The sequence below is a fragment of the Chionomys nivalis genome, chromosome 11, assembly GCF_950005125.1.
Source record: "Chionomys nivalis chromosome 11, mChiNiv1.1, whole genome shotgun sequence".
Lineage (NCBI taxonomy): Eukaryota > Metazoa > Chordata > Mammalia > Rodentia > Cricetidae > Chionomys > Chionomys nivalis.
Window position 1 is genome coordinate 44,134,434 of NC_080096.1, and position 72,089 is coordinate 44,206,522.

The 72,089-nt window shown below is 42.1% G+C and overlaps 1 protein-coding gene across 2 annotated transcripts; it reads right to left on the minus strand.

The window, feature by feature from the left end:
* Window positions 1-6,947: 6,947 nt before the first annotated feature.
* On the minus strand, window positions 6,948-59,000 carry Oma1 (OMA1 zinc metallopeptidase). Of its 2 annotated transcripts, none has more exons than XM_057784600.1 (9): window positions 58,961-59,000; window positions 51,933-52,424; window positions 49,289-49,517; window positions 45,727-45,900; window positions 45,523-45,630; window positions 41,936-42,064; window positions 39,417-39,491; window positions 19,128-19,277; window positions 6,948-7,385 (listed from the first exon to the last, which is right to left on the minus strand). In XM_057784600.1, the coding sequence occupies exons 2-9, from the start codon at window positions 52,403-52,405 to the stop codon at window positions 7,176-7,178; spliced, it is 1,548 nt and encodes a 515-aa protein (XP_057640583.1). In that variant the 5' UTR covers window positions 52,406-52,424; window positions 58,961-59,000; the 3' UTR covers window positions 6,948-7,175. The 2 variants fall into 2 exon arrangements, 1 of the variants encoding a protein (XP_057640583.1); XR_009057994.1 differs by lacking the exon at window positions 6,948-7,385 and adding an exon at window positions 27,731-27,814 and having other exon boundaries at window positions 19,179-19,277.
* Window positions 59,001-72,089: the final 13,089 nt, after the last annotated feature.

Genomic DNA, 72,089 nt, shown 5'->3' on the forward strand with positions numbered 1-72,089 from the left:
TCACCCTTACTGGATTGTCTTAGGGCTTCTATTGCTGTGAAGAGACACCATAACCATTGCAACTCTTATAAAGGAAAACCTTTAATTTGGGCTGGCTTACAGTTCAGAGGTTTAGTCCATTATTGGCATGGTGGAAAACAAGGCAGCATGCAGGCAGACACAGTGCTGGAGAGGTAGCTGAGAGTTCTGCATCCTCATATGCAGGCAACAGGAAGTGAATTGTCTTCCACACTGGGTATAGCTTGCGCATGTAAGACCTCTAAGCTCACCTCCCCAGTGACACACTTCTTCCAACAAGGCCACATCTCCTAATAGTGCCACATCCTATGGTCCAGTATTTAAATACATAAGTCTCTGTGGGCCATATCTATTCCTACCACCACAGTGATGCTTTGAAAAGGTACAATGGATGAGGTACTCACATCACAGTCTGGATGGGTGGTACCCTGGGGAGGGTCACAGTGCAGAATCTGTGTGGCGCTAGCTTCAGATCTGCAGAGGAGGGAAGCAGTTCTCCAGTGTCATCTGTATTCATATCATCTTCTCTACGCAATCAGCTCCTGCCCTTGGTATCAGTGGCCCAAGCACAATGTTATTCTTAATTTTGTGTTATTTTTGTCACCAACGTGTCTCAGACAACTCCTATGGTCAATCCCAATGGTCAGCCTAATGGGACATGAACACATGATTGAAAGGCACAAACAGATGTGTCCGTGAGGGGATTTCCCTAGTGAGGTTTTACTCAGGATGGAAGACTCACTTCTGTGGTGGAGCAGAACTCCATGGTTTGGGGTCTCTGCTTCCTGACCATAGATGCAATGTGACCAGCCACCTCACCTGCCTGCCTCCATGGCTTCTCTGCCATGACAGATTGTAGCCTGAAATCATGGTAGTGAGTTAAACTAAATCTGTCTTTCCTTAAATTCCCTTTAGCCATGAGAAAAGCAAATACTCTGCGTAAAGTCATCAACATCTTGGTTAAGAAGAGGACTTGAACTTTCTCATGAGAACACTACCCGTCTTTCTGATATTACTGAGGTTGGGCTCAGGAGGGATCTCCAGCTCTGCCGGGTCACTGGGAACAGTTCAGAAAGACTCCACCAGCAGAGGCTATGGAAACAGAGTGGGGAGAGGCCATTCATCACTTAAGGTTACCGGGAGAGGGAAACAAAGATTATTGACTAGACTACATCATGTCTTTCTCTTGAAGTGAGCTTCCTTACACAAAAGACCCTCTTAAATAGGTATCTGGCAAGAGGCAATATCCTCTTAGGCTTTGGCCCCAAACTTTCTTTTGTAAATCATCTTTGAATGTAGGTAGAGCATACGCCACAGTAAGAAGGGAAGGGGACAATGAAGAGTGATTGTGAGCTCTGTCAGGCACTTGCCTGCATAAAGCCCCACCATTTCACATGCTCCAGGGGTCTGGGGCCATGGAATGTCTGGTAGGACAGAAGTAATCCCAGCTAAGAGAAGTCAGAGTCTAAAGTCTGTATGACTCCAACATGCTTTTCTACATCACACTGATGACCAACAAAGAGCCAATCTAGGAGGAACATCTGGGTATCAGGAGCCCAGAAAGTCAAGGGAGTCTTGACAAGGAGGTCAGGGTCAAGTCCCTTAGATTCTCTGGGTTCCTTGTTTCCTGGTTTCTTGTTCATGAAACGAGACAGTCATAATCATCTGGGAGAACTGTGGTAGGTATCAAGTCAGCTCATGCATGCCAGGTGCTTCCCAGACTTGCTCATAAAGGAATCTCAGTGATAACTGGCAGCCATTATTCCTTTTTCATTGTTGCTCATATTGTTAATAACTTTATTTTACTGTTCCCAAATGACCCAGTTTCCAAGACAATCTAACCCCAAGGCCCTCCGCAGAGTGTTTGAGGGCTATTGAGTAGGTTTCCTCGAGCCAGAAGTCCCCGATCCTGGATTTCCCTTTCCAGTTCAACTCCCAACAGACTCCTGTGCTTTAGATAAGGCCAGACCTAAGGCCGGACCACTGAGTGTTATCTGCAACCCGTTCTGGCTGTTGAGGTTAACTGTCTCTGACAAACTGCCCTGTGCATATGAACATCACCAGATGGATGCATGGGCTATGATTTCCAAATCAAAATTCTTACTTTGCCATGGCCTAGGATCACTCTGGACCATATGAATCATGGGTGACAGAGGCAAACACGCCACTCTGGAGGCCATGTGACCCAAAAGAGTAGCTAGCATTTGTGAGCACACTGGTGGCCACTCTGGACACAACAGAGGATTGCCTGTGTCTTGTTAGAAGTGGTACCTGCTGCAAATACAGCTCAATGGGGACAGCCCCATCCCAGCACACTAGAAGTGGGACTATGAGGAGGCCAAAAACAATGTGTGTACAATGCTAAAAACAAAATGAACACGCAGCCACCTTTCTGTTGAGGAACTGACTTGCTCCTTGAAGATTCTTAGAGATCCTTGCTGTGCAACCAGGAGCCAGTTACTTCACTCTCCTGAACTTTAACTTCTTCCATAGTAGGCTCTTTGCCGGCACTTAGTAAATGAGAGATGTTTTTCACTACTGATAATAAAGAATTCTCTAGGCTCCAATAAACATATGTTATAGGGGGAGTAGCAAGGACTTTACCCTTCACAGGTAAATAAGCATAGGAGAGTTTCTTTTCTCCCACCCTTCGTAGACCAGTAAAACGAATGCTCCTAAATAGAGAAGTGTTGCCCTGCCATCCAAAAGCAAGGGGCAATGGAAACACACCTCCCAGCTGCTCTGGCTTTATGAGATCCACCAAGAGAAGTGGCAGGCAGTACATGGATAAGAAGCACACTTTACGGTCAGAAAATGAGGGCTACATCCACAGCTACGCCATCGACAAACAAGCAGTGCTGGACACACACTGCTTAATAGCTTCCAGTTTGGGAGTCTAGATTTTAAAAATGGAGGGAATACCTCCCAAGCAGGCAGTTTTGGGGAACGAACGTAGGCTTACAAATCAGCTGCCCTTTAGTTCCAACCCCAGTGCAGCTATCTGCTGGAAGACCACACTCAGACAACTTACCCAGTTCCTCCAAGCTTTTTTTCCTCCCTATGAGTAAACACCATTTATCCTTCAATCCCACAGGCTGGTTTGGAAGGCATGGTTCAGGTTAAAACAAACCTAGCAGTTAAGTGAGCATACAAATGCAAACTTACTATTACAGCAATATAAAACTTAGTCTCCATCATCTTTCCTCAGATTAAGCATTTCAGGCCAACCTTTTAAAGAGCTGGCTTGTTTCTTTGCCTGCTGGAGACCAAACACGGTGGAGTTCAATTCTAGGCTTGCTAACTCAGTGACCAATCTAGATGTGCTGTGTCTGCATCCCTCCAACTCTGTGATGTGATTCTGTTTGGGCACTGGAAACTGCACCCATTCTCAGTCAAATTGATGGATGCTATGCATGAGGTCCAAGGCAATCAGGATAATCCCAGCTGCTACCATGGTAACTGCTTCAGGAAGCAGTTAGTGTTGAAAGCGTGTTTCAATGGCTGCACGGACAGTCACTCTTCACACTTGGATAGATGAGGCATGTAGCCCTTGGAGCTGATGGTAGTCATTTAGATATCAAAGCAGAGGGAAGCCAGGGCTGGGAAAACAGAAGAAAAGGAGCCACTGCTTTGATGACATCATGATGCTCTGTCATAAACTGTATCCCAAGTTAGTATCTTCTGGGGAGTTTTATTAGATAAGACAACACATTTTCTTGGTAGAGTTTGAATCTGTCTGTTCTTACTAGAAAAATTTGTTCCTTATCTTTTAATAGATTAACCCAAACAAGTTTTCATTATCCCTCTAAACTTCAGTTTCTCGATCTACAATGGAAATGAGGGTGATACTCATCTACCCTATAGAAGATTGTAGTGAAGTCCAACAGCACCTTTAGCATGGCACTTAGTACAAAGAAAGTATGAAGAAAAGTAGTGTGAATTGTCTTATACTCAGAGCTCTTGAGTTTAATGAATGCCTTACATGCATCTCCCATAGAATAGTTTCATCACAATCTGTGCTCATTATACAAATGAAGAAATGAGGGCTCAAAAATGACCTACAGATGGCGGACAATGAGAGCTGACGAGAGGCCAAGGACAATGGCACGGGGTTTTGATCCTACTTCAGGTTCTGGCTTTGTGGGAGCCTAGACAGTTTGGATGTTCACCTTCCTAGATCTGGATGGAGGGGGGAGGACCTTGGACTTTCCACAGGGCAGGGAACCCTGACTGCTCCTGGGACTGGAGAGGGAGGAGAAGAGGAGTGGGGGGAGGGGGAGAGGGGCGGGAGGAGGGGGAGGGAATTGGGAGGCGGGGAGGAGGCAGAAAATTTTTTTTCAATAAAAAAAAAATGACCTACAGGTACTTAATGGGTATCAGATAAAATTTTCACAACATATAGTTCTTTCTCCTTTAAATAATAATCTTTTGAACAAATGATTTATATTGATCATATAAGAGAAATAAAATACTAACTGAATGCCTATAATGTGCATTCATATTATAGGTTTAAACATATAGTAGCAAATATGTACATCTGGAGTATAGGAGAACTAAGTTCGTGTGTTGGATCTATTATTTCCATGATCCCAACAGCTGAGCTAACTGCCCAACATGCTATATTTACAGGAAAAGCACAGACAGTAACAGGGGAAGTTTTACAATGGAAATACATAACACTTAAGAACTTGAATGTATCTTATCATCAACTGCTAAGAGACTCCAGAACATCCAGAGGTGAAATCAAACGTGTCTTTGTTTGATCCCATAGTTAAAAGACTTTCGTATCTACTAAAAGACGTTATCTTTAATTTATCCATGCTTTTTCTGACATAGTGACACTTTGTAGGCATGCCTGAGAAGTCTGAACAATACGATTAACTTTGCCAGAGGGACAGAAGAAAAAAGACGACTAGGGACTTCAGTACACTGTCTTCTCAGGAACTCTCCAGGAAAGTCAAACGGCATGCTTTGCTGTTTACCTGTGGGTGACACTCTCCAAACGTCTCTACGCATTATGGGGTGCCTCTTAACAAAACTCCAGTCACCAGCAGCACAAAGAATGGCAACGTGGATAACAGCTACTGTGAAACTCCCCTTACTACTGCTGTTTCGTGTGCAGATCAAGAAATCCTCTATAAACAAACATTACAAGGTCAGAAAAACATAAATAGGCTGGCACTTGTCTTCATGACAACTGGGCATTTTGTCTAAGCCCAGTGAGATTTCACAATCTTTGGGGGTGGGGACCTGCTCTGCCACTCTCCCTTACCCCGAGTTTCTCATGAAGACTGACCGAAGGATCTAAGAAGACTCAGAAAACCATCCTGCAGACAACACGGTGGTTTTATAGGTGTATGATGTTCACCTATATCGAAGCAAACAGATATCGAGAATGCAATTTGTTCCTTGTCCTTTTATAGCTTGGCCTTTGGTACGTGAGAGTTGAGCAAATGAACAAACTGGTAACCAGAGATATAATTTTTGTTCCTTCTGGGTAGGAGACACTGGGTACATTATTAAGCCTCTCCAAGCCCATTTATAAACATAAAATGAAAATAAAACTTGCCTCATATGATTGTGTAATAACTGAAATAAAAAGGCTCTGCTCAGGGGCTAGAGAGAAGCCTCCATAGGTAAGAACACTTCCTGCCCCTTCAGAGGACCCAGGTTCAGTTCTCAGAACCCATGCCAGGTGCTCATCACTACCTGCAACCCCAGTTCTAGGATCTGACACCCTTTCTGGCCTCCTTGGTCATCACATGTACTTGTGTGTGTATGTACTATGTATGTATGTATGTATGTATGTATGTATGTATGTATGTATGTGTATATAACACACACACACACTTACTTAAGGAAAAATAAAACAGATCTTTTAAGGACTCAGCTCCTAGAGAGCAGTTACTCTCTATATAAAGAATTTTATTTTACTTCCAGTTCTCCAGCAAAGCACCATTTAATATGTGTTGTGGTTTGAAAGGAAATGGCCCCTAAGGGTTGGCATTATTAAGAGGTGTGGCCTTATTAGAGGAAGTGTGTCACTATCAGGGCAGGCTTTGAGGTGCCTTGCCCAAGCTTCTGTCGGTGTGACACTCAGACCACTTCCTGTTGACTACAAGATGTGGAACTCTCAGCAACTCCAGCACCACGTCTGCCTGCACACCTCCATGTCCCACCATGATGATAATGGGCAGAACATCAGAACTGAAGGCTGCCACCTCAATTAAATGTTTTTCTTTATAAGAGTTGCTGTAGTCATGTCTCTTCACAGCAACAGAAAGCCTCACTAAGACAATGTGTTTCAAGAAAACCATTCCTTTAAAAGAAAGCCTAAGGCTACCAACCTGGCAGCATAAATAAAACTGCCAGATAACTCATGTTTTCATATCGACTTCCATTCCCATACAACATGGTTACCAACTTCTGGATTCACCAGGGATGCTCCTGGAGCACATTCCCCCATGTCTTTCCACAGCACCTGGCCATCAGCCAGCAAGAAGAATGAAGGTAACGCTCACTCCTGCCTCTCTAGGCACTGACCTCAGGGAGAAGACAGTAGTGTCCTCTGGGAACCTTCAAATCCCCACATCATCACAGCATGAAGACCCCCTTTCCCCATACTACACGGCTTACTAGGTCACCTGAACCTCAAACAGCCCTTCCTGTGCCTCTGAACAGAATGGCGTCTAACATCCATCTGGAGGTATTTCCTTTGGGAGTTACTCCCTTCTCCACACACCCCAACACCCAGTGCAGTCCATCATCCTCAGACTACCAGTTACCCATTTCATAACCACCCAGACTCCAAAACCCGCTGCAGGCTGAGCAGGAAGATTTTTAAAATAATTACCACACTCAGAGTATGCATTCACTAGGGGCCCAACTTCCAAATCTAAAGCGGATATGGATGACAGTAAGATGCATAATATAAATTTATTCTGTGACATTTTCCTCATTGTAAGTATTTTAAAATAGATTAAAATACATTGATATTTCATGAAAGATACAAATCTAGAAAAATTCCGATATCTGTAATATCCATGGCTTGACCATGAAATCCATTTCTTGTTCATTGAGAACATCATTTCTAAGAGTGGCACGAAAATGATGTGGATTGCTGTCTTCTTCACACCCCAAGTCTCATGCATTTTAGTTCAGCCTGTTCTTTTCTCAACCATGTACGTCAGTGGTATCTGCTCCTGCTTCTGAACAGGGGCAGCATCCGGTTTCTGTTTCTTAACAGTGATGTTGAGGTCCTCTTTCTCTGAGTCTTCAAGAAAATGCTTCATGGTAAGCTGGAAGAGCAGCCGAGGGTCTGGTCCAGAGAGGGGTGGGCAATTACAGACCTCCCGAAGTTTGATAGCCTACGAGGAAGAATACAATGCAGTTCCTCACATGGTCTGCACAAGACAACCAAAAGTAAAAGAACATGTCTGCGTGTTTACATAGACGTCAACTCAAGTATAACACGTGAAGAAGAACCACAGGTAAGTCTGTCATCGCTCTCCATGATCTGATCCAGTGACCATCATTTTCAAGGCAGCAGTTGTCTGTGTAACAACAGTCACAGTGCGAGCTAACAAGTCTCGGAGAGAGCAAACAGCTTGATCACCCTTAGCAGATACTGAGAATAACGCCGTATTAACAAGGCTCTGAAACTTCTATAAGAGACTGTTTACAACACAAAAAAAATAATAGAGCATCCATGACTGAACCCACTGAAGAAAAACAGCAACAACAAAGTTGCTCACAGCTGTGACCTTCCAGGATGGCATAGATGCTAATGACAGAGACGGAGCAGAAAATCAAACTCACAACAGTTTTTAACTCTAGGGAGAATAAAATGTTGTGGGGAAAGGAAGAGTAATTATAACGCACTGTGTAACTCGGTTGTAACTGATGTTTATAGTTGAAAATACCAAATCTTGAATCAACCCAAATCACAATTTAATCATTTGGGAAAGAAGAGAGCAGCATGTGTGTGCATGTGTGGGGCCCGCCAGGAGTGAAAAGAAAGCTAGATCTAGTTCTCTGCAGTGGGGAATAAATAGAAGGCTTAAAAGTGGAACATTAGGGAACAGCAACAGAAGCATGCATTTACATACGCTGGGAAAACCCAAAACAGCGTGTGACTGCATAGAGTCACTATCAAACAGAGGGCAGTCTCAGAGTGCTACTGCACACAACCAGCCCCCCAAATGACCTAACTCTGTGGAGGACAAGGAGAAAGAAAGATAAACAGGCATGGAACGTTTAATGGCAGAGGGAAAAAACCTTGTATTCTATAGGTTGGATGTATACCACACCACATGCCCAAAGCTATGGGATGCACAGAACCATGGATAAAGTGGGCGTGGAAGGGGATGCCTATAACTGCATCACTTAGGAGGGAGACTCAGAAAGATCAGAATTCCAGGGTTATCTTCAGCTACAGAATATGTTTGAAGCCAGCCTGAGATACATGAGACCTTGTCTCGAATAATTCTTTTATATATATAAAATTTCACAAACATTTAAAAAAATCTATTCCTTTTCTTAAAAAGTAAAGTTGGCTTAGAAATAAAAAGGCTGAAATGTTTGCTTTTGTCTAGTATGCTTTTATGCTAATGAATTTTGTACCACATGCTTCTTTGAATGGCCTTTGTACTAAGTATATGCACTTTGGGAATGTTTGATCTCTTTCCTTAACTGCTAGAAAAACTATTCTTGATAAGATGTCCTATTACTGTTTCCTTGCATGTGGACTGTTGCATTCTACTTCTTCTCAAGAAAAATTAGATTATATATCATATATATATATATAAATTCTTTTTAATAGAAAGATTTACTTAATATATTGATAAAATATTTTCTAGATTTTTGGCTTTCTTTCTATATATTCTATTACATTTCAATGTGCTAACATCTTTTTTCTCTTATAAATTCAAATCTGTCATAGTAAATAAATCTTGATATTTCTTCAAAAGTGAGAATTTTTCCCATGTGCACGTAGAATATGCCTTTCACTGCCTTTATTTTCTGTTCAAATCTATGTATTGCATATTACATGCACTTCATAAATGCAGGCTAGACTTTAAACTATGAATAATCATTTTAATAAATCCTGTAAAAATATTATGGAGAGTCTACAATGTATAAGAAAATGGAAAGATAATCCAATAACTAGAAAATATAGTTCCGAGAATCCTGAGGAAGACTGAAGGTATGCATGAAAGCAAGCCACCCTAAAGATTCCACAGGTCTTGCTCTGCGCAGTAATTTACAAATATTATCTAAGTTTCTGTCTTAAGGCAAACCACTTTTTATTAGGAAAGTGTCAAGAGGTGAGGAGGGGAAAGGAGGCAGGGCCTTACCACAGATACACGGGTGAGGGGAAAGGAGGCAGGGCCTTACCACAGACACACGGGTGAGGGGAAAGGAGGCAGGGCCTTACCACAGACACACGGGTGAGGGGAAAGGAGGCAGGGCCTTACCACAGACACATGGGTTCATAAAACATACCTTTGAAGGGTCTGCTAACCTAACAATGTATGGAGACAGGCAAAGGTTAGGTTTTTCTCTAAGCAAGGTCACTTGGTCAGAATTGAGGCAAAGACTCCTAAGCACACTGCTAATTCGACATCCCCAGTTCTGTGAGCATCTTTTTCTCACTGATAACTATGATTTCCTACAGCTAATATCATCTAAGCATTGAAAGCATTATTCATTTCTACTGCAGAATGTCCTGTTTTTGTCTGTTGTTTTCTATTGTTATATAGCCTAGGTCACTTAAGTATTCACTAGGTATCTCAGAAGCTGTGTAGTCACCGGAGAGACCACAGAGAACAGGGGCCACATGGTAGAAAGCAATCAACAGGAAATAAGAACATTCTAGTTTGAGAAGGGAGAATGTCTGCACGGGAGATGGGCTATTTGATACTGAGGGAACAGAAAAAGCTCCTTTGGGAAGGTGACGTCTGGAACAGAGAAATCCACAAGGGGGGGGGGGGTTCCATAAGGAGGAAACAAGCCTGGTGAAACGACTAGAACCAAGGAAGACTGTGGAGCAAGACAGGCAGTGATCGGAAGACTGCGGACTGAGCTGGAGAGTTCTCTCATCATTACATAAACTAGAGTCACCTGGGAAGAGGGAACCTCAACTGAGGCATGGCATCCATCCAATTAGCCTATGGGTGTGTATGTGGGGCACTTTCTTAACTAATGATTGACATGGGAAGGTCCAGCCCACTGTGGACAGAACCATTCCTGGATTATATAAGCAAGCAAGCTGAATGAGCCATAATAAGCCAGTAAGCAGCGTTCCCCTGAAGTCTCTGTTTCAATCCCTGACCCTAGCCAGGTTCCTGCCTTGGCTCCTTTCAGTGATGGCTGTGACCTGTAGCCTAAATAAAACCATCCGGCCCGCAAACTCGTTTTGGCCAATGTTTCATCACAGCAACAGAAAGTAACTAGAACAGGGTAGATTCTCATTTTAAGTTACATGAGAAAACTCTGGAAAGTTCTAGGGAAGAAAACAACATGTAAAAGACAATTCTCGTTGTACATTGCAAATAGGCCATTAATGGAAAAAATGAACTTGGGAGAGAGGTTCAGGAACTAGGAGATGATGGTGACTTGTTCTAAGTAGTGGCCATGGTGAGGGTCTACGGAGATTCCTAATGCACACTGGAGGAAATCCAAAGACTGTTGTGGACAGGATGCAGAAGAATAGGAAAGAGAGAAATCAAAGTCAGGACTGCATTTCAGCCTTCATGTGTCTTCAAGATGCCACCTATGGATGTGAGGATAATTTGGTTGCTTGTGATAAATAATACTTATGATATACACTGACTTGTTTGCTAATTAATGATCCCAACTCATAAATTTTAAAAGACATTTTAATCAAATTGCTGAAACAAAACCATTTGTGCTCATAAAATGAGACAGATAGTTGATGTCCCTTTTTATATTTTGATGCTAGAATTAATAAGCCACTAAGTAATTGTTCTCTGCACTTGTGGACAAAGTCGCCACAGTAAATCCCCATTATGGCTCAGAGCCCTTGTCTTGGTTAATTTGCTGTGACTATATAGGTTTCTAAAATAAATTTTATTTGACTTACTGACACCTTACTTCTTTCCAACATTAGCCTAAGGAGGTTCATTCTAGCTTCCTGCCATTCTTATACTTAGCTGCGTCTACCGTGACAGCCCATACCGAAACATACACATACACACAACACCATATAAGCATACAAACAACACCGCATAAACATAAACATACACATACACACAACACCATATAAGCATACACACAACACCGCATAAACATAAACATACACATACACACAACACCACACAGTTTTTGAAACCAAGCTTCATGTCTATATATACATTCTAATTACTTCTGATTTTAACCTGAGCTACTACTAACTAATATCATTTGGCTAAAATGCCTCACCAAATATTTGCCCTGTTTCTGTTATTTTAACATTAATAATAATGAAAATTATATGTGTCTATGGAAATAGAAGCAAACTATGTCTGGTAAGAAGCCACTGTTTATTGCCCTATTGTAAAGCTGTTTTATAACTAGTTGTATTTCTGTTGACTATGCTCTTATTTATCAGCCCCACAATGGCTGAAGGATGGCTAGAGTAGTGGGAGGAGAAAGGGAGGCAGAGGGGAAGGGAGAGACAAAGGATGGATGGATCCTTTCCTGAGACTTAGAGGTCTACCGACAAAAGGAAGACAGATACAGGCGTCAGGTCAAAACCCGAGTCTGCCGGAGGGAACCATTTTCTGAACCCTAACAACACCTTGCAGATTTGAGAAATGCCTGAGTAAACAGCTGTTTCTTTGGACCTGCACAGTCCAATGAATTCACAGAATTTATGGCCACTCCGTTTGGAGTCAGCTCCCAACTCTTGGATTAGATAAAAACCCAGGCTCAATTCCCTCAGAATTCCAGCTGGGCTAGCAGAGCCTGTGCTCGTCGTCCGCAAGACTACACAGAGGCTTGGGTTTGCGTGCTTACATCTCACACAAGACTTTTTACATTATGGTTGCTAAATTCTCCTTTCCACTCGTTGTGACATTTTACCATGTTCCTCATTAATTAATGAGTTAAATAAATCTAAGGTATGTTCACTAAATATTTATACAAATCAGAGTTACACATCAAAATATTTATCTTTCAAATCATTTTTTACAAACAATGGAAATTGAAGTCTGACTTATTTTTTTAAATGGTCAAAAGTTATGAGGTAAGTGAGAACTTCCAGTAAATAAACTAAACTAAAAGGCTGCGTTGAAGTAGGTAGGCTGCTCTCAGGGGTCATAAGTAAGGCTAAGGTTTCTGAACAAAACTCTTTAGCCAACCCCTCCTACCAGAATGATGAAATCCTAGCCAGGCAGTGTAGTATAGGCCTAGAACCCCAGCACTCATAATGGAGAGCTGGAAAAACTGCTTCAAGTTCAAGGTCAGCCCCAGCTACAGAATGAAGCTCCAAAAACAAAGCAAACACAGAAGAGGAAGTCTTGTTATCTGTCCCAACACAGATGAATTTGAAGGCACAGTGTGATCTCACGTGGGGAACTGGAGAGCATGGTGACCACCAGAGCAGAGAAGAGATGGGGAGATGCTGGTCAGGGACAATATTTCAGTGGGGTGAAAGGAGGAAGTTCTGGGTACCACTGTGTAGCAGACGGCACAACCAGTAACAGTATATACGGCCACGATGTGGACATGAGCTGTCACCCTCCAAAGCTGTGAGGTGAAGGATCTGCTTGTTAGCTTGACCTGACACTCCGTGATGTGTACAAACATCATGCATCTTGTTATATCCCATAAAAACATTTCAAAAGGTTAAAAAGGCATGAGCAATGAGCGCACAAGTACTTTGTTTTTTAAAGGTTCTGGCTACATTTATTTCCAGTAACAACTGAAGTATGAACCAGCTGCTGGCATACACTGGGATCTTTCTACATAGTCCACATCAAGTAAGACGGAAATTATTTATACATAACATATAAATGGTAACTAAGTGAAAGGAGAAAGGAGAAAAACTAATGCCAGAATGGCTTTGTGATTAGATTAAAAGAGCCCACGGGAAACAGAAAGCAAGATATTTCGGGGGCCACCTCCATTTTAAACACACACCATTACTCCTTCTTGTCTTAGCCTTCAAAGTAATCTTTTCTAACAGTCCATTCACTTAGTCATAATGTTGTTTCTTAAAGTTTTAGACAACGTTAGTGCCAGGCTTCCTGGCTTCTTAGGATTCAGAGGCCGATTCAATTACAGTAGCTGCTGCTTGCTTCCTCAACACTCTCCACGTCAGACAAAATGAGATTCAGCAAGGTGGAGCAGTGTATGTTTTTACACATGGCCAACAATGACATTTCATGGTAATTCTAAACACTTACATTCTGTGCTCATGAGATGCACAATATTAATGATTTATTCATTTGTTTTATCCAATTACAAATGCATAAGAATGATTTACACATGAGTTCAAATTCCCAGCTGCCTGAAAGTTTAAAGGATTAAAAATAAAATGAGGTTAAAATGAATGCATTTACAGCCTGCTACCAAGTGATTCTCGTGCCTAGAGATGGAATGTTGTTTACAATTAAAATACTTAGAAACAAATCCTATTCAAATTATGATTATAATTATATAACCTTAACAGCGATTCCAAATTAAATGTTTTCTAGTTCTTCTATGATTGCCCACCCCGTCACCCTCATGAAGAGCGATGGCAGCGAGAAAGAAAACCAGCAGGAACACAGAGAAAACAAACCTGAAAGATTTGATTTTAAAATAAACCTTTCAACAAAATTTCTGTTATTCACACTGATCATATTTTATACTTAAATAAGGTATTTCTTTCAAAGACAAATTATGATGTACATAAACTCAAAGTCTAAACGGCGTAACTGTAATTCTGAAGCTCACGCTATGAAACATCAACAGGTTGACATAACATCTGTTCTGCAGTTTTTCACCCAAGTTGTTATGGTAACCAAAATATGTGGAATATGTTTCCTAAATCTAACTGATTATTTCAAGTAAATAAAATTATATCATATCAGCTAACCAACAACAAATAATATTATTACTACAAACCTATATTTATCACTTTCATATACTAGTGGATCACATGATTAACTAAGCATTTATACATGTTGTTTTCCCCTCAGAATTCACATTAAAAAAATAGTAAGTACATTTTCCCTTTCAATTTGATGGTGCTATCTTGACTCAAAATAAGAAGCCAGTATGGTGGCACTTGCCTTTAACGCCAGCACTGGGGAGGGAGGAAGGTGGATCTCTGAGTTTGAGGCCAGCCTGATCTACATAGCAAGTTCCAAGATACCAGGACTACATAGAGAGATCCTAGATCAAAAACCAAACAAAACAAGGAAGGGAATAGTTTGTTCTCTGAACAATATGATGTCAAATTCCTCCAGAATAAAGCGAGTGGACAAGTCAGGACATCGTGTCTCCAGTCTCTGTTCAGGCCCTCCATTAAGATCTTACCTTGGAGCAAATTCGGAGCCCTCACTGGGACCACTTACTCTAGCCATCTCACTTTAGTTCGTTTGTTAAACCAATGAGCATGTGTGTGTGCAGTGTGTGCATGTGTGCACGTGTATGTGTGTGTACGTGTGTGTTCGTGAATGCAGACAGAGGGACTTGTCTGGAAGACAAAGGGCATTCCCAGTGTTGACCCTCACCTTATTTAAAAAGGGCCTCTTCTAGTTCAGTGCTGAGTACAGCAGAGTAGCTGGCCCGAGTTTCTGGGGATTCTCCTGTCTCTGCCTCCAAATCACTGGAGCAGTGCTGGCACTGCAGACTATGCTCAGCTTTGCACAGGTTCTGGGGTCCAGTCCCACAGTTTCATTCTTCCATGGCCAACAGCTGACCCACTGAACCATCTCTCCAACCCTAGATACTCCATTTTCACTGCTTTTCCAACAACCCGCCCATTCTGCTCACATATTAGCTGCCCACCAGAAACTCCTATTTCAGTATGTACATAGTTAGTTGGGAAGAGAGGCTACAAGAAGGTAATTAAGGATAAATTAGGCTATAAGTACAGGATCCTCACCCAACAGGACTAGAGTCTTTACAAAGAGAGACTCCAGACAGCCTCATCTCTCACATCTCCTCTGCTGTCCAACTCCCTCACTAGAGACTGGGCTTGATGAGGGTGAGGGTGGATGAGGGTGAGGATGAGGGTGGGTGAGGGTGAGGGTGGATGAGGGTGAGGGTGAGGATGAGGGTGGGTGAGGGTGGGTGATGGTGAGGGTGAGGGTGGATGAGGGTGAGGGTGGGTGAGGGTGGATGAGGGTGAGGGTAGATGAGGGTGAGGGTGGGTGAGGGTGAGGGTGGATGAGGGTGAGGATGGATGAGGGTGAAGGTGAGGGTGGATGAGGGTGAGGATTGATGAGGGTGAGGGTGGGTGAGGGTGAAGGTGGGTGAGGGTGAGGGTAGATGAGGGTGAGGTGGATGAGGGTGAGGGTGGATGAGGGTGAGGGTGGATGAGAGTGAGGGTAGATGAGGGTGAGGGTGGATGAGGGTGAGGGTAGAGGAGGATGCGGGTGAGGGTGGATGAGGGTGAACATGTCTATGCTATTCCTATCACTTACAAGACCTACAGCATAGTTAATCAAGACCAAAGTCATAGTTATTCAACATCAATATCAACATAGTGATTCAAATTCAACATTTAATATATCTTTAATGTTGATAAATTATATCAAGAAATAATATATTTCATAATGGCATTCTAAGAATCTGATAAAATAGATATAATCCTTAGCACTTGAAATTAAATGTTAAAGTCATGAAAATTTATGCTCCCATCACAGAACCACAAGGTCTTGCTCTCTTGGTTTTTTCCCCAAACATCTGAATCACAACTGGTTCTGTCCTCTCTCTGAGGAAGCACAGACGACATCTACTGTGAATAACCCATCCTTCACCTTGTTCTCTACTCAGTTCCTAAGTTGAACTTAAAGATTTCACCAGTTCTACTAGCTCTGCAGGGCGCCACTGAAAACACTGTGTCTGCTGCAAACTGTTTTGAGCACCAGTGCCCTGGACCTTAGAAATGTGTCTGACTATCCAAATGTCAGGGGACAGAAGCCTTACTAAAATTCAACCCTGTACACATTTTAGAAAAATAATCCCAAGAAAATAAGAATGTAGTCTTGCCAGGTAGTGATGGCACACACCTTCAGTTCCAGCACTTGGGAGGCAGAGGTAGGTGGATCTCTGTGAGTTGGAGGCCAGCCTGGTCTACAGAGCTAGTTCCAGGACAGCCAAGGCTGTTACACAATAAAACTCTGTCTCAAAAAAAAAAAAAAAAAAAAAAAAAAAAAAAAAAAAAAAAGAATGTAGTCTTTAGTGGTGTGCAGGAACACATCTTCCATACATGGCTGCTTTCTTCCATTATAGAAGCAGACATAGGAGAGCAGCCCATTCCAATCTTTATGATTGTGTGTTCTAATTAACAGTATACCCTTGTACTAACTATCATTCTCGCTTCAACCACTGAATTATTCCCAATGTTGTAGTAGAGTTTTATTGCTTTCAAATTGAATTTAATCACTTGGGGGAAAAATATAAGAAATTTACCTGCAGTTTTCAAATTAAATTTCTGTACTGGGGTGGTTTATTTTTAGGAAAAAAAAAAAGATCTCCCCTGCTTTCCTTCTTCACTGGCTCCCAAATAACATTTGTTTCTCCAGCCATGTTCCCTGTGCTCTCTAATCAACTCCTTCCTGTTTCACAGACCTCCCTAAAACACATCTTTTTTTACCTGTCTTAAGATCCTCAGGGATTTGATGGAATGACAGCTTCAGAATTTAGGGTAGGCTTCAAATCACAGCTGGCTGGTAGAATCTGTTATCTAGTTTTAACAAGCCACACAGTTTAGAATTAAACTGAGTTAAAATGAAAAGAACTTGTGTGTGTCGTGACTTTAGAGACAAGTAACAACCTCCCCAGGGCCTCTAACATCTGGGGTCTTCGCTGGCCCTCAGTATGAACAATTACGGGTGAAACACATATACTACCCAGTTTAGGTGAGCCATACTACAGATTACATCAGGTAAGCTTCACTACTATTTTTGCTATGTTTTTCCTTCATGTTAAGGATCTAAACAAGATTTGATTCAGATAAAAGGTGCTAATCAACCAATGTTTGTGCCTCTCAGACTTCACATGCTGAAATCCTAATACCCAGGTGATAGCCTTATAAAATGAGGCCTTTGAAGTGTGATCAGAGTGTAAAGGTCAATCTCAATGGGATCAGTGCCTCATTAAAAGATGTTCTATTCCTAGCGTAGTGACCCATGCCTACAGTCCCAACAGTGGGGAAACTGACATAGGAAGAGCTCAAGTTCAAGAACACCTTCTTTGAAGCACATGGTTTGCTCCAGAGTGAGGGCTCTGACTTAAAATACAATGATAAATAAACAAAGGATGGATGGATGGATGGATGGATGGATGGATGGATGGATGGATGGGTGGGTGGGTGGGTGGGTGGGTGGGTGGGTGGGTGGATGGGTGGATGGAGGGATGGACGGACGGACGGATCAATGGATGGATGGATGGATGGATGGATGGATGGATGGATGGATGGACAGATAGACAAACTGACTCCAAAGCCTACGCTTCCTACTTCACCATGTAAGGTTATACTAGGAGACAGCCATCTATCAAGTGGAAACTGGATCCTTACAAGACATCAATCTTGATCTAAGATTTCCCAGTTTCTGAAGTTACAAACAAATCCCCACTGTTTCTAAGCCACACAGAGATGGAAGTGTAGCTCAGTTGGTAGAGTTCCTGCACAGCATGTGTGAAGCCTGTGCTGGATCCCAGGACTGGACAAACCAGGTGGAGCAGCACAGGGGCTACACTCAGCACTCTGAGTTCAAGGTCAGCCTCAGAGTTCAAGGTCAGCCTGTACACAAAAGGTCAAAGTAAGCCTAGGCTCATATAGCTGTCTCAGACAAACAAACAAAAAATTTGACAAGAGCCAGCCATGAGAGAGCACATCTTTAAATCCAGCACCCGGGAGGCAAAGGCAGAAACAGGGGATCTCTGTGAATTCTAGGCCAGGCTTGTCTACACAGTAAGTTCAAAGTCACCCAGGGCTATGCAGTGTGACCTTGGCTCAAAAACAAACAAAAACTACAAATCAAAACTAGAGTTGATACCCATTTAACCATTTAATCCAAAACTTATATTTAGCTTATTAACAGACATTTTAAACAAAAAGTTAAATAAAAAACAAATTATAACCAACATATTGAAAAAAAGTTGTTTTCTTTTCCCTTTTTGCTTATTCTTTGAGACAGGGTCTCATGTAGCCCATGTTGACCTCAAACTCACTTTGGAGCTGGGGTTGACCTCGAACTCCCAATTTTCCTGTCTCCACCGCCCAAGCGCTGGTACGTCTAGTGTGTATCATCACAGTTTATGGGGTGCTAGAGATGCAATCAGGCGTTTTCTGTAGGCAAGCACTCACCAACTGAACTATATTTCCAGGCCCAGTTTTAAAATATTACCAAATTAGTTACAAAGTCAGACACTAAAGAGTTAGACCTCCACATTGAAAAAACTCAGCTGTACATAGCAATTTACTCCCCAAGTGATGTGGGAGTCCCCTCTGTATGCTGTGAAGGACAGGACAGAATAGAGGTAGACGCGGGGGGTGGGGGGGGCGACAAGGAGAAGTCATGTAGCCCCGACAGATACGGGATAGAACCTTGCCGGTAAGCCATAGCCACATGACAATACATAGATTAACAGAAATGGGTTAATTTAAGATATGAGCTAGCTAAAAAGACATTTAAGCTATTGGCCAAACAGTATGGCAAATAATATAGTTTCTGAGTGATTATTTCAGGGATGAGCAGCCAGGAACAAACCTACTATACCCAAGACTTGTGGGTAAATAGGGCTTTCCTTTTCAGTTCAACTCTGTGAAAGCCAATAATCAATAATTATAGTGACCAAAATAATTGCACATTAAAACTCACTTTTTCTATACTTTAAAAGTAACAGGATTAGCAGGGCTAGCTCACCTGTGACCTGGGCTAGCTCACCTGTGGTATAAGTCTGTCCAAGTGCTCAGCTCGGTTCCCATGAGAAGGGTGTGTTGACAGCCACTCTGGCAACTTTGGGTAGCCATGAAGACGCTCCGAAAACTCCATCTGCTGCCAAAATACTGAGCTGGCTCTTACGTCCACACATGCCTAAACACAGAATTAATAAGGCACACAATGAGCTTAGTTACCACAACTTTAAAAACAAATAACAGCCAGGTATCCAAAAGGCTGAGAAAGACGAGGTAGGAGAGGGAAAGGGAAGGGGAGAGAGAGAAGGAAAACACGTTTAAGTTTACTTTTGTGTCACTACATGTTTTGAAAATATTCTACTTTTTATCATCATTTTAATGAAAGAATCTGTTCACCACTTAAAAGAAGGAATCATCACTCTGGGAACCACACTCAACAGTAGAGTGGCATGCCTAGCAGACACTAGGCTCTGAGTTTGCTCCCAGGGTTGCAAACAGAATGAAGAGAAGAGCACAGCTCCCACAGCACAGCACTGCAACACAAGCCTGATCCTAGCCTGCAAACACTTCAGAACGGCTGACACTGGAAACACGTAGTAAGCGGAAAATCATCCACATCAATTAACTTTTCTACTAAAAATAATCTGCACTTAAGAAACTTTACACCTAACGATACACTTAGAAAAAAATTAAACAAACATGTAGAAAATAGTTAACCTTAAGGTATATCAATCTGTCCAACTTTCTCAACTACATGAAAAAATACATTTAGGCCATCCTAAACACACTATTTTTAAAGGGTGCATATAGATCTAGTATACATATGCAAACTCATCTCCACACCCTTGAATACACAGAACAGTGGAAGGCTACTTAAGAACTGTTAATGGTGGTAGCTCTAGGAGCGTAATTCAAGCATTTGAGTTGGGAAGGAAGTAAGAGTTTAATTCTGAACTATATTTAACTATTTGTAATAAAAATTCTTTTTAAGCTCTCCATACAAGGTCTTGGAGGTTTTTTAAAAGTCTGTTCAATTTTCTTCACATCTTAATTTACTCTTTCTTTAAGAACTAGAAAAATTGTATTTGTATTTCCTATTTTACTACTGAATAAATTAGGAACTAAATTCTATCAGATTGGTCAAAATGTGAAACCAAAAAGCCTTAAATTGCGTGACTGTGACACCTAAAACACATGACAAACGCCACAGGTTGTGTTGCTGACTTTATGTGAACTCGACGAGGCTAGAGTCACTTGGGAAAAGGAACCTCAATTGAGAAAATGTCCCCGCCAGACTGTCTTGTGGGCCAGCCTACGAGGCATTGTCTTGGTTGATGATTAACGTGGAAAGATCCAGTCCCTTATGGGTGGGAGCACCCCTGCGCTGGTGCTCCTGGGTGCTATAAGAAAGCAGGCTGAGCAAACCATGATGAGCAAGTCAGTAAACAGCACCATCCATGGCTTTGGCATCGTTTCTGCATCCAGGTTCCTGTCCTGTTAGACTTCCTGCCCCAACTTTCTTCCATGATGACTATGATCTAGAACCGTAAGCTACAATAAACCCTTTTCTCCTCAGGTTGCTCTTGGCCATGGCGTTTATCACAGCAATAGAAACCTAACCAAGACACACACTCAGTAGCCAGTCAACATCTATGCTGCCTCCCTGCCCATAAAACACTAATAAGATGTTTTCCAAGGTTGGGAAATAAAGAGGAAGAAATTATCTAAAATTCATTTTCAATATTCAAATCATTGCAATTCTTTTTTCTCTTCTTCTTCTTCTTCTTCTTCTTCTTCTTCTTCTTCTTCTTCTTCTTCTTCCTCTTCCTCTTCCTCCTCCTCCTCCTCTTCCTCCTCCTCCTCCTCCTCCTCCTCCTTCTCCTGCTTCCTCTTCCTCTTCTTCTGGTTTTTCAAGACACAATTTCTCTGTAGTTTTAGAGCCTGTCATGGAACCATGGAACTAGCTCTTGTAGATAGACCAGACTGGCCTTGAACTCACAGAGATCCACCTGCCCTTGCCTCCTGAGTGCTGGGATTAAAGACATGTACAACCACTGCCCAGCCAGTGTAATTCTTTAAGCACATTAAGGTCTCTAGGTTTAAAAGAACCGAAAAACAGCAGGACAAATGTGTCAGTAAGCAAAAGTGCTAGCCATAAAGGTCTCACTTCCCAAGTTCGAGGCACAGAACCTGCATAAAAACCCAGATGTAGTGACATCATCTGTAATCCAGTGAGACTGCAGACAAGAAAGTCACCTGGAAAGGTGTGGGCTCCTGGTCTGGAACAGGCAGCACCACAGCAGAAACAAGAAAAACCCTGCTCAGCAAGGAAAATAGAGACACAGCTCCTGAAAATTGTCCTCTGGTGGCCACAATGTTAGTACTGCTGTCACGTGTGCACAAGCACACCTGTGCATGCATACATACACACAAATATATCCTACTAACAGGTATGAACATTCATGGCTATGTATGTCTGAACAAAACAAAAGTATGATTTTAGGAATTTTTTACCTTACAAATGTTAATTAAAAGAGAAGTAAAATAATACCTGTTCAATCTAAGTAACAAAGTTGAAAGCAATATTTAAAATATTTGATATGTAGAAAAAGATGAAAAAATTAGCCCAGTAGATAGCAAAAGCATTTCAAACTAAAAAAGCTTCGCCCCACTCTGTTTGTCACTAGCTGACCCTGGAGTGCATCGAAGAACACTCTGAAGCAGACGTCAGTAGGAAGACACAAGTACAACCAAGAAAAAAAAAATCATTGGGTTTGGATGTATCTCAGCTGGTAGAGCCTGGGTTTTATCCCTAGAACCTCTTACTGGACACAGTTACCATACCTGTAATCCTACATTTTGGGAAGCTGACAGGATGTCAAAAGTTCAAAGTCATTCTTAGTTACAGACCAAATTTGAGGCTAGCCTGAGCTACATGAGACCCTATATTAAAAATAAAATAAGGAACAAAGAATATCAGAGCACTTTGAAAAGAAACTGACAGGTTACAATAATGGACCCCAAAGAAGTGAAGACCTACAAAATGTCCGACAATTGAATTCAGAATAACACTCACAAAGAAAATAGTTCAAAGAACTATAAAAAATAATAAAATTCAGTTAACAATCCAGACAAATACTGGAAAGTCTAACAGTGATAATCTTTAAAAAACAGAAATATCGGAAATTAAAAATACTATGACTAAAATTAAAAACTTAATAAAAATCTTCAATGAAACTCTACTGGACATAAAAAGAGTAAGCTGAAAGATAGAACATTTGAAATTATACAAAGGAACAAGAAGAATGACAAACAATATCTGTATAAATTATGGGTCATCAAGAGAGAAAACACTCACATCTCAGGAGCTATAGAAAGAAGAAGGAGGACCAAAAAGAACTTGGAAATGACGCTGGGAATTTCCAGATGCCATCAACCAGAGACAGGAGGTACAGATGTCATCCGTCAAATTCAACCCAAAAGAGAGCATACTAGAACACATAACACTCAAACTCGAAGGAAGAAACAATCCAGGAGTAACAAAAGATAAGAGACATCTCTCTTTAAAAGGCTGTTTCAACACCGCCTATCAGGGGACATCTCAGCAGAAACCTTGCAGCTAGCAGAGAAGGGGGATGCTGAAATATTCAAGTGATAAAGAGATAATTGCCAACCGAAAGGCTTTTCCCTGCAAAGCTGTCCTTGATAGATGAGGGAGAATTGAACTTTCTGAGATAAACAAAAACTAGAAGAATGGGGTGTGGTGGCTTGCACCTAAAACCCCACCTAGGAGGTGGAGAGAGGAAGAGCGCACAGTGAGTCCACACTGCCTCAAAGGCAACGTTCACAGCCACCAGCCCCACCCTCCAGGAATCGCCAAGGAAGCTACTTAGACTGAAATACAAATAGCTGTTGATTATCAGCTTGAAACAAGCTGTTACATGCTTAAGGCGATCTACTTAAACCTCACAGTAACTACAAAGCAAAACTGTTAGTTGATATACAGAGCAGAAATAGAGAGGACCCCAAGTATACTGTTGCATGGAACCATCCAACCTCAAGCAAGACAGGAATTTTTAGAAGTGACTATAAGACAACCAGAAAATAACAAAACAACAATAATCTGCCCTTTTTAAAAATTCTTATTTATCTACTTGATCTTATTCGTGTAAGTGTTGTCTGCATGCATTTATGTGTATCACATGTATGGAACAAAGGACACCAGAAAAGGGTGTAGTCTCGCCTGAAACTCGAATTCCATGTGGCTTTGAGCCACCATTTGGGTGTTAAGAACTGAACCAAGGTCGTCTATAAGAGCAACAAGTGTTCTGACCCACGGAGCCATCTCTCTAGTCCAATAATTAGTTCCACCCTACCACTTATTACCCTGGATACAACAGATTCAAATTTCCAATTCATGAAAAAAAGTCACTAAATGAAAAACTATTTAACTGTATGCTTCTTACAAGAGACTTACTTTACTTTACAGACTCAAAACCTAAAACTAAGCAGGGTAGCTCAACTTGCAACAGACATAATATAAAAAGAGACAAAGAAGGACATTATACAATAATAAATAGGTCAATTCATCACGCAGAATTAAATAGTTGTAAAAATATGTGCAATCCATGGGGATGGGGGTGGGGAAAGGGTGGGATGAAAGGAGGGGAGGCAGTGGGAATGGGGATAACTGTGTAAAATGAGAAAAGATTGTATTAAAAAATTCTTAATAAAATAATATATGCATCCAACATCAAAGCTCCTCTAAATATATAAATATTAAAGGATCTAAAGACAGAAACAAACCACAATATAATAGCAATGGCATCTCTAAAACTCAACATTTTCAATAATGAATAGTTAATTCCAATGGAAAATTAGTAAGAAAACACTGGATTTGACTATCACTCTAGACCAGATATAGCCAATAGACACATGGGGCACTTCATCTGACAGTGATAGAATACACATGCACATGCACACAGACACACACACACACACACACAGATAGACACATGGGGCACTTCATCTGACAGCGATAGAATACACATGCACATGCACACAGACACACACACACACAGAGACAGACACACGCACTTTCTCCAGGGCACAAAGCAAAGCTCAGCAATCTTGGACAGAGACTGCATCTGTATATAAGTTCTTCTGCACAGCAAACGAAACAGGTAACAATATCTGCATGCAATATACCTGAAAAGAGATTAATGTCCAAAACAAACAAGAAAAACTTACAACTCCATAGCAAAGTACACTCAATGAAAAATGGGCAAAAGGTGTAAGAACCTCAATAACTGCATACAAGTTAACATGAGTGTACGAAAAATCCATCAATATCTCAACACCTACAAGAACTGCACCTCAGAAACACAAGAGATATCATCTTACACCTGTTAGGAGGCTGATACAAAAATAACAATAATATGGAAAGATTCAATTCTTACATTTGTTCATGGAAATGTAAAATGATGATACAGAGAGTGCTCCAAAAACATTAAGAATGGAACCCATATGATTCAGCAATCCTTCTATGCAGTGTTTACCCAAAAGTTAAAAACAGGATCTCAAAGATAAACTAGCATTCCCTATTCATTACTACACTACTGACAGTGTGCTTTCCGGCGACAGCCGGAAACAACCTGAGTGCTCACTCAGAGAAGAGTGAGTGAACATGCGGGGCTGCACACACACACACACACACACACGCACGCATACACGTACGTACGCAAACGCATGCACGCATGCACGCACGCATACACACAACAGCCTTACCCAAGAAGGCAATCCTCGTGGATGAACACTGGGGATGGTACGTTAGGAAAGATGAGGTGGGTACAGGGCAAATACTGCCTGACCCGGCTTACATGAGGCATCTACAGTAGGTAAAGTCAGACACAGGGTAGGGCAGTTATGAGGACGCAGTAGGTTTTAGATACAGCTCTATGACATTGCTCCCAGAGGTCATTCTGCAGTATGTGTTTAAATCTGTCAGTGAGTAGATCTTATGCTAGATATTTTTACCACAAAAGTGAGGAGGGGCAGCAAGAAGGATGGAGGTGACGGCCCTTTGCCGCTAGCCTGCTGAAATCAATTCAAGTCCCTGAAATGGTGTGGTGGGAGAAGAGAACTGAAGCCTGCAAGTTGTTCTCTGACCTCCACACACCATGGAGCATGCATGCACAGACACATACATAAATAAACATACAAATTAATACAACAACCTAATGAGCTAAAGATGGCTCAGTGGTTAAGAGCACTTGTTGCTCTTCCAGAAGATCCAAGATTAGAGTCCCAGCACCCTAAAGGTAGCTCACAACTGCCCGCAATTCCAGTTCCAGGGGATCCAAAGCTCTCTTCTGGACTATGTGGACATAGCACAGATAAGGTGCATAGACACATACAAGCAAAACTCAAACACATAAAATAAAAATTTTAAAAATCTCCTTTTAGAAAAGACAGGATCTCTCTATGTATCCCTGGTTTCCCTGGAACCTGATCCTAAAGTAGACTGACCTTGGACTTACAGAGATCTGCCTGCCTCTTCCTCCATGATTTTATATCATGTTTGGCATAAAATCGTTTTTAAAAAATACTATCTAATAAAAGAGCGTATGTTTACCAAGATTGTGGGTGCAAATGAAGAAAAGATAAAGCTCTTTCTAAACCATCTTTCCTTCTTCTAATAGCCAGTGGTGATCAAAGTCCCAAGGAACATAAGGAACAGGTGTCGGTGGGAAATGTGTCCTAGAATGCTGCAGGACTGGGTAATGTTGAGACCGTAGGGTTTATAACCAGTGAGACAAGGGGTTGAGACCCCAACTTCTTACTTCATTGTGAACTGTAAGCACTGTGTTACCTCCTTTACTGCTCATAATGACCTGACCCGGTGAGTGATGCTATTTCACATCAGTTTACAGAGCAGATGGGGAGAGCAAGGGACTGAGCCACAATCTGAACTCCAGCAGTCAAGAGCCAGTCAGTATTCGGAACCAACAATTCAGTCCCCAAGGCCACCAGATTCACCTCTGAAACTTAATGCTGCAGATCATCAGGATGAAAAGCAGTCTGTTCAGAACCCAGAACACAATGCTTCTGTCCTCCTTCCCCTGGGGAGGAGCAGGAGCTTGTGGTAATTGCACGACACTATGGCGGTCCTAAGAGATGGTGCTGTGAATCATAAACTAAGAAGGATCTAGTCAAGTCCAGATTAAAGCAATAACATGCGTGAAGATGCAGTAAGAGACACTGACAAGGAATTTATTCTATTTTATAATAAATTCAGCAGGATGTGATATCCATAAGGCACACAGTACCGCCCTTAAAACCTGAACATTTCCCAAGGCCAACACAACACCAAAGAAAGACCAAGCCCTATCCCACGTATGAGTAAAATGTTCCCCGCAAGTACAAACTGAAAAGGGTTCTGGACTTCATAATTCTATGTATTCACTTCTCCGACTCCTGCCAGCCATCACCCCAAGAAGGGAAAGCCTGATGTTAGAAGTTCAGAGTCTATTTTGAATGCCAGTAGCACTGTTTATCTAAACCAGATGTCCTGGCATCCCCTCTGTATTGCACAGACATGTGTCGGGCATGAGACAGTATTAGAAAGGAGTGCAACAGAGGGGACAAGAACTAGGAGAATACAATTTGAGTGTTATCATATTTGAAGGGAACAAAACACATAACAACGGCCATGTTTCAGAGGCGATGCTGTTCCCAGCAGCCTAGAAGAAAGAAGCCCCACATCCCACATGAACGCACCTCCTCCTGGAGTGTGGAAAACCCACCCTCAGGGAGAGATGTGCCACAGTGTCTGACCTCTCCACTTTCCAGTGTCGTCTGTAAAGCCAGACAAATGCCAGGACCTGCACCTCACAGGCTAGATGAAGAACTCACACACCCACTCAGGACAGGACACAGGAACTATGACTGGGGCCAGCTGTCAACACTGTCACCTGTGCTGTCCTCAGCATCTACGGGGAGCCAGTTCCTTTGCCTGCATGCACGGGCTCAAGTGTCCCATGCTCAGGGCATCTCCTGTCACACTCACGTTCTGTAAGTTACTAGTTCCCTACACACTGTTTTTCCAATCAATAATTTCAAACTGCTCTTTCCCAACTGAGTGTGGATGAGATACTTATAGCTAAATCATTCTCAGAATTTGTCAATGAAAAAATTTCATCTATCAAAAACACTTGTGTATACCAAAATGGGAGAAATGGGCTCTTGTTATTTTGTGGTTCAATAACTTTAAAGTCCTTGCCCAAGTGTTCTGAATTTTTTGATTACCATTGTGTTAGTTCATCAATCAGCAAAGCTGGCAAAGTTTTCAATGAATTTTACACACATTTCTTCCTTGTCTCGTGTAGCTCAGTACTCAACACAACGCAGGTCATAACAACTACAAATCAAATTAATATTCCCTGTGGGGAATGGGTTCAAAATAAGATTTGGGTATAATGCATGTGTTGTGGAAGTTACTTTATAGCACATCTATGAAACAGAACTTTTTCATTTGATGCTTATTCATTCTTAAATGGCTAACCTAAGAGCCCATACAGTCATCCAAGCACAACACAAAGACAATTCACTGTGGGAAGACTCAGTACTAACCTGGACAAGGGCCGGGAGTCTTGTTACTAACCAAATATGCTACTAGGGAAATCACGTCAGCACTTTGGACTCTAGTCTCCCTACCTGTAAAAGGAGAAGTTGAGTTAAATTAGCTCCAGTTTTCCTCCCAGGTCCAAAAGCATATGTTTTTATGTTTACATGAAGTTTTAAGTTTGGGTTCTTATTTTGTGATAGAGGATTCTGCTGTTACCCACTTCTCTCGCTAGATGGTGCTATGAACATAGCTATTCCGGATCATCCATAGAAAGCAACAGAGCTTCCAGAAGGGTCCTTAGCAGCTCTGGGACTGGACAATCCCTCCCAGTGAGGGCTCTCAAACCACACCAGTGTATTTATTATCCTCAGTCCCCACCCACTAAATGAAATAACACATCCACACGTCCCCTGGCTCTGTAATATCAAAAGCAATCATACATAATGCCCTCCAAGGAGCCTGCCCCCAATTTAGAAGCATTAAAAGAAAATTAGCTTTCTTTTTTTAGATTTCAGTACAGATACTCAAAAATGAATATAGATGGTTTGGTTGCTTGTGAAATTAAAAAATAAGTCATTTCTAAATGACTGCAAAGTGTCAAAATTTCCTTACAAAGACAAATGAATACATCAACAAAATCAAACAGTCTTTTGTCCAGCTGATTTGAACCATTTAGTCCATCTCAATTTACAGCAGACTACAAAACAACCACTAACTCTAAATTAACCATTCTAATAATTTTTAATAATAACTCAAAGCTCTCCAACATGAAACTTTAAACTACAAAAACATAAGCATGTAAAATTAACTTCTTCACAGTCAATAGTAGAGAAGCAGCAGAAAGAATCTTTAGGAAAGAGATTCTTGCTTGAAAGTCTCTCAAATATAATTTCATTTCAGTGAATTTCCTATGTTCTGTTTGGGCCTTGACCTTGAATGCTCACGAATCCAATGGGACAACACAGGAGCAACAAATTCACCTCCCAGAAACAGTTCCCCTTGACCGCACTCTCAAGTCCCAGACAGAAAGGTAATGGCAACTTACAGCATCCAGGCCAACCATGCAATGTGAGAGTGTCTGTCCCTGGGTCAACAACTTTGCTCTCTTTTAATGTGTGATGAAGGAAGCTAAGCTATAATCATAATTATAAAGAAATCTAAGCATAATTTGGCAATGTGATGGAAATTATAGGGCAGGGCTGGGGAGTTTGCTCAACTGCTCACACACATACATAAAAGCACCTGGTCTAGCCAGGCAGTGGGGGTGCAGCACTCGGGAGGCAGAGGCAGGTGGATCTCTGTGAGTTCGAGGTCAGTCTGGTCTACAAGAGTGAGTTCCAGGACAGGCTCCAAAGCTACAGAGAAACCCTGTCTCAAAAAAACAAAAACAAACAAACAAATAAAAAAGCATCTGGTCTATAAATGTCCAAAATAGGGTATTAGGGTACAGAGTGTCGGGCACAGGGTACAGAGCACAAAGTACAGGGTACAGCACATAGGACACAGGTCACAGGGTACAGGGTACAGAGTACAAGGTACAGGGTACAGTGCATAGGACACAGGGTACAGGGTACAGGGCACAGGGTACAGACCACAAATAGAAACCAAGCAGACAACCAGACTAGGATTTTAAGTAGGAGCATCACTAGCCTCTTTTCAGAGAGAAAACAGAGAGTTAAGTAACCTGCCTAGGGTCACATGCAAGAAATCAGAGTTCCAAGATCTCTGTGACACCCAAAGTCCCCGCTGCTAAGCTCAGGGTTTAAAGTCCTTAAGACTACGAAGTCACTGCCCACCTTCTCCTCCCCATCTTGTTGTGGATCCTCCTAAACTGTCTGTATTTTAGCCACAGGGAGATTTCAATCCCCAGAACGGGCATTGTTTTCCTTACCTTTTTTTGTTTGTTTGTTTGGTTTTTTGTTTTGTTTTGTTTTGTTTTGTTTTTCGAGACAGGGTTTCTCTGTGGCTTTGGAGCCTGTCCTGGAACTAGCTCTTGTAGACCAGGCTGGTCTCGAGCTCACAGAGATCCGCCTGCCTCCGCCTCCCGAGTGCTGGGATTAAAGGCGTGCACCACCACCGCCCGGCCTGTTTTCATTACCTTTGAGCACACTGTTTTCATAGCAAATCCCCCAAGACCCCCAGCACCACACCAGGATAACTGTCTCTGTTCTAGATGCTTCTTTCTCAGCCCCCTTCCTGGGCTGTCATTCAAACCTGGGTACAAGTTCTACCATTCTGTGGCCTCTTCCATGGGATGAACCTGCCTGTATGTCTCCACCATGATGCTTTAAGCTTGTTAAAATTATTAATTGATCATAGCTGTCTCCTACAAACATTCTGACTTCCAATCACCTGGCAGAGAGCAGGCATGCAGCAAATACATGTTCAGTTAATAAATGAAAATCATGTTATAGAGGAGGGCTAGCACCTGAGTCTGGATTAGACTACTGTAAGGTCAAAAGAAAAAAAGATCCATCAGAATTAGATGTCTGTGAGCCAGATACTCAGTAGAAATCTAGAGACCAACACTGGCTCACCAGACCTGCTTTGTTATGTGTATCTGGGTAGCGAGTGGAATGGAGAGGAAGATGGATGTAGTCAAGGAAAGCTATAATGAAGTTTCTGCAGAAGTTCGTTCCAGTAAAGGATGCTAGCAGTAGAAACAGGAACATACTGAGACATACTTTATAGATGGAAGTGCCAGGACTTGGTGAAAGATCACATTTAAATCTTAAATGAGATAGGATGACAACAGGCTGCAGGCATTTAGAACAATACTGAACACAAGGTAGAACATCTGACAGGGAAAGGAGGAAGCTGGGAGAAAGCGGGCAAACTCCAGGATTCAGTATTGAATACACAGACTTAAGATCCTTGTGGGCTGGAGGAAGCAGGCAATGGGCATGCACAGGTGGAAAACTGGTGCCCGAGGAACTTGAATTGTATTGACTGAATGAGAAATGTCCAAGTCCATCACCCAGGTGGGGAAAGCTGATGCAGAAAAGTAAACATAACATGTTCAGGATCACACAGGTAACCGGAAAGGCAGAGTCTCAAACATGGGTGATCTAGCTCAGCAGCCACACTACTGTTGGGACTCAGTGTCCTTGGCAGGTGATTCCTCCACACCACCAGTACCTAAAAAGGGTTTAGACTTTGATTCTTGCCTCACTTGAAGAAGCAGGTTATTATGTGTGGGCATTGAGGGTGTACAGCCTGGTCTCACTTCCTGTCCACTCTCTGCTTCCTGACTGGGGACACAGTATGATCAGCTGCCCCATGTTCTTACCTCCATGCTGGACTGTATCCACCATGATCGTATCTCCTTAAACCATACGCTAAAAGCCAACAACAACAACATCTCCCATAGATGGCTTCCTGCCAAGTAGCTGGTCTCACCAATAAGGAAAGTGACTCCTGAAGCTCAGAACAGAATAAATGTCTCCATGATGAGCAAGAAAAATCAATAAATAAATCTCTGTCCCATTCCAATTTGAATCACTTTTACTGCTGTACCTTTGAAAAAGAAGCTAACAGAGTCTGTGTGGGCTTCAGCTCCTTCCCCTGCAAAAAGGAGACGATGATCATAGCAGTAAGCACTTGATGGAGCTGTTGTGCAGTGGGTCAGGCAGGCTCCACACCTCCAGCACCGCACAGTACTGGGAGAGCAGGCAGTAACTGCTGTGCAGCGGGTCAGGCAGGCTCCACGCCTCCAGCACCGCACAGTACTGGGAGAACAGGCAGTAACTGGAACTAGAGGTATTCTTATCTAAAAGGATGCTTTCACAGAATAAAGGCAGCATAAATACTACATTCAAAGCCTTCGTACTGCTTCTCTTTCTGACCGGAAATAAATACTTGTACTTTAGAGATGGCATTTTTCATCCTGAGTGTTTCATAACAAAGACAAATTTAACATCTATGGCAACATTTCTTTGTGCTTGACATAAACAGACCAAATTATTGCACTGGAAGTCTCACGCTGCACAATACATTTAGTGTGCTTCAGAAGATGCAACCATGCTCTCACCTGTCCAAATATACTTTTCCAAAATGGCTTGCCATGTTGTAATTGAAGAGGCTTCATCATCTCTTCACTGACTTGTCTGCTCTCAGAGGAGAGAACTTACCAAGTCCCCCATCACAGAGCTGGACTGTGGCAGCTGCTGTCCTGATCTGCCTGGACAACCCAGCACTGAGCTCTCAAACACTGCCTCAGAGCTTCTTCATCTATAGCTACTCAGAAACTCCACGTGCGATCCTAAAATAGACATTTTAAACATCTAACCAATAAGCACAATGAAGGCACTCTGCAGTAGAGAATATTAAGGAGTCAATAAAACTGAGAGAGTATGTTCAGCTTTTCCAGGAGTCTAGAAAAGGAAATTTCAAAAACCAATGAGAGGCTGTGTGTGGTGCATGCCTTTGATCCCAGCACTCTGGAGACAGAGGCAGGTGAGTCTCTTTCAATTCTAGGCCATCTTGCTCTATATAGTGAGTCAGAGAACAGCCAGGGATACAAGGAGAAACCCTAGTTTAAAAAAAAAAATTAAAAGATATTATTTTTTCCCTCCAAACTGATAAAACCTAACATGGTTGAACACATCATTGTGAATATTAAGAATAAAAGGTATTCTCACAAGTCACTGAAATCTGGTATTAGCATTTTTAATACAGAATATATATATACATATATATGTGTGTGTGTGTGTGTGTGTGTGTGTATATATATATATATATATATATATATATATATAGTGACCTAAGCTGCACTTACTTATCCTAAAGAAATAATAAAAGCTTATGGAATGGTGCTGGAGTACAGCTCAGTTGTAAAAAACTGCCTGGGGGTGTAAAGCTCTGAGTTTGAGCCCTAGCACAAGAGAGGGGGGGAAAGGAGAATGAGTGTGAGAGGGGAAGAGGGGAGGGGGGAGACGGAAAGAGGGGATGGAATATGAATTTAGAGAGAAGGAAGGGGAGAAAGGGGAGAACGAAAAAAAGGAAAGAAAGAAAAGAGGAAGGATGAGGGAAAGAAGGAAGGGAGGAAAACTCATGGAGTTTAAGGATATGTGAATAGAATATCTTTTCCAAAATTATTTACAATATTACCAATTCCTAAAAACTATCCAAATGCTTATTAATGGCAAATAACTCAAGTTATCATTATTACAGACATCCAGTGCTATTTAAAATCAGGCGCTTTCTCTTCTGGTAGCGTAGAGGAGTTCCTAACAAAACAGTGTCCCTGACAAAAACAATCAGAGAATAGGAAGACTTGACCAGAGGATGGAAGAGTCACCAGGCCGGCCAAGACAGACACCAAAATCCTGAAAGGAGGAAACTCACCAAAGTTGTCTAACCCTCAGGGAACCCTCTGAAGCAGGGGGAGCAGCTAAAAACATGGCAGAATCTGGCAGGAATCTAACAGGAAGAAGGAACAAAGGAAGTGTTTGGCTGTTATAGGGGTAGAAAACCCAAACTTTAGACTCATCAAGGCAGTCAGATCTGTAAAGTCTAGCATTAGTCAAGAATATCCCACCTTTTGCATGCACATGAGGACAAGAGAGACAGTAAAAACAGAGCAAAGGTGTTTGTTGGGGAGGGGGAACGATGAACATTAAATCTAGAGACCTAGAGACGGGTCCAACAATGGGGCGTAATTTTGTCCTTAGTCATTGCTGGTTAGAAACCTGGCAATGATGGACATCTGAGCATCCTCCATACATTCTACCCAAACACTTGCTATTGAAGCTTATGAGAAAGTAGCAGTGAGATAACTAAGAGACAAGTGCATACTGTTTGTCTGTAACTCATAAAGGTGAAGACTGGGGTTAAAAACAGACAACAGCCCCCTCCACTGGATCTACAGTTGGCCTGACCTGGTTTGTATTTGGGTTTTTTGTTTTGTTTTGTTTTTTGTTTTTCTGAGACAGGGTTTCTCCGTAGCTTTTGGTTCCTGTCCTGGAGCTAGCTCTTGTAGACCAGGCTGCCTTGAACTCACAGAGATCCGCCTACCTCTGCCTCCTGAGTTCTGGGATTAAAGGCCTGCGCCACCACCGCGCGGCTATTTGGTTTGTTTTAAACTCTTACAAAACTGTCCTTGAGCTTCCACTGAGTTCATCCTTAAATTCTCCTATTAATGCAACTTGAAAAAACAAGAGGGGATCCCAATTTTCTCTTTGTCTTCTGATGACCACCAAGGGACCCCAGAGTTGTAGTAACACAAACAGAAAAGTGACAAAACTAAATATAACCAGGTCAATAATGTTTAAGCAAATCTAAAAGGCTTATATAACTCACAACAAAGGCCAAGGTCAAAGAAATAAATAAGATAACTAAGTGATTAATAATATATTCAGAAAGTGGCTTCAAATTTTAAAAAAGAAATTAGTAGAGACAAAAAAATAGAAGAAATAAAAAAGAAAAAGAATCCAGGTATGGTGGTGTGTGCCTTTAATACTAGTATTTGGGATACAGGGGGATTCTCTGTGAGTTCTGGACCAACCGGAGCTACAGAGTGGTGCACTGAATCAAACAAATAAACAAACAATTAAAAAACTGAATGACTAAATAAGTAAATTGAAGGCGCAAGTCATAAACAATCCCACACCAGTTTGGAATTATGATTAATAGGGTGGTATTTATTTAAAGGGGAAAAAACTTACAGATCACCGTCCCAGACAACAGCCCTCTGCGCAATTAGGAAGAAGTCTAGTCGCCGGAACCGGAGCAGGAAGTAAAAGGAGCAAGGAGGGAAGTAGCCGCTTTTTTAAAGGGAAAGAGACCACGCCCCAATGGGCTAGTATCTCAGCGGCTATTGGCTGGAGGAGCAGAAGGACCTCCCGCAACAGTAAATGGATTTACTTAAAAATGATCAAACAATTCAAAAGTAGAAAAGAGTCCCAAATATGTATGTGTCTTAAACAGACTTCAAATTGCAAGAAGCTAAAACTACCAGACAAATCAACATTCATAGCTAAAACATCTCTCTAATGGAGATTAGAATATTAATGTGGATGATATAGCGAAACAACTCAATCTAACACTTGCTTGTGGAAAGCCGCTCAGTTACTGTAGAGCACAGTCACCAAGACAGGTCAAGGGCTTCCCAAAACCAAGCATCTGTAGCTAGGTTTCTAATGTGCAAACACCAAGACCAAAGCGACTTAGGGAAAAAGGGTTTATCCCAGCTTATATTCTCAGGTCACAGTCCATTACCAAAGAAAGCTGGGTAACAACTCAAGGCAGGACCTGATGCAGAGGCCATGGATGAAGGCTAGTGCTCACCCCTTGCTCTTTGGGGCTTACTTCATCTGCACTCTTAATGCAGCCAGGACCACTACCGTGGGCAGCAATGCCTGCAGTAAACTGGGCCCTCCCACATCACTAGAGAATACACTTCCCTACAAGCCAATTTTTGGGGGGAATTTTCTCAACTGAAGTTCCCTCTTCCCAGCTGACTCTAGCTTGTATCGGGTTGACATAAAAACAGCCAGCCAAAGATTAAGATTCTGCAAAGTGTGCTCTCGGACTTGTAAGGAAGTAAATTAGAAATAAACAATGATAAAACATTTAGACAAACTCCAAATATCTAGACATTGAATGAATTAAAACAATCTGTATATAAAAGAAGAAAATTACAAATGATACTAGGAAACATTTGTACTTAATGACGATGATGAAAACACGTATCTAAATGTTTCAAATTCAAATAATGAGAAGCAGAAATTTTAGCTTTAACTGCCTGTGTTAATTTAAGAACATGAAAATCTACAAATAATCAAGCTTCCATCTTAGGAAATTAGAACAATAAACCCAAAGTAAAAAAAAATTAGACTTCACAAAAACATTAAACTTTGTTCTTCAAAATAAACTCATTAAAAATTAAAAGATGCCACAGAATGATAAAAAAAAAAAATCCTTGCAATACATATAGCTAAAAAAGGATTTGATTCTGGCAAGTCACTGAAAAGCATACAAATTCAGTAAGGTGAACAACACAGTTTAAGAACAGGCAAAACATCTGACCAGACAATTCATAAAGGAAGACACAGGAATGACAAAGACACACATGAAACATGTTCTACACCACGGTAAGCAGCCTTTAATCCCAGCGCTCAGGAGGCAGAGGCAGGTGATCTCCAAGTTCAAGGCCAACCTGGACTACAAAATAAGTTCCTGGGCAACCAAGGCTGTTACACAGAGAAACCCTGTATCAAAAGAAAAGGGAAGGGAAGGGAAGGGAAGGGAAGGGAAGGGAAGGGAAGGGAAGGGAAGGGAAGGAAAGGAAAGGAAAGAGAAAAAGAAAGAGAAAAAGAAAGAAAAGAAAAGAAAAGAAAAGAGAAAAAGAAAAAGAAGAAAAGAAAAGAGATAAAAAAAGAAAAAAGGAAAGAAAAGGAAAGGAAAAAGAAACACAAACTAGAGTGTGCACTCTGCCCCAAAAAGGAAAGATTAAAAGGGGAAAAATGTACTATTTATAAGATATACATATAAAGATACAAAAAAAGACTGAAAACAAGAGACTGCAAAGAACAACACTCTTGTAAAACCCAAAAGAATATGGGAAGAAGAACAAGGAGATAAAAACAAAAATAAAGAAAAAGGCAGACATTAGGCAAGAAGCATTACTAGGGATAAAGGGTAATTTTCTTCAGGAATAGGCTTTAAAGCATTATTTTTGATAGGGGTGTGTGCACATGAGTGCAGATGCTCACAGATGCCAGAAAGGGGTAACTGATTCCCTCAAGTTGAAGTCACAGGTGCCTGTGAGCCACCTGGCATGGTGCTAGGAGTGGACTGGACTCAGAGTAGCAAGCTTTATTAACCACTGAGCCACCCACCCAGCCCCAAGTTATATTCTTATACTGATATATAAAAAAAAAAGCATCAATCTACCAGGAAGAAAGCTCATTATAAGCTATGCAAAGAAACAGTTGACAGAACTAAAAAGAGATAAAGAAAGCTCTATAATCATAATAAAAGACTACAAAGCTCTGTAAATAACTAGAAAGGGGAAGAAAAAGGCGAACAATGATAAATAATAAAACAGCTCAATAGTAATAATCTCTACAATAAAAGAGCTGAAACAACCAAGTCAACAAACTTGACCAAATAATCATCTACAGAACACCGTGTGCACGGGCAGAAGCTCTGCCAAGGACACCCCACTGAGAAGAAAATAAGATGGCTCCAAAGATGCTTCTCACTCAGTGTGCTCTCCACTCAGAATGTGAACTGGAAGTCAAAAACACATGGCAACCAGAAAGCAGAAAAGATCCAAAAACTATGCAATAATCCCCTAAATAATCCATGAGCTAAAAAGAAATCACAAAGAAAACAATAATGTGTTTTCAAACTAAACAAAAAATAAACAGCCTGTCAACACCTGACAGGTAAACACATAGTCTTGCATACAGACAGTCCCCAACACCTTTGCAAACAGACAGTCCCCAATACCCTGGCATACAGACAGTCCCCAACACCTTTGCAAACAGACAGTCCCCAACACCCTGGCATACAGACAGTCCCCAACACCTTTACAAACAGACAGTCTCCAATACCCTGGCATACAGACAGTCCCTAAAGCTCCTGAAAACAGACAGTCCCCAACACCCTGGCATACAGACAGTCCCCAACACCTTTGCAAACAGACAGTCCCCAATACCCTGGCATACAGACAGTCCCTAACACCCCTGAAAACAGACAGTCCCCAACACCCTGGCATATAGACAATCCCCAACACCTTTGCAAACAGACAGTCCCCAACACCCTGGCATACAGACAGTCCCCAACACCCTGGCATACAGACAGTCCCCACACCCTGGCATACATACAGTCCCCAACACCCTGGCATACAGACAGTCCCCAACACCCTTGCAAACACAGTCCCCAACACCCTGGCATACAGACAAGTTTTTATGGACATATAATTTAATGATATCATTATAAAATGTATACAAGCATGCAAAGATCCAAGAACATCAAGTCCACACTGCAGAACCCCCCTAAAGGAACTGTGTGCCAGGGATGAATGACTAGTCACAAGAGAGCAAATCTCCAAAAAGGCAATTAACTCTTATGACAAAAATAACAGTTTTTGTCTGTCCAGCCTTTTCAGGCGGAGTGTCATGTAGCTCAGGCTAGCCTTGCACTTCTGCTCCTCCTGCCTCCACCTCTAAGGTACTACAATTACAAGTGTTATATCAGCATGCCCCCAGATCTACCTTTCAATAATTGGGGCTGAGGATGTTAGCTGTCCATGGATAAAACGGAACTACCTTGACCACTTCTTCTTGTGACAGAAAAGAGCTAATATAATAAGGTTTCTCAGAACTCAGAATCAATTTACTAAGGGAAACTAAAGCTTCTTAACCAGAGCACAAAACGCACATAAGGGGAACCTTGTGAGGCCAGCGCACTCAGATTAGGAGCCCATACACCGGCTTTGGGTCTTACTCAATAACCTCTTAACACACAGAGCCTGATCCTTCTTACTTAATGTGCCGAGACACTTTTACTTTTGTAAATATGTAGTGTCATTTTCAGAGCCAAATCCATTAAGATTCACAATGACAAGTTAAATAATAGCGACTTTTAATAATTAATAACTACTGGAAACTCAACAAAGGGCCAAATAACATTGTAATTTAATACATAAACTGCATAGTTTATACTCATTTAAAAATGTTCTGCTAACAATAACTCAGCTACCACAGGTGATTAGAATAGTAATTATTGGTGAAGGCTCCTGCCCAACAGAGAAATAGCGCAAACCTGTGAGGACCAAGAGCCACCCCTGGAGCTTGCAGAGAGCCAGCTGCTACACTGACCCCGCTTATTCTCCATGACACAGCTCAGAAATAGATGCTCACACAGTCTTATCTTCTCCATTAGGTCACAGCGACAAGGGGTGTAGAACAGAGGCAGCACTGGCCTTCCAGAAGACACACATAGCAATAAGGGCCTAAGGTATTATACATTCATATGTTTTTGAAGTTTTAATTTGCATACTTTATGTCTATAACCAAAAATTTCATGCATGCAAAAAATGCTTTCTAATAAAAATTAAAACTTTTAATACATCCTGCCAATTACAGTCACATATGGAGAAGAGAGCTAAATATTTTCAGTTACTTATTCATTCCTTTAAGAGATACAACCTTCAAGTATTATAGATTTATGGAAAGTACTATGGTGAGGATGAGGGCTAAGTCACCCCCAAGGGTCCATTGTGACTAAAAGCATTTCCCCAATGAGTTGCTCCAGGGAGGTGACAAACCCTTCAAAGGGGAGCCAAATAACAGACTGTTTATGACATTGAGGATGTGCCCTTGAAAAGGAACTGTACCACCTTGATTGTCATTTCTATTTCTCTTCTCTGGTTCTAGATGTAACCGACTTGCTTCTGCACATGATCCTGCCATAATGTGACACCATCTTCTGTGCTCACCAGAACTGAGCCAAAGCGGGCATTTAACACGCCCCTGAAACTTCATAACTGTGGGTTCAGCAAACCTTTTATTATACTTGAGCTGTCTGTAAAATTTAGTTATAATAACATAAAGATGAGTACTACAAAGGGTTAACACAGTGCATGACTTAATGTTTGGCCAGTGCTTGCGCCACACATCAAGACAGCACACATTGGTCAGCTGTGCGAGGGACACTGTTTTCAGCTATTGATCGCTTTACCTTTGCAGCGAGCTGCAGCCCAATCTTGTCGGCTTCGGCCTCCAGTGTTCTACTGTACGGTCTATCAAACACATACTGAGAAGAAGGACAGAAAAAAACTCCATTAAGTGGATTTATTTCATGATCAAAGGAATTAAATTAATTTCACAGAAAACCTAGTATGAAATGTCTGTCCTCTAAGATTGAAAATGTAAATGAGGCCATTGTTTCTTCCATTAGACTCCTGCGTTAAACAGGAAAATAAGGAAGCTAGGGATGCGCCTGCCTGGACAGCCTCTGCTGCCATCAGCTTATTTCACTTCCCACGTAAAATCTCTGCTGCTGAAGAAAGTGCTGCTGAGGAGTACATAGTGGGACAGACTTAACTAGGGCCAAGGAACATAAATCTCACAGTTCTAAAAAAAATACAGGTATATGAGAGCCAATAACACTAGCCGAAAACATCAGAGGGAAAATTAACCCCAGAGGAGAGCCCTTCTGTGATTAATTATCTTCATTTCCTTTATAAATATTGATTAGTTAGGAAAATAAAACCTTCTTCTGATTTAATTTTTTTAAAAAAAAAAAACATGAACAGTTACCATAACTTTAATTTTCGTAATTACTTGTATTTATGAGAATGTTTTCCAATTAAATTCTAATTTGCAGTAAGCACTAAAACTTTGTAGGAGCTGGATCAAGAAGCAGGACTTTTGACAAAGGAGCTATTAATCCAGGAAGCAACTATTCAAACACAGCAACATGCTTGTGACAGATACAAGCAACCTAGCCTCTGCTCACAGTATGTGAGCGTGGCCCAGGACTTCCTTCCCTTTCAGTACAGGTTTTAAGCTGGAGAACTGCAAGGCAGGGGTCAGCTCAGTGCGCAAACCAAGTGTTCACCACTGAGTGTACCAACCCAATGGAGCAACTGCTTCAACAGAAGAACGCACAGGGCGATATGCAAAATGGAGCTAGTAACAATAACCTACTCCTCAATTTGCACAGAAGATTACATGGACAAATAATAAAATCAATTATCCCTATTAACAGAGTTCTTACTTTGTGCCAGATACTACACAAAGTCAATGAAAGCAGTGGCTCTCAAGTGTGATTTGTTTATTTGTTTGTTTGTTTATTGACTCTTGGAGACATTGTAAATGTTTGGAGTTAACAAGGTCATGATGTTGTTACTTAAGTAGTCTCAAATACATGAACTCAAGCAATCCTCCTGCCCTAGCTCCTCACAGTAGCTGGGATGATAGGAGCATGCCACCATGCTGGCTTCCAGTGGCATTTTTTAAATTATTATTTTTATATTCATTTGATTTTATGTATATAAGTGTTTTGCCTGCATATACGTACACCATGCATAAACCTGGTGCATATGGAGGCCAAGAGGGCATCTAATCCCCTGATTACAGATGGTTGTGAGCCACCATGAGTTCTGGAAGCCAATTGAACCCAGATCCTCCCCAAGAATAACAAGGATCTTTAAGCATCTCAGCCATCGAGACACTGTGGAAAGCAAGAACCATGGCTGCCTATTGAATAGAGGCTGTTTATGCTAGAAAACCCACAATAGCAGGACAAGCCCCACAGCAATAAAAATCCAGACCAAAACATCAGTAGTTCAGAGCTAACAGAGCCCTAGTGTATCATCCCAACACCACGGTAAATAGCGAGTGGCCAGAAATGTGGGATTTCCCGCTCTGCAGTGCATCACTACCAGTGTTCCTTTATGCTTCCAAAACACGGTGAGCGGGGCACTGCAGAGAAAAACACCCACCGACAACAGAGTCATTGAGAGGCCTCAATTTAGAAGAAAAGGATCCATACCGAAGGCATCCCTGTTCTCAGGTTAACTATTAAGTTGAAAAATTACGCCTAAGAGGCAGGGCTTCATTGACAGCCTAGCAAGTCACTGACAGAAGAAAGTTCCAAACATGATGTGCCATCATCTGAACCTAACTGTTCTTTCTTCTTCAATTTGAGAACCACTGTTTCAATGTGGTTAGCATAGCTGTGGGAATGACAAGACTGATCCTCAGTAACACAGCACTCTGAACAATGAAGGGCTTAGTCACGAGATTATTATTATCAGCACTAAAGCACCTAAAACTGCCCCACCCATGTATTCTAGGCAGTGTTTATTTAACTGCACAAGCAGTGATGGAGAATGATATGAAACCACAGCCAGCCCCATGATCATTAAAACTTCGGGCTTCTTGAAAGAGCTCTCTGGAGGAAGGACGCCACTGTCACAGAGATAAGGGAAGGACCAGTGACTAGGTTTTGTCTCTATGATATCAACATCTATGAAAAAAAAAATCCATGGTAGCTCTTTTAATCAATCCTTATATATCACTGAACAGATGTAGAATTCCTTAATTAAATGCTACATAGGAACAACACCTAAAAATGAAAATCAGACACTAAAATTCCATATCTGACTCCAGGACAGACTTTAACACAGCTCTGAGAGACACTGCTTTCCATGGGTACTGTTGCATGCTCACCATAGGTCATCTTAGACTTACCTCCTGCAGCTTCGATTGTATCCACTGGCCCAGAAGTGCCAAGCTGTCTCGTGGACAGACAGCCCAAATCATTGTGAGAAAAATCATACCAAGGAAATCCAGTAAGTGAACCAAGCTAGCCTTTTCTGCCTGAGAATAATAAAACAATGAAAACCACTTAATAAATTAGTATTTAGTAAATGGAAACAGTACACATTTATACTTTCTAGCCATCACTTAATCATACTAAATAATTATGTGTGTTCAATTGGCTAACACGAACAAAGATCTGATTTTTTTTAATTATTTTATTATATTTAGTTTTTATTTGTGTGTGTGTGTGTGTGTATGTGTGTGTTTGTGTGTAGGGCATGGGCATGCCATAGTACAATAGACAAGGTACTCTTATATAATGCTTTGTACACTGTAAAGATTTGTCACTTGTATTGGTTTTAATAAAACACTGATAAACCAGTAGCCAGGCAGGAAGTAAGGGTGGGGTGACCAGACTAGGTGAATTCTGGGAAGGGAAAAGGCTCAGTCTGCAGTGGACACCCAGACACAGAGGAAGCAAGATGAGAATGCCTTATTGATAAAAGGTACCAAGCCACATGGCAAAACATAGATAAGAACTATAGGTTAATTTAAGTTGTAAGAGCTCATTAATAATAAGCCTGAGCTAATATTCCAAACAGTTTATATATTAATATAAGTCTCTGTGTGTTTCTTTGGGACTGAACGACTGTTGTAGGATGAGAAAGGACAGAAACTTCTGCTTGTAACAAGGAGGTCAGAGGACAACTTGTAGGGTCAGTTCTCTCCTTTCAGACGTGGGACCTGGGATCTAACTCATGCTATCAGGCTTCAGCCAAGAGTTTTTACTTGTCAAGAATTTCTCCCTTCATATCCATGCTGTCTCCTGGCATGTCCCCTTTTCTTTGCTTATACACCTGTGAGTCACTTATGCCTTTAACATTTTACCACTTTTACTGTGCTAATTATTCATAATCAGAGACAGTAACAATTAATAAACTAGTTCTTACATTAACCAGCACAATGATTCCTCTGGTATGATAAACCCCATTTTATAGATAATGGACTGGAAATGGATATTTTGTGATTGCTCCAATTCACATAGCTATTAGTAAAAGGACCAAAAAAATCACAGGCTGATGCTATTTCTACACATCAAATAAAAGTGTTTATCACACTTATATTGTTACATAAAGCCTATATATATAATAGATAACACACTTAAAACAAGAAAATTCAGAAAGAGATCACAAATTTAATTAAAGGTATTTTGGTGTGTATGACCTAATACATGAAAGAAAATAACACAATTATACAAATTTTCTGTAGTGAAAGTTTGGTATTTATCACTGAGAATTGGGTTCTGAGTGTTGGGCATACTCACAGCAGTAAGCAGAAAGGCTTGTATAAAAGGTGTGTTCTGCCCAGTAATGTCTAGTAAAAGTTAAATGCATGGGCTTATTCACCAGTCACTAGTGTGTGCTAACTCACTATCAGGCTGACTTTCTACAAGTCACTCCCTGAATGGACACAACATGGCTAAAAACCAAAATCAGACTATGACCTTCACAATATAATCTCTCCTCACTATGACCTTCACAATATAATCTCTCCTCACTATGACCTTCACAATATAATCTCTCCTCACTATGACCTTCACAATATAATCTCCTCACTATGACCTTCACAATATAATCTCTCCTCATTATGACCTTCACAATATAATCTCCTCACTATGACCTTAACAATATAATCTCTCCTCACAAAACTAGCACATGACAGTCGCTAGCTGTAAAACAGTTATCGAATTCTACTATGAAAGACTGAAGTCAATATGACAGTGTTTATAAAGAGAACACCCTTATTAGAGAGTATTAAAGAGTATAACTGTTATTAGTCTTAAAAAATAGAAACATTTTTAAAACTGTATATTTATAGAAAAAAGAAAACAGCATAAAAGCCAGGTTTAATCAAAACTAAGACTTCCAAAAGAGAAAATGTTGTGTTAATAAGGACCTTTGTCAAAGAAACAGTAACATTTTTCCATCATGGCTGTTCCCTGCCTCTCCTGTTTCATCTGACTGCCATCCTGTACTGGTGGTGGTAACCCCACACTGACAGGCACTAACTGGATGCCACATCAGCTGAATGGTACCATCTTTTAAAGCTACAACAGCCACATCTTGAAAGCAACCTTAAACAACATGCAGATACAAGTTCGCAGCATCTGCTTACACTACTGGGTGCTATTCTGGGTCAGATGGGGTCAGTAAAGTCATTTCTTCCCTTGTAAGACCATTAAAGATTTCTGCTTAAAGATTACCAAATTCTCTGTGTTGTCCAATAAACACAGACAGACATAATCAGAGACACAGGCACAGATTCAAACATACACACACAGATACAGGCAACGGGACAAAAAGATCACACACACATACACAACAGACAGATGGAAGACACAGGAAGAGAAGTGAAGAAATCAAATTTAAACTTACACTTTGCCAAGAGAAAGTTTCTGTCTCATTCATTAATGCATCACTGATATATTAAGACATCATTATTTGAGAGATGTTGGACTACACTATAATGATACTATTTCTATTGCTTAGATTTATTCTTGTAAATATTTAGGGAAAAGATTCTTTAAATATTTTCCTGTAGCTCAAAAGAAATCAAGAATGCTTCAAAAAAAAGCAACTTTGGCCCAGCTCACCTAATTATTCCACTAAATAGGTAGAATTTTAAATGACTTTGGGAAAGATTAAAAACCATTATAATTTCCATTTGAAGTTAAAAATATTTGCACTTACGATTTAGCATATTGTAATCCTCTCACAAACATTAACTGCATGTTCCAATTAGAAAATAAAAATATATTTATCTCTATTTATATGTTCAAAAGATCCATTCACATTTTTAATAGCAATCAAAAATGAGTACAAAAATATGTTTTGTGTGTTATTAAAGACCTATGTGACCACTATTAGTCTTTTTAAATGTTAGTTTCTTAACATATAAACCAGGGATGATAGATACATACTCGTAAGTTATTAAAGCTCTGAGTGAGAAAGAACATATTAGATGAAACTCAGTAAACTATTCCAGCAAGGTGTCATTACTGCTCCACATTCATGTCATATTGCATATCATTTAGACATTTTCCAACAATATTCCAAGCCATCTTTTGAAAATGAGTAAGAATAAAACTGATTAACCACTTAAATATTAGTATCACTTTCCAAGAATTAGTTTTCTGACTAGATGTAAGTGTGTTAATAATTATGAAAGTTTAAATTTTAATGTGAAATAATTAGAGGTTGAGACTAATTACTTTTTAGCAAAAGAGACAGGTGATAAAAACAGTATTTAAGAGAAACACTAATTATTCAGTATCACATACTAAAGACTGTAAAAGTCTCAAAATAGGCTAATCACCTTTTTTCAGGTACAGAATAAGGCAAGTACATTCCATCATTAAAAGAAAAAAAAATCCTGAAAAGATTGGGTTCTTTAAAGGCTACAACTTGGTAATATCAAAGCAACATTCAACAGCTGCACATCATTCGGGTACTTACTGCATGCCCCAGGACTGCATGTGCGATCTCATGGCCCAGTAGGAAGGAGAGCTGGTGAGTATCGGTTACACTATTCAAAAGCCCAGTGAAAACAAACACTTGCCCGTTCTGCACATAAAGAGAGTAATATAAGCAATTAGCCCACAGTAAAACTTAAAGACACGAAAGCTAGAAACAAAAATGTATTTTAAAGTATTTACTTACAGGAAGAACAAACGCATTCACGTCTGGGGAATCAACCACATGAATGACCCAGTTGATCTCAGAGATCCCTGGGACATCCTGATTGCACTGAGTCAGATGATACACCACTTCTTTAACAGTCAGGTAGCGGGGGTCTCTCTCGGGCAACATAGCGCCTTTAAATTCTTCCATCCACTAGAAGATTTTTCAAAAAGTATTGTTTAAGAGCTCTTGCTTATGCTGCTTCAAGAAAAGTGCTTCATTTGACTAGTGTTGGGTATTTTAATTTTGAATTGTGCAAAAATTTACATATATTAAATGCTCACATTTCTGAAATTTAAATTATTCATGTAAAAGCAGTATAGTGTCTCACAAAGGAATAAATTATACGATTTTTTCATGTAGCATAATTCAATTCAAATTTTATTCTTCTTTTCTATTAATCTATATGCAAGTAAAATGCTTAGTTATTTCTACCTTCCTAAGAATTCCAGGAAACAAAACTGCCTAGATACTAAAGGATTCACATGAAAAACTTCCTATGTAGCTCAGCTGGCAGAGTGGGCACTCCAATGGCGTATGCAAAGCCTGAGCTCGAGCCTCACTCAGCACAAACCCAGTGTGTACACAGCCTTGTACTCTGAACACTGGAGAGGTGGAACCAGGATGGTTAGAAGGTCATCCTTTGTCTGCTGCAGAGGAAGTTCAAGGCCAGCCTGGGATACAAGAAACCCAGTCGAGAGAGAGAGAGAGAGAGAGAGAGAGAGAGAGAGAGAGAGAGAGAGAGAGAGAGAGAGAGAGTCAAAGAAAATTAATTACTTTCATAATCTACTAAATGGAAGAACACTCTATTCATAATATAGACTCAGGCTTTTACAAAGAGAGACAAGATCTCACAAATTGTAAAGTATTTGATCCACACTGAAGGAAAGAAAATCACTGAGATCTCAGAACTAATGGCCAAATCATTTTCTCTATGTGATGCTGATTAAAAAAGCATAGCCATCTTATATAGGAGAACATTTTTTTTCTGAAGCTTTTCTCTGAGAGATACTATCATATATACTGAGAAAAATTAAGGCTATTCTACAAATATTTAATTTTCATAAAATGCATAGTTTAATATATAAATCAAGTTGATAACATTTTTCTTTTTCCTTTTTTTTTTTCTTTTGGCTTTTCAAGACATGGTTTCTCTGTGTAACAGTCCTAGCTGTCCTGGAACTAGCTCTTGTAAACCAGACTGACCTCGAACTCACAGAGATCTGTCTGCCTCTGCCTCCCGAGTGCTGGGATTAAAGGTGTGCGCCACCACCTGGCTGATAATCTCTTTCAAGATGCACTAAAATATATGACTTAATGGAATATGGACTCAGAAGACTACATCAATTACCATTTTTAAAGGATAATTCAGAGTGTAAACAAATTTTAAAAGTCCTCTAATAATCCTTCTCAAAGAATCTGAGTTTGCTGCCTCCTGCTGTGATAAACACCACGACAAAGCCACTCGGGGAGGAGAGGGTTATTTCATCTTGCACTCTCAGGCCACACTCCATCACCGAAGAAAGGCACGGCAGGAACTGAAGCAGAAGCCCTGGGAGAAGGTTGTTTACTGGTGTCCCCTCATAGCTGCCTTAGTTTGTTTTCTTACACACCCCAGAACCACCTACCCAAGGATGGCACTGCTTACAGTGAGCTGGGCCCTCCCACATCAATCATTAGTCAAGACAATGGACCACAGGCTTGCCTATGGGCCACTCTTGTGCAGGCATTTTCTCAACAGAGGATCCTTTGTCTCTCAGATGATTCTAGTTTGTGTCAAGCTGACGACACACTAGTTTACACACTATGAAATTATAGAATATTATAATAGCTCTATAAAAATGTTTGGATTCACAGACCAATAGATAAAGCAATAAAAATGTCTAATCACATGAACACACTTATACATATATACAGAGTCATATGTATACACACAGTATATACATATAAACAAATCCATTCATGTATTCATTTTTTAAGCTATCTGAATAGTAGAAGATATACAATTTCATACAAGGTTTGCTCCAATCTTTCTATAATATTTTTCTCAACCTATCTTCCTATTAAGACTAAATTTTAAAAGATACTTTGAATTTCTGTATGTATTCTTCTAAGACAGTGTCATTATCTTAACTAAGAGCAATTTTTATAGTAAAAAGTCATTACTATCTGAGGTGTTTAAAAGAAAATGGTTAGGAGGTGTGGCTTGCTGGAGTAGGTATGGCCTTGTTAGAGGAAGCCTGTCACTGTGGAGGTGGACTTTGAGGACTCATATATGCTCAAGCCATGCCCAGTGTCTCAGTTCATTTCCTGTTGTCTTTGGATCAAGATGTAGAGTTCCCCAGCACCATGTCTGCTTGCATGCTGCAATACTTCCAGCCACCATGCTCCTTGTCATAATGACAATGGACTACGAAACCTCTGAAACTGTAAGTCACCACTTCAATTAAATGTTGTTGTTGTTGTTGTTTTTTTTATAAGAGTGCTGTGGTCATGGTATCTCTTCACAGCAATAGAAACCCTAACTAAGACAGTATCAATGATAACTTTCCTTTGACAGGCTCAGGTATTCATTTGCACTAAACAGACATGAAGACCTGAGTACCCTGGAGCCATCACCTATTCAAACAATGGCATTCAGCACATCCCTGTAATGCAAGAATGGTCTTCATCCTTGAGGACACACGAGAGCACAAAGTACACAATGTGTCATTAGTACTAAAGTTATTACACATCCCAAAGAGTTAAGATTTCTGAATCACTCCTGTTTACCGAGCATTCATCAAAGAAGTGATTACGGTGGCACACACCTGCAACCTCAGCACTTAGAAGACCGAGACATAAGAGTCACAGGTTGATGGCTAACCTGGGTCTCATGGGGAAACTGTCTTAAGAAGAAAAAAATGGCAGAAAATACAATAAGATTTCAAAAGTCAAAACTGATATTTGGAAAAATAACAACTGTCTTATTACACCTGACTTTCAAGGTATAAAAATTCTCACAACCTATTTACTTAGTTGATACATAAAAAGTAAGCACTTATTTGATACATAAAAACTAAGTACTACTTTGCATGCTGTGTTAGTTCCTAGGACAAAATAAACAAACCAACAATGTTGTTGGTGCCATGGAGCTTAACCTAATAAGGCCAATGGACACAGACTACGTTAAGTTGCCCTAGGGTAAGAAAGCAGAGGAAAGGAAAACTAGCACTGCTGAGCACGGGGCACAATCACAAAGACAAAGTTCCCAGATCAGCATGATCTAGTCGCTGGGTTTGAGCCAGTCTGAACATCAAGCGAGGTTTTCCTGAGCAGGAGACAGTGAGGTCCGGACTTGAGCAGAGCAGAGGCCACCCGGGTGGGAGGAAAGCCTCACTGCACATGATGAAAGCCCTTCCCTGGGTATGAGACTTGGGAAAAAGTTACTAAATTCTATCAAAGACTAAAATTCAAAGCAGTGCATCTTCCATATGTAAAGAAGCCTCCTGCCTCAGTGCCTCCTTATGCAATCTAGCTAAGGACAGTTCTTGCTACTTACCACTTGGTACTCCAGGTCTGAGAGAAGTCTGAAGTGCTCCTTCCCCAGCAACAGCAGTGTGCTCCTTCCTGTGACAGGGCTCACTTCCAGGTGAGTGAAATAGAACACCACAAACAGCAGTCCGGAGGCACTCAGGCCAAGGAGCAACTTCCACTTATTCTTCTTCACGCTGTCTTTAAATAGCTCCTTCTTGTTGGGAGGAAGTGCTTGCCACCATTTCCTTATGCCCCTGTGACAAACCAGAAAGGAGCATCGTAAGTGCATGCTCACCTTCCAACAAAGCTCACACACGTGAGCCAGGATTTTACACATCAATTCCTTCAATCTCTATGTTTCTCTGTACACATAGCTTTTTAACTTATAAAATTCTTAGCTAAAGTATGAAAAAGTCAGAAACTCTATAAAGCCATACATAAAATCCATAAGGCTCGTCTGAATTTCCCTCTTCAGCTAGTGTGACAGCAAAGATTAACGTGAGGAGCTGTCTTATAGCTACCACCGACCAACACTTGGGATTGGTTGTCATGTCAAAGTGCTGTTCTAATCATTATGCACATGTCATCTCATAGGCTCTTCCTCATGTAATAGCTTGATACAGAGAACAACCTAGCCACAGTGGTCGGATGGTCCAGTCAGTCCGTCGTGGGCAGCAGGAGGAAAACCCAGGAGTAAAGGGAAGGCAGATAGAGTCCCCAGGCCATCATCTTGGGGTCACGAAGGATAAATATGTACCTTTCAAACTGCTCTTCCCGCTGGTCCCCAGACTCCAGCTCAGTCTACAACCCAGCAAGGAAGAAGAGAAGCTACCTCGGCTCTGACTCCGGGAGTGAGCGGTGCTGCCCAGAGCAGCAGCTCCACTAGCATGTCACTAGAGCACCAAGAGGGAAGGGAAGATCGGAAGCAGCAGAGTAAAGAAATGGGCGCTTTACAGATGCAACCTGGGGACGGCCTTGTGAGCTGACAATAGTTCTCTCAAGTGCTGTAAACATTTGACTACAAGCAATGTTTTCAATAGTGGGACAAAACATTTCTTTGTGTATACATTTGCCAAGTCTTAATAAAATTTATGACACACACATTCGTGTACACACACATACACACATACACAAACATCAATCCCTTGACAGGGATTCATTTGACAAAGCAATTTTGTAGTTCCTGTAATTTCCCAAGTTCCTGCTACCATAGCTCCACCAAAAGGTCTCTGTATTCCGTATCAAAGGCTTGGTCTCTGGCCTGCGGCACTACTACGAGATTCCAGGTCTCTCGCGAGAGGAAGTAGGGTCACTGGGGATGTCCTTGAAGCGGATGTTAGGCTCCTGGTCCCTATCCATTTCTCTCTTTGCCTTCCTGGCCATCATGAAATGGACAAGTCTCCTCTGCCATGTATTCCCACCAAGATGCACCAAGTGGCCCTGGGACTGGAGCGACCATGGACTGAAACCTCAGACAGCATGAGCTGAAATATGTCTTTATTATCTCAGACATTTCAGTGTTGGAAAGCTGGCGCGGAGACACACATGAAATACCTTGGCAAAGTGACTGAACCAGAGGAGTCATACAAACACTTTTTTCTTTTTTTTCTTTTAAGTTTTTGGTTTTTGGAGATAGGGCTAACAGGGTTTTTCTGTGTAGCCCTGGCTGTCCTGGAACTCACTCTGTAGACCAGGTTGGCCTTGAGCTCACAGAGATCCTCCTGCCTCTGCCTTCCAAGTGCTGGGATTAAAGGTGTGCGCCACCACCACCTGGCCACTTATTTCCTATTTACAACATTTATAGAATTACTACTTACTTATATGTGGAACATATTATAAGAGGAAATTTACAATAGTAAAATCAACACCAAATCAGACAATTTTAAAGGACTAGAACTCATAAAACCATCATCCCTACAAACAAGGATGAGATGGTTACTTAGGAGCCAACGTAGATATCAATTTTCTGACCTTCAACATCAAACATGTAGAACTAGACACATTACAGAGGAATTCTTCAACTTTTAATAAAAGCAGACTGGGTTGTGAGTATGGGATGAAGTAGAGAGCTAAAACAAAAGAAAACTTTATGAAGAAATGGTTTGCCTTCTTCAACCTTCATGAAATGAGGAAAGGGCGTTGAGAAACAAGCACTAGCTATAAAACGAGTAATCATGAAGGACGACCAAGAGAAACAGAACAAGGATACACTGAAAACAGGATGGTAGAGATGAGCATCACTGATGTGGCTAAGCCTGAGCCCCCAGTTATATGAGGGAAGACCCTCACTTCATGCTCACTGCCTAAGTCCCACAAAACGCAAAGGTGATGTTCTTAGGTGCTGCTGTCTCACAAGCTGCCGCCAGTACTTCCCATTCTCCCGAGTAGAGATGTGAAGTCTCGTAGAAACGTCTCTAGCGACCAGACTTGAAGATCTATTTCTGTACAATAAGCAAATGATTTCAAGATCACACAGAACAAGACTAGCAGAACTTACCTTTAGAAACTCAAATTTTGAGCTGAATATGGTATAAGGGACAGTTGTTTTAAAAGTAGAGTTTTATAAAACAATAAAATTTAATTATTAAAAATTATTGTGAGTTGATACAAATGTAATATGAAAATTTAAGAACTTTAATACAAATGTTGTTTCCCCCAAGTATTTTTACCTGCCCACAATGATGGCAAGGAGCTTCTGCACTGGTTTCAGAATAAGCAGCAAGAGAGGGACTGGAGCGGCTAGAGCCCGCGGAGACGTGTGGAAACTCCGGGCGGCTCTTGCTGCAGGGCAGCTCAGAGGGCACAAGGCTGCAGGAGCAGGACCACCAACCCCTTCTCTCGCTCCGTGTCTTGGAACGGTCCGTTTGTCGATAAGCACCCCCGTTTCCTGGCTTTGGCCATTTGAGAAGTATCTTGATTTTTTGTTACTGAGAGTCCTACAAAAATGGAAGTTTCCAGGCTGTAAAGTCAGAGAGTGACGCTGTCTGACTGTGTTAAGTCCCCGACTCGTATTTACTACCCAGGGCCTTCGTGCTTGTGGACAGGCTGCTAGTGGTTTCCACTGTCTCCAGCTGGCCAGGGAATTCACTCCAGAGAGAAACCGGTTTCTCGTGGAAGACTGCAGTCCATACAGGAAGCTCATCTTGCTTTGGCTCGGCTATCTAAAACACAAAACATAAGATGTAAGCACCTGTGAAAAATACGTCTTTGCAAACCGGGAATGGGATGCTTAAGAAATGTGTGTTAAACATTGTAAGATGAACGTCTGTGCTCCTGTCCATGGCCCACAGCAGCTCCTTTGGACAGGACAAACCAAACAGGTACACACAGCATTAGTTCACTACACAGTGCTTATTTTCAACACTTGAATCGAAAACTTCATTTAAAAAAAGTGTTTTGTTTTGTTTTGTTTTTTTATTGCAGGGAATCTATTTGATCAGAAAATCATTTGGGGAAAAGAGAAGCAGCTTAGGTAAAACAAGAATAAATTTGTATCAATTGACAAGTACGATGAATATAATGGGACAGAAAAGTCTAACTTACAAAATTCCAATGTATTCTTTCAAATAAAACCATGAGACTTAGCTAGGCAGGGTGGTGGATGTCTTTAATCCCAGTACTTGGGAGGCAGAGTCAGGAAGATCTCTGAGTTTGAGGCCAGCCTGACCTACAAAGGGGGTTCTAGGACAGACAGAGCTACTACACAGGGAAACCCTGTCTCAAAAAAAAAAAAAAAGAAAAGAAAAAAAGAGGGAGAGAGACTTTCGATTGGAGTCAGGAAGTAAAAAGAGAAACTTTAAAATCAGAATACATAAAACAAGGGTTTCAACATTTCAACATACTTGGCAGCAAGCAAAGAAGAATCAAAAGATGGGAAACAAGATGAGAGCCTACAGCTAACCCAGAGAACCACCTGATGAGTCTAAAAACACACAGACAGGAGAGACTAGCCCCTTAACTGCCCTAACCTGCCAGCAGCTGGATCTTATGGGCAGAGCACAGGAACACAGAAGAGCACAGAGAACTCGGTGTCTGCACAGGCCGTTGCTAGTCCGCTAAGTACTAGCTGGTCACATGAGTAGGAAATCTCCCCGAAGCTTGGAAAGAACCAGCTGATGACCTGAGACTCTCCGTGACCCACATGATACCTGATACCCATACATGTGCTATGACACACACATGCATAAAGACACATACACAGAGAGAGAAAGAATAGACGTTGGGAGAAAAAGGACAGAATAATATAATCAAATGCATTGGATAAACTCTGTAGTTCAAATATCACCTTCAGAAGTCAAGTGAGACAAATGGATGCATCTGAATACAGATGTGTTATTGTAGGAAATGACTTTTCTTAGATGATAATGAGATGGAGGTGAATACCTCATTCCTGACATACATAATAAAGTATCTATTCATGAATGAAGCTGACTTCTAAGTACTCTTGCAAATACATGCAGACATATACACCTCCACACAACTGTACTTCCACACACATATATACACACAGGATATAGAGCCACGGCTGTAACACTGATAATCATATCTATGTGACTATATCTATGTTCCTCAATTTTTTTTCAATTTTTCTAATGTTTTAAAATCTCATGGAGGGCATGTCATGAAACTAACTTTACTATTACAATATTAATACCTAAAAAGATGTTTCAAAACTGCTAATTTTAGTGACTAGCATTGTCTGCATAGTTGACAATTTGAAGGTTATTAGACTGTACTTGTATGTAATTTGTACACTACACTTTTGTATTATTAATTTATAAAGTGAGTAAGGCCCCATGGAAGCCCTTTTTGAGATACTACCAATTAAAAACGAGTAGAGTCAACTTAACCTATTAATAGCTTGACATTAACAAGATACTTCCCGTTGTGGTATATTTGATCACAGTGTGATACTCTTGAGACTGTGTTAATAAAGTTAAACTTGGGTGGGGGAGGGGCAGCCAGTGACTTATTGACAAGAATTGACCATGGAGATTTTAGAGGACCCAGGATACAACAGAGAGGCACAGGAAGGCGTAAGGAGGGGCTGAGAGAGATGCCTTTTTGATCTGGGGAGTGTGGGGAAAAGGACAGCTGGTCACTCCTCTGCCGCTTCTTTGATGAGGCTTTCACCCTGACATTTGACTCCCAAGTTTTTATTGATAGAAGAACAAATTAGATAAACACTTCAACTTTCTAGCTTCCTCTCTTCTACACTGCACTAAACTGAGAAGTGAGGTGATGATGATGATGATGATAATTTAAGTCTGAAAACAACTGCAAACTCGTAGCCATGTGTCACACACAGAGAAGTGACGGAGAGCTGCACTGTAAGGCTCCTCGCCATGCAGGCAGAGCTCCAGGCGCTCTTGAGGCACGCAAGAGATGCAGCTAATAGATGTGTGGGGGCTGCTGCTTACTGACACTGTTTTTAAAGTAGAATCAACACCATCTACAATAATAAAAGAAAGCACTTCATTACCATTAGCAAGTACTACATGCTACACATAGCTGCAGGTCCTGTATATGAGTAGTTTCTTAGCCTGCATTAAGACAGATACCACGTCACTAGGCAACAGGAGTGTCGAGCTCCACAGTAACCTAATGGGACCATCTTCATGTATTTGAACAAGTCGTTGGGTTCTTCATTGGCTAAGTGGTAGGGAAGCTACAGGAAGAACATAAAATATAGTCCTTATCCTTGTGAAGGTGGCAATCTAATCAAGAACTCGGTTTATTGGGGGAAAATACATAAAATTTCTTATTGATGTCATGTGCTCTGAAAAATAAAACAAAAGAGTAAGATATTTCAGAGCAGTGGGCTAGCTACACAAGGCAAAAGTCTCTATGCCATTTGGGAGGAAGACCCCCTCCCCCCAAAAAAGAGTTTCACACGGAAAAGCATATTTAAGCTTTTTTTTTTTTAGAAATCAAACTACAAAACAACATGAGCACATTTTCTTTTCTTCAAATCTGATGACTTAACACTTGACCTCAGCTTAGGGAATAGGCCAGCAGGAAGTCATGTTAGCCCCTAACGGCCACGGGTCTCAAAGCCAACAGCAGACATCTACCACAGAGAAAACTCCACATTAAGCACATCTAGCACAGGAATTAAAGGAGTGTGTATGTAGGGTCTGCAGTTGGTGCTGCAGCAAACCAAGCCCATGCAAGGTGGACCCATGAGGGAAAGCTCTGTAAGTGTTTGCACAGAAAGAATGACGGAATATACATGTGGTAAGTGAGACCATGGAGGGAGGGAGGGAGGGAGGGAGGGAGGGAGGGAGGGAGGGAGGGAGGGAGGGAGGGAGGGAGGGAGGGAGGCTAACCATGGATGCAGATGAGTGCCTGAAGGACTTCATGTTCTCTGAGATCACTGTGCTTTCCAAATCTGAATGAGCTTCAGAAGCTCCCTAAAGCAATTCCTTCTCTTCATCCACTTTCTGTGTCTTACAGATGATCTCAGAGACATTTTCATGATTGGAGGCAGCCGCACAAGTTCACGTGCAAGTTAATATTTCCATGTAATATGTGTCAAGAAGCAGCCTGAGGGATCCCCCTTACACACATTTCCCAATCTTCCAGAGACTAAGTTCCAAACTATACTAGATTAGCCCTAGGATTTTAACACCCAAAAAAGCAAAGGCCACTTTAAATCAGTCCTGCCAATCTACGTCCTTACTACGTCAGCGCAGCTCACCCTGGGCTCTATGACCCTGCATGGAGATTTTACTACAGGCTCTCCAGCCACTCTGCTTTAGTTCACTACCAACCCCTTCTCCAAGCAATCTAAAGCAATCCTTAAGAAAGGCAAATCAAGCAGGGCAGTGGTGGCGCACGCCTTTAATCCCAGTACTCGGGAGGCAGAGACAGGCGGATCTCTGGGAGTTCGAGGCCAGCCTGGTCTACAAGAGCTAGTTCCAGAACAGGTTCCAAAGCTACAGAGAAACCCTGTCTCGAAAAAAAAAAAAAAAAAAAAGAAAGGCAAATCAGCCTGGTAGTGTTGGTGCAAAAAAAAAAAAAATCAACAACATAAGTCTAACCCAAAGAGTCAGTCACACACAAAGAGATCTGCTAACCTAAATCAGCAGTAAGTGCTACCTGCAAGTGCCCTGAAGCTAGTGTGCCAGAGCAGGCCTGTGTTCTGCTAGTGTGCCAGGGCAGGCCTGTGTTCTGCTAGTGGGCCAGGGCAGGCCTGTGTTCTGCTAGTGTGCCAGGGCAGGCCTGTGTTCTGCTAGTGGGCCAGGGCAGGCCTGTGTTCTGCTAGTGGGCCAGGGCAGGCCTGTGTTCTGCTAGTGTGCCAGGGCAGGCCTGTGTTCCAGCACTTGGGTCACAGAGCTGTTGAAGATAATTTTAAAAACAAGACTTTCTTGATATGGGATTCCCCTCTGTATGCTATGAGGAATGGGTTGATTTAAGATATAAGAGTTAGCTAGAAATTAGCCAAGCAGTGGCCAAGCAGTGTTGCAATTAATATAGTTTCTGTGTGATTATTTGGGTCTGAATGGCCAGGAAACGAAAGTGCGGTCTCTGCCTACACAGGGAGAGGCTAAGTTGAAGGTCAAAAGGAAGACCGCATAAGACTTCCTACAGAAATGCTCTCTATGCTGTCCCCTATGAGAGCCCTGGCATGTGCTAGATGCATCTAAGGAACGGAATTTGTAGTCTGCTTCATTTTTATTAAAGTTAATAAGAGGAGTTATGAACCAGTGGCTGTCGCACTGAGCAGAGAAGGTTTGCATGTTAGGGGCAGGTGAGCTTCTGTAGAGCCAGAAAGATGTGAACACAGCCACCCAAAGGAAGTCCCGCAATGTAACCGAATCAGACCTTCACAATGCCAAATGTTTCCAACCTTTCTACACAGGCCACAAGTTCAGATTTACTGTGAAATTTACCTATATCAAAATGTTGCCAACCAAATTAATAAAACTTGATCATCTTAACCAAACTTTCCACTATCTCATTCCGCTCAGGAGTGTTTTAGTCACTAATTCATTAGATAATGAATGAATACAACATGTCAGACCCATTCTGTGTAGCAGATACAAAGCAGGGAAGAAAAAGGACAAAATCCCTGCTCAGTCTGTGAAACTAACGAAGATAAAACACACTAATGGATACAAAAATAACCTCAGAAAAGACCTACGTGCAATTTAGGGAGCAGAATGGTGGTTCTGGGGGGATCCAGTATTTCCTCTTTCTGGACAGTTTAAATTCTACAGGGTTCGTGAACTTTGTAAACACTAAGCCAAGCAAGCACTTCTGTAATTGCCACTGGTTTTCTATGAGCATCAGTAAACATCCTAATGTTGCTTCCTGGCTCCCCAGTTCCACAGGCACCATCTCCAAGCCTCCTCCACCCACTGCTAAATTCTAGAATGTCTGGTTCACTGACACCCCTTGGACGATAAACTCTCATCAGTGTATCACACACACACTATTCACACCGCTTGGCTCCGCTCGTATGAGATGAAAACTGCTCATTTCAGGGCATGTGCGAACATTTTTAACGCAGTCTACCAATAGAAGGTAAAAACAAAAGCCCCAAATGCTAGGTACATAATTAAAATCATTATCATTTCTACCACTGACAATCACCTGCCTCCCAGAATAGAAACAGTGGTTGTTAATCTGAAATCATTAATTAATCCTTAAAATGGAGGTGTTTTTTTTTTAAAGGGGGTGGGGATCTATATATTTTCAAAGAGCCAATCACCACACCGCACAGTACCCAAGAAAGAACTGGGGCTGCCATGTGCTCGTCAAAGAACCATGGCAGATCAACAAACATAGCTGGCAGATTTGTAGGATTAGGAAATTAATGATGTGAGAAAATTAAACAATTTGGATTGCTAGCCTCTAAGAACATTCCAGACCCTTAATTCTTCAAGTGCCATCCCAGAATGAGCAAATAGTGCCCTCACTGGCGCTCACAGCTGACGTCTGGAAGACAGGCTTAACAACTCTCCTTGAAAACGACTATTTCTTCTCTAGTTTCTATGGAAACAGCTGTCAGATTGGCAAAAATAGGACATGCACTTTGAAATAATCATTCAAGCTAAGTACATGATGAGCGGCTTCTAAAAAAGAAAGTTATCAGGCTTGGCTCTTCAGTTTCCAAATGTCACACAGCACCCCTGCACCTTGGCTGGGGATGCCGGCTATGAAGCTAAATCCTTTTAGGGGGGCTCCAAGACCTTGAGAGTCGCCCTGAGGCGGTCAGTTCCTACGAGCTATCAACTCCTAAATTACAAACGTGGTTATTTTCACCTCCTGAGACTAACGTTTCTGGCTGAGGTTTGCCCCGCTCAGGTGCTCCCTGTCGCACCGCAGGTGACATGTAAATAATATTTAAAAATGATCCTTGAATACAAGTTGCTTAGGAAATCAGGAAGTTCTCTGGAACTGTCCTGATGCTAATAGTTGCGACAGGAGCCTTCGTCTTTGAACAAGGAGGAGCGGCCGGACGGGAGGGGAGACCCGCACAGGCCAGCGCAGGAGGAAGCGCTGCTCAGGCGGAACCCACCGCCGCCGGCGGCGGGAGGCAAGCTTCCAGAAAGCCCGCCACCCCGACCGTTCGCGCCGACCCCGGCAGGGCCCATGCCCACCGCTGCCCCGAACCCCTGCCCCAACTCCCCATCTCCGCCCTCCCAGCCCAGCGCAGGGAGAACGCCGAGCCGTCACCGTGAGCACGCACTCTAGCCGCGGCCTGAGCGGGATCCAGCAGCGGGCCTCCGCGCAGGCGCACACCCTCCCAGGCCCCGCCCCCTCACTTCCTGCCCTTGGGACCTCCCGGGCGCTTTTTGCCCCGCCCGCGTGGTGGGGCTCGGTGTCCCGGGTGCCCCGGCGGTTCCTAGCAGGCTGCGGTCCCTTCTGAGTGTAGCGCCAGGGCACACCCACGTGGCTGGATAAGCCTCCTGCCGGGAACTACACACTTCCTTGGTACTCGCCATGGGTGTGTTGGATCTTCAGTTCTGCCCCAGGGGAAAGCGATTCAGGAGGCTGATGGAGAACTGAGATGCCTTGATTTGAAGCTGCACTGCGCTGATGGTTTTGATTATGGGTGTAACATTAATTCCAGCATTCCATTTACTGGTACTCCTCCCGGAGTCCTAGGGTGGTAAGTCTGCATAAAAATAACACTAAAGATAAAAGACCATTTCATCATGATCTCTTGAGGAGGTCAGCAGCATCCATGACAACAGCTTCTGTAGTGTCCTAAGACGCCATTTCACTGTCGGAAGGATTTGCACAGAGGTGTGAATACTGGCAGGCGTGATACCACAGGAGCTGCAGCTAGCCACCACAGCCGAAAGATGATGCCTTGTGAATATATATGAATTATTCTGTGTTCCTAATAGGCTACCTGAGGGACACGTTAAAGCTAAACCTACTATTCATGTATTCACTAATTCATCCAACAAATATTTATCTAGTGTGTGGCAGCACTGTGCGTGGTAGAGATATTAAGATCGATATCATATAGTCACTATAATGAAAACGTCACGCAGTGATACTTGGAAAAGGTGGCGAGGGAGCATGGCAGCACTGGAGGTGCCGGCTCGTTCAATTCTTCACATCTGCTTGATGGGCCATGGAGATACTGATAACCCGTCATAAAAATGAAGTGATTCTACAAACCAATAGGAGCGAAAACTCTAATCCTATGGATCACCGACAGGGAGGAAATGACCCAACCTTTGGGTCATCAGTGAGGAAAGGAGTAGATGGGTTGAGAGGAAACAGAGGTTGGGAAAGAGAACCCTGGGGAATGTCAACATTTTAAAATTCAAAAGAGGGCCCGGTGGTTTCTATCTTCAATCCCAACACTGAAGACAGGAAGATGAGTTTGAACTCAAAACCAAATGCCAAATGACCTGGTCAGCGTCAAGTCAACCTGGTCTATAGAGTAAGACTATCTCAAAAACTAAAAAACACAACGGAAGTTCAAAGGAGAGGCACTTACATAGATAAGGCGGGTCAAAACGAATGGGAGGAGGTTGGAGCAAATATTCACCATATTATAATTAATAGTAACTTAACTACTTAATTTTGAATTCATTTAAAGATAGTGATCTTTACTGGGCATAGTGACACACCCTTCTCATTCCAGCACGTGGAAGGCTGAAGAAGGAATAAGGCTGCAAGTTCAAGGCAAGGCAAGGCTACAGAGCAAGTTCCAGGCAAGCTCAAGCTGTATAAACCACATCTCAAAACAAACAAAGATGATGGCATTTAGCATTTTAAACTAACTTTGTATCAAGTTTAGTTAATAGGTTATTGCCTGGCTTTTCCTGAGGTGTCCATTTCTTCTCCTGCTGGATGGTGAAGGCCATCACAGACCAACAAAATGATTCCATTCAAGTCTGCTTTGGTTGGCCAGTGTGCTTACAGCGGTTACTTGCGGGGCGTGGACGATTCTGGCATCTGCACCATGAACAGCCCTCGGGAGTGTTAGAGATGAATGTAGGATGCCACAGGGCATGCGCTGGGATTTCTAGGTTCGTGTGTTCCTGAACAAGGAACTGAACCAGGCATGCATGGAGAAGCAGATACAGTTACTAGAAATGGATAGTTCATTAAGAAAAAGAGAACTTGAGAGCAGCAAAGAGGGGCAGAGATCCAAAAAGGTCAGAAGCTCAATGGTGCCTGGTCACAAGAGTTGTGACACTTTGTGGGCCATTTACCTAACGCTTACCAACCCTGCTTCTGTTTCTTGTGCTTTGTAGAGACACCATGACCACGGCAACTCTTATAAAGGAAAACATTTGATTGGGTGGCTTATAGTTTCAGAAGTTTAATCCATTATGATCATGGCAGGACATTGCAGTGTTCAGGGAGATGTGGTACTAGAGAAAGAGCTGAGACCTCTTGCAGGCAATAGGAAGTGAACTCCTGGGCATGACTTGAACATATATGAGACCTCAAAACCTGCCTCCACAGTGACACACCTCCTTCAACAAGGTCGGCCACACCTACTCCAACAAAGTCACACCTCCTAATTGTGCCACTCCTTTTGGGGGCCATTTTCTTTCAAACCATCACATTCCACTATCTGGCCCCCAAAGGCTTGTAGTCATATCAAAATGTAAAAATGTATTCAGTCCAACTTCAAAAGTACCCATAGTCTATAACAGTCTCAAACTCATTTAAAAGGTCAAAGTTCAAAGTCTCTTCTGATTTTCAAACAATCTCTTAACTGTAATCCCTTATAAAACCAAAATCAAAAAGCATATCACAGACTTCCAACATATAATGGCACAGGATATAGATTGCCATTCCAAAATGTAGGAAAGGGAGCATAGTGAGGAAGTACTAGACCAAAGCAAGATTGAAAACCAGCCAAGCAACCTCCAAATTCTGCATCCCCATGTCTGATGTCAAACTCTCTTCAGATCTCCAACTTCTTTCAGTTTTGTTGACTACAGCACACTTCCTTCTCTTGGGCTGGTTCCACTCTGTTAGCAGCTCTCCTCAGCAGATCCCATGGCTCTGCCATTTCCAACATCTTGGGATCTCTAAGGCAATCCAGGCTTCAACTTTGTAGCTTCACACAATGGCCTCTCTAGGCCTCCATTCAGGGACACCCCTGACACATGCCTAACCTCCGTGACCCTCCTTAGTCACAGAGGCAAATTCCATAACCCCTTTCTTCTACCCTTAACTCCAGAACCGCATGGCTGAAGCTGCCAGGCTCTGCTGCTTACTGGGCTGGGACATGGTTCCCTTCTTCCATTACATCTTCTCCAGCTCTCTGCTTTCCATGGTTTCCTTCACTGCCTAAACTTGGCTGTCCTGAAACTAGACCTGTGGACCAACCTGGCCTTGAACTCAGAAATCTTTCAATTGCATTTTGACCAGCTTTCTGGTTTTGATGGTTACCTTCACTACACAAATTTAGCTATTCCTGGAACTTGCTCTGTAGACCAGGCTGGCCTTGAACTCAGAGATCTGCCAACCTCTGCCTCTGGCGTGCTGGGATTAAAGGTGTGCACCATCATAACTGGCTCTAAGCTTGTCTTTAATTCCTTTTCACAAGCTGGAAAAAGATCCCACGAGGTGGAATCTTTTCCTGATGTCACCGGTTTTTTTATTTCATTTCTTAATCTGTTTATCTCCTTGAACACAGGACTTAGCTCCATTCAACTTACTGATGCCCCTTTTCTCCTCAGTTTGTACATTTGTATTTTTCCTTGCTCAGCTTGTTCCTTTTAATTATAAATCTTCATTAGAGTTAACATAATAAATACATAACTGAGTCTATACTAGGATATTTTGAGATTTCCTCTACCAACATAATCCAAATCTCTTCACTTTAGCCTCAGGTAGATTTTTCAGGCAAGGGCAAAAAGCAGCCACTTTCTTCACCAAAACATCACAAGAACAATCTCTAGGCAACATACTAAAAGTCTTCTCCTCTGAAACCTCTTTACCAGTCCCCCCACAGTTCAAATCATTCTCAGATCCATTGTCTTTTATGCTCTACTAGTATGGTCCAATAAGCAGAACTTGATGCTAAGACCCTATTGCTAAAGGTACCACACATTTTGATCACAGAACTTGGAGAAATAAAACTGTGCTGACCTAGGAAGCTCTGTCCCGCTGGCTTTCTTTCATAGTTCTGGAAGGTGTGTGTAGGCTGCTGGTGGAGACAAGTCACCAACAATCCTATCCAAGGTGTATGTAGGCTGCTGGTGGAGACAAGTCACCAACAATCCTATCCAAGTATGAGTTATGTGAGCTAGGATAATGACCAACCAGCCAGGCAAGATATGGCCACGGGTACCATAGTGCCATGAATGTTATAGGGGTGATCAACTGCTTTCTGATTGGACTCAAGGCCTGTTGTACAAAAGGGAAATCATGCCCAGTACTGTAAGTCTAGTTAGGAAACCGCTGAAGAGCTCATAGGCTCTAAGGGTAAACCTATCATTACATTGCTAAATTGACATACCGTCAAACTCCCTTCTAAATATATCGCTATAGATTAATGCAGCTATCACTTCTCACTAGAGAAGTGTCTGTGAGGTGAATGGTAATAAAGACAAAGGTTCAATCTTGCTGCCTTTCTCTGCATCCTATTTTGTGCCTCAGTTCCCCACTAAAAACTTTTGTTGAAGCCAAAGGATGGTGATTAGTCATCTATAATTTCTTCCATTCTGGTAAGTGCCATAGTCCCTGCTGAAAAAGGGCCACAAAACATGGATAATGGTAGATGAAGAGTTGATGGATTAAGACAAAGAACACTTCTGAGCAAGGAAACAGAGCAGAAAGCTGGGAAAGGTTAGGCGCTCAGTGACCCTGGGCCCCATCGGCCCCTTTATATGTAGGCCTTGGGAGGGGTGAGAAAGAGTCAAAGTTCCAGCCTTTTCATTGGTCTCTTTCACGGCCTCATCTTGATGCTGCTCTCTCCATCCCACCCTCCTGTCACACCAAGACATGCCTACACTGAAGTCCCCTATACAACTAACCTACATACACAAGCACCTCTTGAGGCTTTGAGTACCTGGGACAGGATTACACGCAGTGGGCTGAGGAGTGGGCAGGTAGACAGAGTGGCTAGGAACTAAGTGTCGGATGACCTTCCCCATGCTCCTTTACCTCAAGCATTAACAGACCCAACATCGGTGAGAGTCTCCTGGGGCCATCACCACAGCTCCGACTTCAAGATGGCAGTGACCATGCCATGCCTGAGAAACGGTCCTATACAACAGGACTTGTAAAGACATAAGAAACATAAGAACGACTGTCTATAACACAAGGTGAATAAGAAGAATGGGTATAGATATCCTCACTTACAATCATGTGTGTTGTTGATTTCCAAAGGACAAGAACTTCTGCGACTATGTTCATATGTGTATATATGTACTTGCATATATGTGTCCGTGAGTACATATGGAGTCCAGAGAACAGCCTTAGGTGTTGGTCCTTGGCCACTGCCCACCTGTTTTGCTGTTTGTTGGTGTTGTTTTGAGACAGGGTCTCTGACTGACCTAGAGTTCAACCAGTAGGCTAAACTGAGTGTCTGGCAAGCCCCAGGGACCCTTTTGTCTCTGCCTCCCCAGTGCTATGATTACAGGCGGACACTGTTGTAATTTAAAAATGCTGGGAAGAGAAGTTCAGCCATGCAACAAGGTTCCCATGGGAGGTTTATTGGAAGAGGAGAGAGAAAGGGCAGAGAGGGGGGCAGAGAGGGGCAGAGACTGGTCACTGGGAACAAGAGTGGGGGAGGAGAAAGGGGGAGGAGAAAGAAGATGGGCAGGCCCACCTTTTAAAAGGGAACATAGCAAGTGTGCACAGGGGGCGCTCTTAGTGGCTGCAGCTGAGGAGGTATACTGTCAGGACCCCAAGGGCAGGCCAGTACAGATGCCTGAATACTAATCTAACAGACACCAGTGCCCTTGGCCTTGGTTTTTTAGGTTTTTGTTTTGCTTTGTTTTGTTTTTTGTTTGTTTTTTGAGACAGGGTTTTTTCTCTGCCTGTAACCCTGGTTGTCCTGGAACTCCCTCTGCAGACCAAGCTTGAACTCACAGAGACCTGCCTGCCAGTGCGTCACCACTGTCTGGCTTTCCCTTGACCTTTTTCTCATGGGCTTGGTTCTTTTCACACACCAGGTCCTTGTTTTTGCAAAGTAAGCAGTTTACTGACCACCATCTCCCTAGCCCTAAGTGAAAATGTCTTTCACTAAAAGAAAGACCGGGCTGAGCTTGGAGCATGCCTGTAATCCCAGAACGTAGGAGCTTGCAGCAAGAAGATTGGAAATCTGAGACTGAACTGTGTAGGGATATTTCATTTGTATTTTAATAAATGAAGCTTGCCTTAAGACCAGAATTCAAAACAGCCTCACTGGTCAGCCATACAGGCCAGGCAGTGGTGGCACACACCTTCAATCCCAGCAGTCACACTAGTTAGCCATAGAGGCCAGGCAGTGGTGGTGCATGTCTTTAATCCCAGCACTAGAGAGAAATATAAGGTGGGATGAGACAGGAACTTGCTCTCTTTTCAGTTTGAGGATTTCTTAGAGGTAAGAGCTCTCTAGTGGCTCAGATCTTCAGGTTGAACCCCAATGTCTGTCTCTGGGTTTTTATTATTCATGCTACAGAACTGACAAGATCCTGATGAGAGGAAGGGAAGGGGAGAGGGAGAAGGGAAGGGGAGAGAGGTTTTCCTATTTCTCTAAGGAATGCCAATCTAAAAGGTATAAATCAGATCTCAGCAGCAATAAAAAGAAAGATATCGGACATAAGAAAGTGGCTTGAGCTTGAGGTAATCATTTCTACTGCTGTGTGGAAGCGGTTCCACAGATCCATAATCAGAGTAAGAATGGTGGGAATTAAAGGTAAAACAAAATGTGTGTCCTAGAGGAAGCTTGATCGTGTGGACTGTGGAGCCCTTGTATGTGCTCGGCAAGAGCTGCTCAGAGCCAGCCCCCTCAGCCAGAGAAGGGTGCTTCTGGAGCCTGCTGCATGAGGAACAGCAGTCTGACCTCCAGCCAGAAAGAGGATTTGGGGGGTGATTTTGCAACTGTGATCAGGAGCTATATGGTGACATTTCAAATCTTATTTTAATTTTCAGCCATCTAAACTTGGGTATGCTGCCACCAAGTGGTGGGATCTTCTCTAAGCGACTGTATTTCTCTCTGTCTTTATAGTTTTTAAAATTTCATCTGATTGCACTCAAGACACATACAGAAAGGAGGAGGGATATGGAGACGAGGGTAAGGGGGACAGAGAGGCAGAAAGAGACAGAGACAGAGAAATATACACTTTGTTTATTTGGGCCCCTGTGGCCACATCTGCCAATGCCCAACTCTTCCCCCTAATCTCCCCCTGAGGACACCTGCCACTTTCCTGAGAATTCCGCACATCATCAGGGTCAGCATCATTCTTGTCACTGGCCCCAATCAAGCCTCTGATCATCAGTGTCCACAGTTTAACAAATAATAGAATCCTGCTACTTATATGTTTTATTATTGGGTTTCTTGTATGATAGATATATAGAATAAATTAAGTTCATGGTGTTCATTGCTTTGGCAATGAGCAGAAAACTCTAGCCATTTTTTCTTTCCTTTATTTTTATTTCCTTATTTTATATCCTTTATTTAAGGGTGGTTTCTAAAGGTTGTTACCTGGCCAGAGAGTGATTGAACCCAGGGCTGCACCGCTGCTGAACAGGCGCTCTGCCACTGGGCACCATGCCAGTTTGATGACTATTACCCAGCGCTACAGTCTATTTCAGAGTCTTGCCCATGACGTGATCTCGTCATTAGACCTACTTGTTTAAGTTTTTCCTTTTTCCATTTTGATATATCATATAAGGTACATTCTCAAAATGTTTACCAAGAGAACTCTTGCCTGAAAATTTAATCTGTTTTATATAAAATTTCTGCCATTCCTGATCAAATACATGCTGTTTCCAAGGTACTCATCTTTATTCTGTAATTCTATGTTGCATATGAATGATGTGTCTGTCTGTCTGTCTTTCTGGTGCTCTCTCTCTCTCTCTCTCTCTCTGTGTGTGTATGTGTGTGTGTGCGCTCGCGTGCGCACACTTATGTGTCCAAGGCTGCTACTCGGGTTTATATAATGCTGGACTGATCTTACTATATACATCAGATGCTTCTTGACCTTGTGGGTAAAAATGGAATTTTTTAACTTCATAAGTATTGAAAATAATTTTTCTTTAATACTCAAATATAAGCTGCCAGTTTCAGTTCAGACCTGCAAGCTGCATATGAATTTTAAGCTTCTTATTACAATTTTTTCCGTTTCTATGAGAAACACAAAAGGAAGAAGGAATTGCAACAAAAGGTACAAAGCAACTGCCCTCAGTTCTCTCTGGGTCATCTTCCCTCTCTAGGCTCTCTCCCTCCACTCCTTCAGCACAAGTTTTATGAGTATTTTATGACTCACTTTGGCTTTGGGTGACAAGAGCATGTGGAGTGAAATGCCTTGGAGAGTAAGAATGCTTGTCTCAAGATGGAAAGCTCTGGAGATGGTTTCTATGGATACAAGATGCATTGTTATCTTAGCAAAGTGGGGACGGGAAAGCCAGCAGTCTAAAGACAAAGGTGCATAAACCTGGTTTGTTTGAGGAAGAACCAGCATTAGAGAAGTTCAGAGTCACGGTTTGTCCTGTGGCAGGAGATGCTTTTCTGTGACCCCTGCAGGCGGGCTTAGATGAGGACCACATTTCTGCAGCCCCTGCAGGCGGGTCTGGGTGAGGACCACAGTTCTGTGGCCCTGCAGGCTGGCTTAGATGAGGACCACAGTTCTGCAGCCCCTGCAGGCGGGTGTGGGTGAGGACCACAGTTCTGCAGCCCCTGCAGGCGGGTGTGGGTGAGGACCACAGTTCTGTGGTCCTGCAGGTGGGCTTAGATGAGGACCACAGTTCTGTGGCCCTGCAGGCAAGCTTAGATGAGGACCACAGTTCTGCAGCCCCTGCAGGCGGGTCTGGGTGAGGACCACATTTGGACGTGAAGTCTTGGAAAAGCACATTCTCTGAGAACAGAGGTAAAGATGGAGTCAACAGGCTTATCCGGGTTCTTTGAAAAACCCCGCCGGGCGGTGGTGGCGCACGCCTTTAATCCCAGCACTCGGGAGGCAGAGGCAGGCGGATCTCTGGGAGTTCGAGGCCAGTCTGGTCTACAAGAGCTAGTTCCAGGACAGGCACCAAAGCTACAGAGAAACCCTGTCTCGAAAAACCAAAAAAAAAAAAAAAAAAAAAGAAAGAAAAGAAAAGAAAAAAAAGAAAAGAAAAACCCCTTTGTGGTAATTATGGTCTAATTACAGTTTGGCCCAGTAATTCTTTGAACCATTCTTTGATTGGTTGTAAAAAAAAGTATCTCTCTCCGGTATTGTTCAGTGTTCAAAGGATGTCTCCAGGTCTTACCCTCTTACTCAGAGAATTGAAATAAAGGTTCACACAGACTTGTGAAAAGAACAAGAGAACTTTTTTCAAAGGGATGCCAGTGGGCTCCCAATTATTGTGTGGGATTTCCCTTTGTGGGAGTCAAGAGAAGACCTTTTGCTAATAGGTCATAGAGAGGGTGATTCTCTATTTTAATTGACACATCGAGTCATAATTCATAATTCAATCCAAGTCAAGTCCCAGGCTGCTAATTTATGCCCTATGCCTGCCTGCTCATAGGTATATGTTGGTCATAGTTTTTAAAATCTTGATAGTTTTTCTCTGAAGCATGAAACCATATATAAGACTGGTAGCTGGCAAATTTTGGTAAAGATGGGTCAGAACTGTGAAGTCAGAGACAGTTTAACCACTGGCCCACTGCATTTCTCTCAGCAATGCTAATCACTACCCCGAGAAAAGATGGAGGCATATGATTCCACAAAGGGGGAGTAGCGGTCTTACTGGTAAAACTCTGTGAAGCTACAGGAAGCCAGGGCTGCCAGGTAGATAGAGAGACATTTTCCTCAGTGGTGTAGCCACTAGACAGTTGCCCACCGTCCTGTGAATAACCCCTCGCTCAGAAGGGGCACTAGGGAAGAGGAAGGGGAACAGCAAAACTTGGAGCGAGGCAAGAAAGGATAATGAGGGTGAATGAATATAATACGAATACATACATTGCTGAAAATGTTATCTATTGTGATATATAATGAATATATGCTAATATTTTTTTCAATGCAGAGTAAGTTTTCTTTAATTAAAAAAAATGATGTGGGCTGAAGTATATGGACCAGGTTCATATTTCGATCTTTTTGAGGTGCTAGGATCCAGCATACTTTGCCCATGCTGAGCATGCTCTCTGTCCTGGAATTACATCCCAGACTCCTTTTTTTTTTTGCCACTATTGTGATGGTTTAAATACAAATGGCCCTCATAGGCCCATAAGGAGTGGCGGAGTGGCACTGGTAGGAGGAATGATCTTGTTGGAGTAGGCTGACCTTGTTGGAGGAAGTGTGTCACTAGGTCTTTGAGGTTTCAGAAGCTCAAGCCAAGCCTAGCGGCCCACTTCCTCTTCCTGTTGCCTGCAGATCCAGATGTAGAACCCTCAGCTCCTTCTCCAGCGCCATGTCTGCCTGCATGCCACCACGCTTCCCGCCATGGTGATAATGGACTCTATATCTGAAGTGTAAGCCAGCCCCAGTTAAATGTTTCCTTTATAAGCGTTGCCATGGTCGTGGTGTCTCTCTGCAGCAATAAAATCCTAACTAACACACAAGGTCTCACCAGCTTTCCCAGGCAGCCCTTGAAAGCTCCCATTTTATCCTCCCGAGTGTCTGGGATTACAGCCTGATCCACCAGGTCTTACTCAAGAATGAGTTTGGAAATGACTTTTCTTTTCTTTTCATAAGAAAGCATCAGAGACCAGGAGGGTAAACAGCAGGCAGCTGTGGTTTCACAGTTCGGGATGCTAAGCCATGGAAAGAGGGATGGGCAGGGTCAGCTTCTCAGGCACCCCTCTGGGTAAGCAGGCTTACCCCTGTGACTCCACCCTGTGTCCATCAGAGCTGATTTCTTCTTACATGGCACCAGTCTTATGGACAAGTTGAGACCAAACACCCTAATTTTTACTTGGCCTCTTTGGGGGGGGGGGGGGCTATCTCCAGATATAATCACACTCTAGGAAACTGGAGGTTAACACTTCAATGTGTGTGTTGGTTGGGAGGACGAATTCACTCTGTAACACGGATCATTTATCATCTTCCATTTAAAAGGAAGAAGTTATCTGAAACCACACTGGAAATGTAAACTGAGGAGATTACCTCATTGGCAAGTAGAAGTTAGTTATTTGGCAAATGAAGGGACGGTCCACTAGCTGTAATCTCAATAGTGTCCAGTAGAATGTATCGAGAGAGAGAGAGAGAGAGAGAGAGAGAGAGAGAGAGAGAGAGAGAGAAGAGAAGGGAGGGAGGGAGAGAGAGAGAGAGAGGAGAGAGAGAGAGAGAGAGAGAGAGAGAGAGAGAAAGAAAGAGAGAGAGAAACCAGCCTTGTCCATGCAGAAATATTTGAACTGATAAAGGCACATAATTGATTTAAGCCTCTGTTTTCTGGGCAAACACTTCTACTGTTTATGTGTTTAGAGATTCTTGGTTCTTCTGAACTCCCTCAACAGACATCTGACATTTCCTGAAGAAAGCCTTTTCGGGAAGCCTAGCCTAGTGAGAACCTTGGATTTTGCTTTCACTTCCCGTCCGGAGGTCAGGAACACACTGTTAAAATGAAACAGTGCCCTTAAAGATAGTTGTTTTCTAAAGCTCTGTATTATTTGATCATTACTCAGTCTCTAGTGAGCTGATGAGGGCTGCTGCTCAGGTTTCCTTTGTGGACGGCCTTTGAAGTGAGGCCTGGGGATTGTTGACCGGAGAGTGATTAGGAACTTGCTGTGCTCTAATATAAGTTTTCTGTTTTGTTTGTTAACCCCTGCACATATCAAAAATTATCAGTACATATCTAGCAGTTAAACCATGTGATGGCTTATACTATTTATTTCTTTGTTTATTGGTTTTTCTAAGACAGAGTTTTTATCTGTAACCACCCTGCCTGTCCTGGAACTCATTCTCTAGACCAGGCTGGCCTTGAACTCACAGAGATCTACCTTCTTCTGCCTCCCAAGTGCCGAGATTAAAAAAAAAAAAAAACAGGTGGTGGTGGCACACACCTTTAATCCTAGCACTCAGAAGACAGAGAGAGGAGGATCTCTGTGAGTTCGAGGCCAGCCTAGTTTACAGAGAGAGTTCCATAACTGACTTCATAGCTACTGAGAAACACTGTCTCAAAAAAGGAGGAGGAGGAGGAGGAGAAGAAAAGAAGAAGAAGAAGAAGAAGAAGAAGAAGAAGAAGAAGAAGAAGAAGAAGAAGAAGAAGAAGAAGAAGAAGAAGAAGAAGAAGAAGAAGGAGTGTGTGCTGCCACTGCCCAGCTATGGCTTATGTTTATAAGACCCAGCATGTCAGAGGCTAAGGCTGGGTTATAATGTGAGACCCTGTCTCCCTCCTCTTCTCTCTCTCTCTCTCTCTCTCTCTCTCTCTCTCTCTCTCTCTCTCTCTCTCTCTCTCTCTCTCACACACACACACACATACACAAAGGAAAAAATTAAACAAACTTAACCATAAATCCATTTCCTTTAAAAACAATTGCACTGTTTAATATGGCAAAAGCTACATTTCATAACGATTCACCCCACTTGATATTTCATTCTCCAGAAAGAGAATCATCCTGCAGTAACACCAGTCATTGTAGGTGCACGGGGTGCCCACCTATCCTTCAGTAACACCAGTCACTGTAGGTGCACGGAGGTGCTCACCTATCCTGCAGTAACACCAGTCATTGTAGATGCACGGAGGTGCTCACCTATCCTGCAGTAACACCAGTCATTGTAGGTGCACGGAGGTGCTCACCTATCCTGCAGTAATGCAGTTATCGTAGGAGCACAAGAGTGCTCACCCATAAGACATTCTACTGGGAGACATCTCCAGATTAAATTGAGCTTGTGCAGGTTGCATTTGAATGTAAAATGCTGAGATTCAGAGGAGAGTGGCTCAAGTCTCCCTGCAAATAAGATCAATGCGGAGGAAGAGATGAGTCAGAGTGAGTGCATGTTTTTTGCTTGAGGTCAGAGACATGATTTCTCTGTGTAGCCCTGGCTGTACTAAAACTTGCTTTGTAGACCAGGGCTGGCCTCAAACTCACAGAGATTCATCTGCCTTTGCCTCCCAAGTTATAGGATTAAAGGCATGCACCACCAAGGTCCAGCTTGAGAGTAACTCTATTTAGGAGGAAGTAGTATGAAGGATGATAGGAGTACACAAAAGAAAGAAAAGTCACCAAGACATCCAAGACAGCGAGGAGGCCAAGGGAAGGCTCA

What these genes read in the sequence shown, in the direction of transcription:
- Oma1 (XM_057784600.1), bottom strand. Translation starts at nt 52,405, where the DNA reads ATGAGCTTCCTGTATGGACTGCAGTCTTCCACGAGAAACCGGTTTCTC. An exon ending in CAGACCTGGAGTACCAAGTG is followed by an intron (nt 45,901 to 49,288) that starts GTAAGTAGCAAG and finishes AAAATCTTCTAG; the next exon opens with TGGATGGAAGAATTTAAAGG. An exon ending in GGCTGCAGCTCGCTGCAAAG is followed by an intron (nt 19,278 to 39,416) that starts GTAAAGCGATCA and finishes TTCTGTGTTTAG; the next exon opens with GCATGTGTGGACGTAAGAGC.